The sequence below is a fragment of the Ooceraea biroi genome, chromosome 5 (assembly GCF_003672135.1).
Source record: "Ooceraea biroi isolate clonal line C1 chromosome 5, Obir_v5.4, whole genome shotgun sequence".
Classification (NCBI taxonomy): domain Eukaryota; kingdom Metazoa; phylum Arthropoda; class Insecta; order Hymenoptera; family Formicidae; genus Ooceraea; species Ooceraea biroi.
The window spans coordinates 8,021,857-8,091,844 of NC_039510.1; the positions used below are offsets into that span (position 1 = coordinate 8,021,857).

General features: G+C 37.0%; 4 protein-coding genes and 1 long non-coding RNA gene across 5 annotated transcripts; 2 read left to right on the forward strand and 3 right to left on the reverse strand.

Annotated features, from left to right (window-relative positions):
• Positions 1 to 8,402: 8,402 nt before the first annotated feature.
• LOC113561972 lies at positions 8,403 to 9,337 on the forward strand. Its single transcript, XR_003406540.1, has 2 exons — positions 8,403 to 8,650; positions 8,735 to 9,337. It is a non-coding gene; the product is annotated as an uncharacterized LOC113561972 (long non-coding RNA).
• Positions 9,338 to 36,377: 27,040 nt separating this feature from the next.
• On the forward strand, positions 36,378 to 36,785 carry LOC113561960. Its single transcript, XM_026969637.1, has one exon. It carries the CDS (start codon positions 36,378 to 36,380, stop codon positions 36,783 to 36,785), a length of 408 nt encoding a protein of 135 aa, XP_026825438.1.
• An 8,307-nt stretch (positions 36,786 to 45,092) lies between these two features.
• Positions 45,093 to 50,278, reverse strand: LOC113561961. Its single transcript, XM_026969638.1, has 7 exons — positions 49,074 to 50,278; positions 48,743 to 48,956; positions 48,062 to 48,691; positions 46,488 to 46,622; positions 46,244 to 46,403; positions 45,290 to 45,343; positions 45,093 to 45,232 (listed from the first exon to the last, which is right to left on the reverse strand). The coding sequence occupies exons 1-7, from the start codon at positions 50,276 to 50,278 to the stop codon at positions 45,093 to 45,095; spliced, it is 2,538 nt and encodes an 845-aa protein (XP_026825439.1).
• On the reverse strand, positions 50,227 to 52,645 carry LOC109611314. Its single transcript, XM_020033355.2, has one exon. The coding sequence runs from the start codon at positions 51,873 to 51,875 to the stop codon at positions 50,442 to 50,444; it is 1,434 nt and encodes a 477-aa protein (XP_019888914.2). The 5' UTR covers positions 51,876 to 52,645; the 3' UTR covers positions 50,227 to 50,441.
• Positions 52,646 to 56,079: 3,434 nt separating this feature from the next.
• LOC113561978 (ATP-dependent DNA helicase PIF1-like) lies at positions 56,080 to 57,140 on the reverse strand. The gene has a single exon (XM_026969698.1). The coding sequence runs from the start codon at positions 57,129 to 57,131 to the stop codon at positions 56,151 to 56,153; it is 981 nt and encodes a 326-aa protein (XP_026825499.1). The 5' UTR covers positions 57,132 to 57,140; the 3' UTR covers positions 56,080 to 56,150.
• Between the last annotated feature and the right edge of the window lie 12,848 nt (positions 57,141 to 69,988).

Consider the following 69,988-nt stretch of genomic DNA (forward strand, 5'->3'; position numbering starts at 1 on the left):
AAATTTATTAAACTGATGACTACTTTCGATATTGCAGTGCCCGACTTGAAAGAAGGAATATCCATGTGGAAGCAGCAGAAGAGGAAATTGACGAATATATAAACAGTGCTAATGTGGCGAGACTACGGAAATAAAGATAGAAAAAAATAGAGAAACAGAGAGACAAAGAAAAAGATGAGCATTACAGTCCGTGACTACCAATTAATGCATGATATTTCGGAAAAAAGGTATCGCTCAAGAAGTATTTAGATCCAGCCAAGGAGTATAGTGCAATGATCTCATGCAACAATCGCGCTCAATAAATTTACAGTTTTTATACATTAAATTATTATAACAGACTGCAGCTAAAGAACTGCCTACTTTGCTCCAATACTTTAGGAAACTTGTAAATAATTGCTGATTACGTCAGTATCCAAAATTACGTTATTCACAGAAAAACTTGTTGTGCTGTTCGAAATGTGTGATGGCGGATAAGAATGATATTCCGCGGAAATATTATGTTAAATAGTAGAACCTAGTAACGATCAAAACGTGTAACGCATACTTACTGATGGACAATGACGAATGATGTGTGTCTCTTGATCATTTGCTTCGTAAAAATAAATAATTTGCTACAAAATTATGCCTACAAATCAATTAATACACATGCTAATCTCTCAATATTAATAAAGTACAACGACGTTAAAAGTATTAATACTGTTCAGTAAATTAAAGATTTTTGAACTTTAGTAAAAAAACTGCAGTCTGAATTAGTTCCACGTTTTTCGGAGGCTGGAGGGGGCGACCAACGCGCTGAGTCGCCTCATCCCGAACCTCGGTGGGCCGGAGACGCGGGTGCGCCGCTTGTTGGTGGGAGCAGTGCGATCGATTGCCCTATACGGGGCGCCGATCTGGGCGAGGGAACATAACACTACCCCCCCGCTTCACAAGATTGTCGTCCCGACAATCCCTGGAAGGGGGGCGCCAACCTCGGGGCCCCGTTCCTCGCACTACCCCCGAGCTCCTACCCGAGGTTACCGTGCGCGGGCCCTCCTCTTGCCGGTTCTTCCGCCGCCCCTGGCGCCGCTTCCCGCCCGCTTCCTGCACACCCCCGGGCTCCTGCCCGAAGTTACCGTGCGCGGGCTCCTCTCCGTCGGCTCCCTGTTGGTGTCTTCTCTTCACTCTTCCTTTGTCACCAGTCTCTTCGGAGGACGGAAGGGTCAGTGTTATGTCCGGGTTGGCCACCCGGCATAACGAAGAGCCGGTCAGTTGCCGATCAGCTGAGCGTCGTTGGATCGGCCGTCGGAAAGAAGACGCGAGCCTCCTGGCGACGGGTCGCCAGGAGAATAAATAAACAACAGCGAAGAGAGAGATTCGGACGTGACGTGGTCTACGACGGACGCGTATTATATCCCGCTCTTATTATAATAAATCTCTATCGTTCTTTCATAAGAGTGTCGTCTTATTTGGTGCGCGAGTGTCTCGGCGAGTGTGTGAGCGAGTGCGAGTGGTGCGTCGAGCGGAATCCGCCGCCCGGACGTAACATTTTGGGGGCTCGTCCGAGATCGCCAGGACAAGAATCCCGATGTTTCTACGCTCAATGTCCACCCCGAGGTCGCCGCGAGAGCAGACGCCGCCGCCGACGGGAGCCGCAGGGACAGACGCCCTTGCGACCATCTTGGCGGAGTTGCAGCAACAGCGTGCTGATTTTGAGGGTCGACTGGAGCAAATGGAGCGGCGTCTGGAGCAACGCATAACAGAGCTAAGTGCCACTGATAATACTGCTCCTCGCGTAAGAGTACGAACGGGCGCCACCGGGGATGCAGAATCGGGCGAGTAGGCTCAATGGATAGCTTGTGGTTGATTTATGCAATAAAAGTGTTTTCATTTCTCTTCTACGTGCCCTACGAGCGAAGATATTGCGATGCAAAGTCTGAAATTGCCAAATTTTCGATTAAGAAACGTCATCATCATCAACGTTGTTTGTACAGTTTGTTCTTCTCATCGAGATGGCAGCAGCTCCGTTTCCTCGCGTGCGCCAGATAGCATGTATATATACCGACCGGCGGAGATGCTGTTGGTATATCCGTGTGACTCACACATAACGATCATATGTAGATGCTCTACATTAGAAAACTCTAACTTATCGACCCGACCGTCATGTGTAAGTTACACGGATATACGGACAGCATCTCCGCCGGTTGGGGTACGACGCGATGTAGTGCAAGAAGTTGGAGTGGGAAAAGATATATTTGCGAGAAAATGAGTGAGTGAGAGGGCGAGAGAGAGCGAGAGGGCGAGTGAGTGAGAGGGCGAGAGAGAGAGAGAGTGAATGAGAGAACGAGTGAGTGAGAGAGCGAGAGAGCGGGAGAGCGAGAGAGCGAGTGAATGAGAGAGCGAAAGAGCCAGTGAATAAGAGAGCGAGTGAGTGAGAGAGCGAGAGGGCGAGAGAGCGAGTGAATGAGAGAGCGAGAAAGCGTGAGTGAGAGGACCACATCGACGACGACGATGACGACATTGCACCATGTCGACGACAACGACAACGACAACGACGACGATGTTACACCACGTCGACGATGACGATGTTGCACCACGTCGACGACGAAGACGACGAGGACGACGACGACGAGGAGCTCAAAGCAATACCAGCTTCAGCGTTTGAAAAGTGTTTTGAGGACTTAAGCGTTGGCACATGTGTATTGCATCCGATGGGACCTATTTTGAAGGTGACAAAATCAATATTAATGAATAAACAAGTAATTTGTGTTTCATTAACTAATTCCAGACATTTTTTTACAGAATGTATATTTATATTTATTTATTAAACGAAATAAAAAACGACGGGGGTAAACTCTTTTTTCTTGCATATATTGACTTCTGTGCATAAATATACTTAATATAATTTTATATTTTATAAACATGTAAGTTAATACTTTTAAAAACCTTGACTGACAGGACTATGACTTTCATCTCATCATATATTATAAAAAAGAATGGTAAATCTACCGATTAGCGTACCCACCTCCTATTACCTTGTCCTTGACATATATTATAGAGGTCACCTCTCTGAGTAACATTGTGCAAGTTTTAACCGTCGGTCGTTGTTTAATAAAAAGATATTAACAAAAGAAGTTTAATGATTTTGCACGAATTTTCAGCTGTCTACGCAAACCAAGAACATAATATTGACATATATTACAAAGGTCACCTTCTCGAATAACCCGCACTAGGTTTTAGTTGTCGATCGTTGTTTGAAAAAGTTATTAACAAAAGAAATTTTGCAAATATAGTAGTTATTTTGAATATTGAAAGATATAAACGACGAATATGTATATGAACGAAAGAAGGAAAGTCATTTAAAGCAGTGAATCGTTAATATATAGAATAGTTTCTTTTAATATAAGTACAAAGTATTCTTCACTTTAACCAAAAGCATAAACTGTTAAATATAAAGTATTCTCTGCTTTAACCTAACCTAACCTAACCTGGTTAGGTTATATTTTCCGAAACTGGAACCTCGGACACGCGCTCGTTTTCAGCCCGCTTCGCCCCCCCCCCCCCAGCCGGGATCCGTGCCGTGTACCAGGTGATCAAAATCTGTGCGGTAAAATCTGTTACACTGGTTCTAGCGGGGAGGGGGGGGCGAAGCCCCTGCCACCCGCCCTCCCGCGAAGCAGGCTGAAACTGAGCGTATGTGTCCGGGGCTCCAGTTTTGGAAAATATAACCTTTTGCTTGTTGTGGACGGCTGAAAATTCATGCAAAATCATTAAACTTCTTTCGTTAATAACTTTTTAGTAAACAACGCCCGACGGCTAAACCCTTTTGAAGGTCACTCAGGAGGGTGACCTCTATAATATATATCAAGGACAAGGTGATAGGAGGTGGGTACGCTAATCGGTAAATTTACCAAAGCGCCAAGTATACGCGCCTGAAGTTCTTTCAAAAAAGGACTCTACAAAACTAATGATATGAACAAATTGCGCCAACTACACTGGGTATTTATGCAAACCAGAAAATCTATTACTTTATTATTACTCTTTGGCCGATATTCATTGTTGATTCTGATTTAAGACTATCTTAAGTACAATCATAAGATATTTGAAACCAATCACACAGTCGTATTAGCATCTTAAGACATTACTTCAGATCGTCTGGAAATAAGAACGGACTATGAATACTAGCCTTTGATATTAAAAAATAAAGGACATAATAATATTAAGCAGATATTTTTATACGAATAAATATTTTAATACATAGAAATATATTTATTGATACAAATAAGTGTTTTTTTCAAAATACTTGCCGCTGCTAAATCGAATCAAAAATTGTCTTAGTATTTAAATAATCTAAAGATTACAATTTCCTTAAACTCTAAATTACATAACAACTCGCTGAAATACATATATGTACAAATGTAGTTAAACTTATTCTATGCTTAATATAATGTTACACACATACACATAACACACATGCACGCATTCACAAGAGAGAAAGAAAGAGAATGAGGCAATTAACATAATGATTAGGTTTAGCAGCGCCAAGTATTTTGAAAAAAACGCTTATTTGTATTAATAAATATATTTCTATGTATTAAAATATTTATTCGTATAAAAATATCTGCTTCATATATTATTATGTCCTTTATTTTGTAATATCAAAGGCTAGTATTCATAGTCCGTTCTTATTTCCAGACGATCTGAAGTAATGTCTTAAGATGCTAATACGACTGTGTGATTGGTTTCAAATATCTTATGATTGTATTTAAGATAGTCTTAAATCAGAATCAACAATGAATATCGGCCAAAGTGTAATAATAAAGTAATAGATTTTCTTGTTTGCATAAATACCTAAGTAGAGAAAATATACCATTTCTAATCCGGGAGCTCCGAGGGGACTGCGGGGGAGGGAGGAGGTTCTTCGGGGCGCGGGGGTATGACGTCACGCGGGTCCCTCGCAGTCGTGGTAAGGGAGAGGGGGAGGCACGTGGGTTCTCGAGCGCCGGCTGCGATCAAAGGGATGTTTATGTAAACACATTTCGAACCATGGTATTGTTTTAGAGAAGCGATATACGGTAATTTCTAGCGCCGATTCCCGGCTGCTATCAAAGAGCGATTAAGACGTGGGAATGTTTTACAGAAGCGATATGTGTATTAATTTACTCCCGAGCGCCGATACCTGGCTGCTACTTCAGAGTGCCGATACCAGGTTGCTATCAATGAGACAAAGACGTTACAGACGCGGGAATGTGTAACAGATAAAAATCTAGTTACGCGATTCTTCGAGAGCCGGCTGCGGTCAAAGAGATGTTTAGTTAAACATATTTCTAGGAACGAACCATGAGATGGTATTAGCGAAGCGTTACGTGTTATTTCGCAAGGGTTGATATTCGGCTGCAGGTTAGAAAGAGACGAAGATGTCATATAATCAAGTGGAAAACGTTTAGCACCACAGTCGATTGCGAGTGCTCTAGAAAAACATTTCCTTCAGTCTCCTGTGAGAAAAGAAGAAGTTCTGTGCGTGCAAAAAGAATTTATGTGTGCAAAACATGGAATTCGATTTCGACTTTGACGACGATACGGAGGTGGGCAATAACGAAGATAGTGACGAAGAAAGTGTATTATCAGACGAGAGTGCGTATCTTAGCAGTGAAGAAGTGGTCGAAAAAGAAAATGACAGAATAATATCCGATTCCCAACGAATGGCCCTTTCTCCACGCACCATCATGTGTGCTATATACTGCTATTATACAAGGGGCGGTCTACAGACTTATGCGTATCATGTATGATCGACATGACAAATGTAGACCTTGGACCTGTAGCGTACATTATGCGAAGACACGAAGTAGACACCTGGGATGGAATACGTGGTCGCTGGTGTACAAATTGCCGCGCCGCATTATATGATGCCGCGCCGCGTGATATTCCCGCGTAACATGTGCCCAGTATGCACGCACCACAACTTTGAACACTGAACATTAAAAAATATTGTACGTAACAATTGCAAGTGGCAGTATGGCGACCTGGGTGATAGAAAATCCCGAGTTCGTGAGGTGGCAACGCATATCAGTGGTACAGTTTCTGTGCGATCGAGAACGTGGTATACGCGGTACGAATGAACGCCGCGTCAGACAAGGACTTATTCAGGGTGAACGGTATTCAAAAGAACCAGGCATGTACCCATGTTATAGACATGTAATAATGAATGTTCTGGGTCCTGCAGGTTCCGGGAGGTGTTTCGAACTGTTAATGATGAGAAACTGGTACAGTGTATGCGATATGTTGATAACCTATCCGTATTACAACTTCCCGGATTTGAAAATTGATTGGACTGATGATTTGTGGATCTATGACGAATACAACGATCCCTGGGTGCGACGGAAGTATCAGTTAATACACCATGGCATTCTACGTATAGTACGTAAATGTATAAAGTGCTGAAAAGAGATGTGCAAGTGCTCTGAAATATAAAAACTAAATAATCGGTGCATTCGCTTAATCGGGCACTGTTGAGGACAAGTATCACGTGCAAGTGCTCCGAAATATAATGAACAATGGAACAACAGCACGTGCTCCGAAATATAATAAACTATGGAACAAATATAATGATGTCACGTCCACCGCTACCGCAGAATTAAAAATTTCCTTTTTACAATAACAATCTCCAGCGTTAGACTATATATAGTAATTATTGCGAACGCTAGATCATAAGGAAAAACACTTGAACAAATCCCAACGCCATTGGCCAAGTATCTGCACTAGTTCGAAAATAGACCAATCAGAAGCTGTTACATATCACTAACACTATTGGACAAAACTTGGGAATTGGGCAAGTTCTTAGAGTAAGGTTTGGACAAGTTACTAAAATCCTAGTTCGGAACTAGACCAATCAGACGACGCTAGTTGTAACTAACGTCACCAGCCCTAGTTCCTAGTTACAACTCGGAACGCCACCCGACGGAACTAGACAACACAAATCTCCGACTATATACTCGGAACATCCGCCGCGATCGCTCTCTTGTGCAGCAGCCGTCGTCGAGGTAACACCTCCAAACCTTCCTCGCATCCCTTCGGGGTCTAGTGTTAGATTCTATTTTCATTACTAACCTCAAAGTTTTAGCGCAAATCAACCTACAACCAAGTTCCATTTATTCAACCATTATTATATCGACTACTATCATTACTATTATTTGTAACTAATAATTAAGCGTTTATAGATATCGCTACATTATCGTAGATTCTTTTATATTTTTCATAACGTATGTAAACTCGACTTCTCCTTTCGAGAGTATTCAATTATACATATTAATAATTGTAATCACTGTTTATTTAATTTTCTCATCCATTCTTCCCATTTCCTTCAGCGAACTTAGTAATAAATAAGTGTGCGCGTTTTAAAATACGAAGTCGTGGTGCATATTACAAACGATCTACCACGAGAAGGATGACCACGAGGCAGCTAAACTAACCTCCAGATCCAGCAGACGCACGCTACGCTAGAGTTTTAACCTCCAAGACCATGTGGCCAGCAACGGTGAGTACAACTTATATTTACATTTAAGCCCACTGCTATATTGTTGCTTACGTAATTTAAACCATTAATTATTCACTTTGGTCGTGCCACCTTACTTATTATTCGAGCCACGTGTTGTGAGATATAACCTCAACGTCTAACCTCAACGTGTATTATTCGAGCCACGTGTTCGTCGGGAAACATAACCTCTCCTCGGGCGAATAACGCTCATTTCTCGAGCGGACACTCGCTCACTACGACCGAATTCCCCGAGGAAATGGAGTTTGTTTAATAAATTTACCGAAGTAGCGTAAGCTAATCAACTGTATGCATATTTCTTTTACCTTACCCCTCTCCCCCTATACGCTACGACAAATCGAAGAGCGAACATCGCTTCTTGGGGCATGCACCGCCCTTCCTGCCCCGGTCGGCTTAACAGAACTTACTTATCCCGGAAGCGGGCGTAATAACGTGTGATGTGCCGCTTCATAACGCGTAGATTTAGCCTCTCCCGACCTCCTCCTCCCATACTGGATCATCAATTGCAGACCACCGCCACTTCGTGTATGAAGTATTCGGCCTACTTCCATCCAGAGTCTAGAAACTTGTTCTGTCGGAACTGCTATACCAACGCCATTTCCACTTCAGAGAAATTGAGTTGTGAGCTAATCCTGAAGCACGATTTAGTGGTAGGATTCACACGATACATTCCTACGTGCCACGATTGCAGAAGTAACCTTGCGTCTTACTCTCCGGTGCTAAGCTGCGATACCTGTGCGCGCGAATATTCGGCACTGCTCAGTTTGTTACAGGCAGCCGGTGAAAGTATTCTCGATTTCCCCGACCCGACCGTGGTGCGGATACAGGGCGACGAAATAAGCACTCTAGCTCTTGCACCCGGCGATAACTAGACCCGTTTCCCTCTACGAAATTACTCCGATCGCGGTATCCCCGGGGAGAATTCTCGGATTCGTTAATACCCGAAAACAGCGATCCAGCCCCGTGTCATTGCCCGAGTTAATCAACAACCGCGGCCGACCGGGACGTAACAATGAACTATCGAACACTGGTGAGGAGAAGTGTTTCGCGGACCAACGCGACGCAAGCACTCGTCAGCCACGGATACGCTCACATTGCGGATGGAAGAGCAGCAAGAAACAGGTAAGTAATAGTAAATAAAAATGTATATTACGAGAAAGCCGATACCTTCAATATTGTAATAGCTATTTATTTCGTGTGTTATAGAAGGATTGTCGTCAAGCAACCTCCTCCACCGTAGATCATCGTCAAACAGCCTCCTTCACCGCACGCGAATGTTTTCAAGAAGATGTGGAAGACAGACGAGAACGACAAAACTTTATGTTAAAAAACGTATATGCACATATAAAATGTATATAAAAATAAAAATAATTAAATAAAATAATAACTGATAGTTTAAAAGAAAAAAAAGAAAACCGTGGGCGAAATGTTTAAGTAAAGGAAAGAAGAAGGAAGAAGTTTGCCAGAAAGGTCAAATTAAGATTTATTATTTACCTTAAGAAGATTTATTATAAGCCTATGATGACGTGATTAAATTCATTATCTTAAACTATATATTATAGGCCTTGACCTTTATTAATTTCATTAAGAATCGTTAACAATGTAATAATGGCAATCTCATGTATATAATATAGTAAATAATAATGTGAAATTTTCAACTTTGGTATGTAGTGTATAATTTATTTATTAAGTATGGACAATAGTATGCAGTTTGATATTCATATTTTTTAATAGTATAATGTAATAAAATATAGTATAGTATAATATATAATATAGTCACTCTCTTCCACCTACTCCTCCTTTCCTTCCTCTTCGAATACAATTTCTGAAAAATAACAAAATGTCAGTTATTAGTACTCTCTCGTAACTGAAAGCAGTTGAAAAAAGAAAAAACAAAAAATACTCACGTATATCATCCTCCTCACTCTCCTGTTCCTCCTCGCTCTCCTGTTCCTCTTCGCTCTCCTGTTCCTCCTCGCTCTCCTGTTCCTTCTCGTTCTCCTGTTCCTCCTCGCTCTCCTGTTCCTCCTCGTCGTCATCCTCCTCCTCTTTGTCCTCTTTCTCCGCGAACCTCACGCGTTTGCGTTCGCAGAGGAATACTGAAAAATAACATACAAGTCGTTTATTAGTTACTTTAAAAATTAAATAAAACTAAAAGGTAAATAAACAAATACTTACCGACATCATCGTCCTCCTCTTCCTCCCTCCGCGCGCGTTTGTTATCATACAGGATTTCTGTAACAAGTAGGGTTTCTGATTTCCCGACCTTTTCAGTTTCTCGGGACTCGAGAATTCTCGTGTGTCTGTTCCCGGGAAATCGAGAATAAAAAAATTATCAAAAAAACGATAGATTCAAAAAAGTAATTATAATATATATTAATCATTTAAGTCCATTTTATTGTTAATAATTTGGCATTATACAATCACTTTACTTACAATGTCAATATATATCAGTCTTCTATGTTCTATCGAATCAGTCATTCATTTGGTCTTTTATTTTATTTTTACTAACACAAATAAAATTGAAATATTTAAAAAACAAAAATAATACTCATCTTAATTTCAAACTTCAAAGTAACATTTTAAGTTAGGTAATATCATATGTTGAATTAACAAGAATAAAATTAAAATACTTAAATACTTAAAAAATACTTAAAAAACAATCATAGCTTATGAATCACAGGCAATATATATATATATATATATATATTTAAAAAACATAACATTAATTATTATTAAAATAGGCAAGTAAAAACACAAGCGCGTTAATAGCTTTAACTATATTGCCTGTTATTGAGAAAACCCTTTCATTTTCAGTTGAAGTGGGTTTTATGGTTAATAATCCCTTATAAAGAGCTTCTAGATTAGGAGTACGTTTTCCTGTAGATTCATACAACTGAAACTCTTTCTTAATAATGCTTTTAGTTATTTTTTGCTGCGATTCACTATAGTTTTTATTTGCCGTTATCCCTTTGATAGCTTTTTCTAATTGTACTTCAAATGAAATAGTTGCATCATCCTCTACAGATTCGTTAATTTCAATGTCATTTTGTACACTTTGGTCTGGAGATCCTGGAGTTGGATATAATCTATAGTAAATTTCTTCAGTATAATTAATCAGTGATGATTTGCTGCAATTAGGAGTCAAAAAATCACTCTTCTTTAGATAAAATGAATCAGGACTGTGTAAAAAATTTAGTAAAGATAAGATGTTTAAGTTTCTTCGTTCGTTTATCTTAACTTTAAGTGATTCTAAAAATGCTTTTGCCAAGTCGCAGTCCATTGAGCTCAATTTTTTCAACAAAATATCTATTACTATCTCTGATGTTAAAATAGTAGCATCTTTTCTGCTGAGTGCTTCAACAGATAATTTTGTGGGCTGTAAGATATTTAATAGTATTTGTAATGTACTGATATTATTTTCGTTCCATTTAGAAGACATATTGAGATCAATTAAAGCTTTTTCGATGGCATTCTTTAATTTCAGGAATCGTTCAATCATACATATCATGGAATTCCATCTCGTTTTAACATTAAGTAATAAATTTAGTTCAGTTCCAAACTCAGCTTTTACATATTTTTGTAAAGCAATATTTTTCAGTGGACTCTTTCTAAACAGCTTTACTAAAGAACGTGTTTCTTTGAGTACTTTATTTATATTATCGTTAGTACGCTGTAAGGAGTTATATGATGTCTAAGTACTTCTTATGACGCTCACATCGTCAGTTCCTTCGTCATCGTCACATTCACTATCTTCACTAGTTCCTAATTCTGACTCTTCTGAATTACCAATATTATCAATAGTCTTAGCCTCTTCAGTTTTTTTGCAGAAAGTATCCAAAACTGATAAATGTATGGCGTGATTTAAACAAAGCACCATTTCACATGGGCTTTCGCGACCAAATTTTTTCATGACATTCGGTCCATCGCTTGTGACAGCAATGATATGATGTTTAAAACTTAATTCGAATTCTTGTAAACGGGTTTCCACAATTTCTCTCGTCTCGGTTGCTTCACACTTACCTGGGATGTATACTAGTCCCAAATTATAAAATTTACCGTCTATATAATGGACGCATATATTAAAATATCTGCGGTTTCGCAAGCTTGTTCATTCATCAACGGTTAAACTAAAGCGTGCTCCAGATTCATATAAACTTTTAAACTGTGCAATCATTTCGTTTTTCTTTACTTTATAATATTCTAATATAATGTTCATGACATCAGTTTCATTTTTAGGCAACTTATACCCTTTTTGCATCAGAGATTCGCGTATAAATTCGCTTTTAGTTATTGCTCTTATTGAGAGCCCATCCTTAGCTGCTAAGCGGGAAACAATTTCACCCAAAGACTTTTTTTGTATTAACTCGAGTGTTTGTTGATTACTGGATAATTTAGTTTTCTTAGATTCCGGCTCAGAGCTAGTAGAAGCCTCAGGTTCGTTGCATTTCAAGTTAATTTTGTGAATATCTTCAAGATGCCTAACTAGACCGCTCGTGTTCGAACCTTTACACAATATTTGTTTTGGACATTTTAAGCATTGTGCGTATGACGTATTTGTTTTTTTTTAAGTATTTCAAAACTTTCGAAGTGGATCTCTCCATAGTACAAATGTTCAACTAAAAAGAAGATATTCTAGTTAGAAAACTCTTGCTTTTCAGATTACAGAGACTTTCTTGTTATCGAAAAATAACTAAGTAAGTTCATAACCAAAAATATAGTATCTTATTCTGTGTTGCTAATGAACGACAGCTAATGAGACAGTAGAGATCGTATGCAGCCACTTTTTGTATAACCTCCTTTTACGAATAATAGTAAGCCACTTTTTGTACAACCTCCTCCTACGAATAACAGTTACCCACTGAATAGAGCGCGACGAGCGGAGAGAGAATGCGGAGACTGGCGGACAGGCGACAAACAATCGAGCACTGATAAACAATTTGCAATGTAGGTATCGTTCGTCGTTTGCTCCAAAGCGTTAACTATCTACTTATTATACGTTTCAGAAATTTCTCGATTTCTCGACTATTTTTTCCCGGGATCAAATTTGGCAAATTTCCCGGGAAATCGAGATCGAGAATTCCCGGGTCAGAAACCCTAGTAATAAGAAAAGAGTCGGTTATTAAACCTATTCATAATAAAATGCAGTTGAAAATAAACAAATAAAGAAACTCACCTATCCCGTCGTCTTCTTCCTCCTCCGCCTCTCCCTCTATCCGCAGGCATTTGTCCACCTGCTCTATTAACAGATCCTCCTCCTCCTCCTCACATCTCCTCCTCTTGTTCGCAACTATAGGTTCTGAAATAATAAAGATAATAAAAGTCATTTAGTAGTAACTGAATCTAACGTATTGGAACGCAGTTGAAAAGAAAAAACCGATGCACAGTGGGACCAAAGCTCCGTTTGAGCGGACAAAACCTCTTCTTTATTATATGCTGTTTTTTTATTGTCAAATGAAATTTCAATGAACTCATGTTGCATCTGAAAATATTTCTTATCATTTGCAACACTCGTAGTAACTTGCAAATGAAAAGGTATTCAATTGAATCGTATATATACTAGTGTCAGTGCCAGTATTACTGTAAGAGAAAGAGATATATTCTTTACGATTTAGAGAAAGAAATCTAATGCCGACAATAGGAAGCGTGTCACACGTGTGTGCGTTGGATAGTTCGCGACGCATCACTTTGATGTAATCCCGACAAAAAAGTAATTAATAGCTTCGATAGCTGCCGAAGAGTCGCTGCCGAAGAGTCAGTCTGTCTTGAGCCAGAGTGTTCGGACGTTTATAGATTTCAGATCGATTTTCGTTTCTAACATTGGCGATGTTTACGGATTCTTTATCTTACTGCCATACCATTCCTTACATTACAAAGCAACTACAATACCCTAACAGTCAGGAGAACGCAGATCATCGTGGAACTTTAACACCGATATACATTGGCTTACATATATTTCCAAGGTATGTGAAATCATATGTTATGCATCATCAATATATAAGAAATATTTATAAGTTCATTAATGTCCGTTCGTATGTCTACTATATTTATAGAGACTCACCTTTATTCGTCATCGTCTGAATCATTAATATCTTCATTACTTTCTAGATTATGAAGAAGAGCAATAACATGTGGACTCAGACATCCTTCTTTCTTTCGAGGAAGTGATCTATAGGACGATATGATGGGATCTGAGGATATCAAGAAGACGTGCATTATATCTTCATTTGTCGCAACTCTTGATATTTTACGTGTAAATCTCTCACGGAATGCTCTGAAATCTTTGTTCCGTGATTCTTGGGCTTCTTCACTTAACATTCCAATGGGAAGCAAGGATACCGAAATGACATCTGAACCGTGGATAAGTATTTTGTGCACTGATGCCGGCATCGGATACCATGGATACTCCTTCACGTACAAGCAACGGCATAAATGCCTTCCTTCGGTTATGAGTAACGGTCGGTAACGGCAGATGGCACGACTGTGATGTGGACGGAGGCGGCGCGGCGCACACAGGCGAATTCTTACAAATTCAAAACCTAAAATATAAAATTAAGGTGTTTTCGAAATCTAGTTTAATAAATAATGTATTGACTATCAAAGAATCATTTGCAGTTATGAACAAAAATTAACCATTGTTTTTAAAAAATGCCATTTTTAATCTGACGAGTTCATATTTTTGCAAAAATTAAAAACTAAGTTATTATTTGTATTTTAATAACATTAAGAACTTATCGATCAAAATGATAAGAACGTGCTAATAACATAAGCATCGCCAGCGTAAACATAGTATGTATACATACTAATATATTTTTATGTATATATACTATATATTGTTAAAGCTAAATAATAAATAATAATAATATAAAATTTATTAAGAATATTTTTCAATATATCTATTTAATATATATAACATATATATATACATATATTTAATATATGATATATGGAAAGTTATTCAAGAAATATGTTTGAGACTGTTTCGACGTTATTAAATCTTTGGTGGCCCTGAAAAGGACCGATTTTTTCCGGTAAAGAGGTCGATAGTGAATAGTCCGTCAGTCAGTAATCAGTCCAGTATCTGTCACGATCGATAACTTGATTGAGTCGATTAGGAATCGAATCAATCAAATTTGCGAGGAAGTCGGGTTGAAACTGAAGTTCTTCCCAGACTTCTCTCGCATGGGCGGCTAACGCTGCTGTCGTCCTCTCCCTTCTTGGTTCCCATCGTTGAACCATTTGTGCCCAAACATTTTCGATCAAATTTAAATCTGGCGAACGAACAGGCAATTGGATCAAATGAATCTCCAGATGATTCCGAAACCATGCTTGTGTTTCCCGTGATGAATGGACACTAGAATTATCCTGCACTAATCGAATAACTGGCATGTCCTCTGCGGGGTAGATTTCACGTACTGACAGAAGAAATACTTCTTCCAGTATGCGAATGTACTGCGCAGAGTTCATGAAGTGGGAATGTCCACCAGCTCTCCGATTGTAGTGCCAGAAATCCAGCCCCACATTGCACAGGAAATCCTTCCACTTCTGTGAATAGGCACAACATGATTAGGATTCAACCGTTGATCACGTAATCGCCATACATGAGGTTGACGGTCGGTACACGATATAAAGACCTTTTCATCGGTTCAGATCGTGGCCTCCCATTTCTCACGGCTTGTCGCTAAGCTGTCCAAAGCAAACGCGACACGTTGCTCCCGATGTTCAGGAGTCAACGAAATTTTGTGAGCTGGACGATAGCAGTGAAGTCCGGCTTCGTTTAGTCGTCGTCTTGCAGTCCTGTCCGATATGTCGACGTCCGCAGTCTGGATGTCTTCTGCAACTGTGCCAAAAGGCCGTTGTTGCATTGAAGCGACGAGATTTTCGTCTTCGTCCCGTGTTGTCCGTCGTGGTCGGCGATTATGCTTGCGATGATCATGCAATGCATGATCACCGCCTTCAGCATACCGCTGTATCCACGTGCGTACTGTCTTTGTGGAGCATGGAATATCAGCAGCAATATCTGCTACTGATCTTCCAGCTTGCCACTGTCCCACTATGCGACCTCTCACCTCGGGGCACAAATTTTTAAACATGACTTAACGCGCACCTGCAATAAGTCACAAGATAAAACGCATCGCCTCCCGCGAGTTGTATTTATACGATTTGCGGGAAGCGCTGCGGCTCATTTTCAGATTGTGCATTGTTTTTCCGTGAAATTGTAACATTGGACTCGCTAATTAATCGCCAATAGGAATTGAAGAATTTGTTATATGCATTTCATTGGTTCGCATCGACACACCCCGTTGGGTATATAAACGATGCGCGAGTCCAGTGATGTTATAAACAAAACGTCTTCGTCGAGAGAAGACGGAACTCTCCCTGCTTATTTCTTCTTTTCGAGGCTGCGTAAAGGTTGTTCTACATTAGTCGCAAGCGATTGACCACATGCACATTAATCGCAAGTCGCACGAGTCTTATCCCAGCAAACACAAAGTAACAGGTAATATACATGTTAGTTATAATTTCCCACTCATTAATATAAGTGCGGTAATTGATGTGTTTACGAAGTTCGTATGGCTATATGCCACTAAGACGACAAATGCTGCTGAAGTTATAAGTAAACTTAGGAAACAGTCAACTGTTTTCGGGAATCCACAGAGGATTATTTCAGATCGAGGCGCGGCTTTTACATCCAACGAATTCGCGGAGTATTGTAAGAGAGAAAATATTAATCATGTGTTGATTACAACTGGACTCCGTGAGCGAACGGTCAAATTGAGCGTGTAAATCGAATTTTGATTCCATTGTTAACTAAACTTTCAGATCTTAAGCGTGAGGAGTGGTTTAAATTCCTTGAATTAACTCAATTGTATCTAAATTGTGCGTCACATAGGAGTATTGATACGACACCATTTCATTTGTTATTTGGAACTCATATGCGTATGCGAGAGGATGTACAAATTCGAGAATTGTTAGAAAAGGAATGGATAGAAACATATCAAGACGAACGTGATGAATTGAGGGAAAAGGCGAAAGAAAATATTGCTAAAATTCAGAGTCAGAATAAGCGAGGTTTTAACAAAAAGAGAGTTGCTGCTACAAAATATCGAGAGGATGATTTAGTGGCGATAAAGCGTACCCAGTTAGGTCCTGGTTTGAAATTGGCTAATAAATATTTTGGTCCATATTCTATAGTAAAAGTATTGTGTAATGATCGATACATTGTTCAGAGAGTAGGTGAACATGAAGGACCTTTTAGAACATCTACGTCTGCGGATCATATGAAACCATGGGTAGATTATGCGAGTGATGATTCAGAGAGTGAGAATGATCCGGAGATTGATAATGAGAGCGAAGACATTCGAGGGCACATGTTCGAGCAGGATGGCCGAATGTAGGGCTACCATATGTATATCGAGCATATATCGAGTATAAGTAAGTCGGCGAAACACCAGAGAGCGATGCGTCGTGACGTGAGCCGCGAACGCATAGCGTCGCAGTGAGTAATTGTAAGATGAGACTGCGAGTGAAGGAGTGAGAGAGAGAGAGAGTGAATTCCAAAAAGCGTTTTATCTAATCGAGCAATGCGGATGTTATAAGACGACAAAGAAAGAGTTGCAGAGCCGAACGGCAGAATCGATGAGTTAAGAGTCTAGCGAGAGACCCCGTGAGAGTAAGACCGTGCGAGAACGGAGAATCGGTTGCGTGTGGTGTGATGAGTCTTTATCTTGTACTGGCATATATATCATTTTTATATTTTATATTTCATGTCTACAACGTATATTACAAAAAATATATACTGACATACACTTATACAGGGTGGTCCACTTAAATCGATCATCTTAGATATTTCACTTGTTTTTGATGATACGAAAAAATGTTTAAGGAAAAAGTTGCACCGTTCGAAGGGGCTATCATGATGACAGAACAAAAAGTTTTTCAAGGCTATTTTTTTCGGAGATTCAAAGGTCAAGATAATTTTTTTTAATGGAACTACATATTTTTGTTTGCGCAATTTTATAGCCAACATCGAGAGGAGTTCAGCAACCTATGATAACATGACCTTTAAATGATCTTGAACGTGGGAAACAGAAAAATCAAACTTTATGCTCTTCAACACAAAAATTTATTTAAGGAGGTGTTCGAAATGATGTCCCTCGACTTCAATACATTTCCTAATACGATGCACAAATGATACTCTTACCCTTTCTATCATTTCTGAATTTATATTAGCACATGCATTCAAAATGCGCTCTCTCATGTTCTCTTGTTGTAGTTGGTACATCATTGTAAACAGTGTTCTTTAACATTCCCCACAAAAAAAGTCTAAAGGATTCAAATCAGGAGAACGTGCTGGCCAACTGATATGTCCTCCTCTTCCTATCCAGCGTTCCGGAAACATTTCGTGTAAAACTGTACGTGCAACACGTGCGTTATGAGCCGGACAACCATCAGGCTGATACCACATTTGTAAACGAGTTTCTAACGGCACCTCTTCCAATAAGTTTGGTAATTGTTGGGACAAAAAATCAGCATATTTTTAACCATTTAATGTACCATCAATAAAGAAAGGGCCAATGATTCGATTGTGTAAAACACCATACCATACATTAAAACTCCATGGACGTTGACGTTCTACTTGTCGAAGCCACCTTGGATTTTCAACGGACCAATAGTGCATATTTCTTCTATTTACTTATCCATGGTTAGTGAAAGTTGATTCATCAGTAAACAATATTCTGTTGAAAAAGAATTCATTGACCTCCAACTGTTGTAGCGCCCATTGACAAAATTCTATTCGATTGATAAAATCATTTCCATGAAGTTCTTGATGCAATGCAATGTGATATGGATGAAATGAGTGGCATTTAGGAATGCGTAAAACACTTGTCTTGGAAATACCAGTATTTCTTTGTATTTGTTGAGAACTGATATGTGGATTATTTGCCACTGCAGCCAAAACAGTAACTTCTGCTGGTTCATTAGTTTGCAAACGAGGTCGAATTTTCTTACGTGAACAAACACTTCCAGTTTCACGAAATTTTTTAATAAGACGGTCAAAAGCAGCGCGAGACGGTAAACGCTTTTCAGGGTATCTTTGGCCGTATATTCTCTGCGCCTCTGTAGAGCTTCTTCCGCTTTCACCGTAAATAAGAAGCATTTCTATTTTTTCCTCTTTCGTATAATCAGTCATATTTAAACTCTGATATCGAGAAGCTCAGGAAATGAACTGAACTGCGAAAGCATTTCACGATCATAAATATTTACATACACATACACACACGCACACGATACATGTATGGAATTATTTCAATCTTACATTCCATTGAATTCCAGAACATGAGAGTGTTTACCGATGAATCAATGTTCACTAACCATGGACAAGTAAATAAAAGAAATATGAACTATTGGACCGTCGAAAATCTAAGGTGGCTTCGATAAGTAGAACGTCCATGGAGCCTTAGAAAATGTATTGAAATCGGAGGACATCATTTCTAACACCTCCTTAAATAAATTTTTGTGTTGAAGAGCATAAAGTTTGATTTTTCTGTTTCCCACGTTCAAGATCATTTAAAGGTCATGTTGTCATAGGTCGCTGAACTCCTTTCGATGTTGGCTATAAAATTGCGCAAACAAAAATATGTAGTTCCATTTAAAAAAATTATCTTGACCTTTGAATCTCCGAAAAAATAGCCTTAAAACAATTTTTGTTCTGTCATCATGATAGCCCCTTCGAACGGTGCAACTTTTCCCTTAGACATTTTTTTGTATCATCAACAACAAGTGAAATATCTAAGATGATCGATTTAAGTGGACCACCCTGTATAATTTTGTGCATGGAATACCACATATATTAAAAAGTATATCTTTGACACATATGTATTTGTAGAATACTTACAAAGTATTAAAAAGTATAGTCACACATATATATTAATATAATATATAATTAATCATATATTTCGTACAATTTATATAATGTTTATAATTTCATATAATTTTGTTTATCTAAGAACATTATTCTATTTTTAATTAGTTCTTTTTATAAATTTATTAATGTTTACTGTTTCTCTGTCTCTAACTCCCTTCCTCATAGAAGTAAACAGTCTTTTATCCTGAAGACTCGAGTAAATATGATGAAGATCATGTATGTTTTCCACAACATAGATAACTATTAGTAGATGGCGCAGAAAGGACGCAGAGCCAATTTGATCAGATGAACACAGTGATGTTGTGAATCTTTGTGAAACTGAATGAAAGTATGGTTTAACTTGCATAAAGCGATATAAAGGTATATTACAATGTATGCATCGTGATTGTAAAAATAGCATTAAATTTTAATACACCATAATTGGTACGTAAGCATTGTTCGTATATCACTTATGTAGGAAGATGTCCATAAAATTCAATCGTTTTGATCAGAAATTTTTATTCATATCAATTAATCATTATTGAACATTTTCTTAAAATTGTCAGTTTTATGATATTTTCTTTTTGTGACTGCGTATTATCTTTGCCGCAATGTAATAATATCTAAAATCTTAAACAGTAAAATTACTCTTGAATGTTTCATGCTATTCCCAGGTTTTATAATTTTATCATGAAAACTGTTTCAATCAGGGCCGGATAAGGTTTTTAGAGGCCCGGGGCTACTGGCTCCGTGGAGGCCCTTTGACAAAAAAGCGGGGGGGAGGGGGTACAAAGTTTGTACAATAAATGCTAGTAATAAAAAAAAGTCTAATAAAATTTTAATTACAATTAGTTTATTTCAAAATGTTTCTTTCGACATTTTTTTCCGCAAAGTCTCTAATCACATCGTCGAAATTCAAAGTTCTCAGTAACTCGGCTTCAATAGCTAACCTTAGGTTGTAATTTTAGCAGCGCTATGAATTGTTCCAATTCATAAATTAAATGTTCTTCCAAATCTTGAGAATACTTGCTCATTTGATTTCGAGTTTGATTGATTTGACAAAAAATATCCTGCCAATTTCGGAAGTTTATTTTGAAAGTTTTCTCTTTCTTTCTTCAGCTTCCTTTTTTGAGCTCCACTCTCAAATCTTCCCGACATTTTGCAATTTCACACAAAATTATTGCAACTCACAATCGTTTGTTACTCAATTATGTTATGATATTGATGAATATTTGTCGAACAAAAGAAATGAAACACGTAATAATAATGTGCACTGCACACTTCCTGCTTGAGTGAATATACAACTTCGACAAAGTAGTGATGGGCGATGTTCATTCGATGTTCGGAAAATCGATATGTTTCATCGCTACATCGGTTGTTTTTGATCGATCTTTTTAATAATCGAGGAATCGAGGAAAATCGAGGTTTTTAAGAATAAAATCGATATTTGAACTAACTTCACTTTATGACGTATTGTGTTATTGTATTCACTAAACTTGTTAATTTTATTAGCGTACGCAATTAAGCTGCGTTCCGAAATACACTGCCAGTACTGAAAATCTATAGTTCACGTTGCGTATACTATACATTTTCAGTACTGGCAGTATATTTCGGAACACAGCTCTAGTAACGTTGTTCAACTGTTGAGTCCGCTGAATGCAGCCAAAATAGTACTTGCTGCTCTTCGTTTCGGCAGTGTTTACAGTGTGTTATGCATTATCTGTTATAAATAAATTCTTCATTATGAGAGCACCTGACAGTTACCCTTAATTATCCATATGTCGTTTATTTTCGAATAAATATGACTAGGAATCGTTTTGTGCTCGCAATCTCTCTTTATCCGACTATCTGTCGTTAATACGTAAATAAACTACCATTATTATTGATTATTGATCGCTGTTTTGAATAGTACTTTTTAGATGTATAGATCTGTTTTTTATTCCTACACTGCTGAACTGATGCAATAAGTTAGAGTGAGAAAAAATATACTTGTCTCACTTTAACATATTGCACCAGTTCAGCAGTGCAGGAATAAAAAACAGACCTTATATACCTTGTATGGATATAATTCTACGGATGACGATCAACACACAATAAATTATATTCGAGGCCTGATCACATCGGGCGCGATAAACACTTTCTTTGTGTAGGTATATATTTGCAAGCAGACATAACTTTGGAATTACAAAAATGAAATTGGAATTGTAAATCATCATACGACATTCAAATCATCACCAGGAACATCAACATCTCTTGCTCAATTTTGTACATGAATAAAAAGAATACTACTTAAGATATGCATACTAGTTTGAAATTAGTTTTATTTTAGTTTTTCTTTGTCAAGATTTAATCGCTTTTTATTAGATTCTTGACGGTTTCTTTTCCCTTTTAGTTATAACTATTCAAATCAGGCGCGCTTTATTCTCGTAAAAACGAATCGATTCATATCGATATATTTGGCAAAATATATCGATATGATCTATTTCCCAACATCGGTGTTGTTTTGCATCGGTTATTTCCAAGTTACTAATTTTTTTGAACATCGTCCACCACTACGACAAAGTGAAGAAGCGATTTCACGCACGATCGTCCTTATTTGCAATCTACACGTAAACTGTTAAAACAGAAGATCTCGCGTCTCGCGTAGTCTCTTCTTTGTTTTTTCGCGCTTGGAAACAAGCATTAACTGACGCAGCGATACACGCTACGCACGTATTGCACTTTTCGTTTATTGAAATAATACTGTTTTAAGATGTTTCTATTATATAATATAATATATACTACAACAGAAATATGCCCTTCGGGAAGAAAAAATGATAACGAGATTTTCTGGAGGATCTTGCATTGGCTTTTAAAAAATATTTTTAGTTATTCGGAAAATAAGTATTCTTGAGTGACACACGGCTGAAGCCCCCTAATAAGCGAGGCCCGGGGCTATAGGGGCCTCGCTTCATCGAAGGAAGAAACGGAAGCTTACCGCACTGGTGACGAAACCGCCGTACCAGGCATAGATGAACGCCTGCAGTAGCTTCAGTGTCATGTAAGAGACGAACACCGAGGCCTGGCTGATCGTCAGCTCTGTAAACTGTCATTACTATCATTTGATAATAGGCTTTTTGTATTTTATGCAAAAAGGAAAAATTGTTTTTCACGAAAAGCGCTTTTATTTTAATCATCAATACGGTCTCCGCCTAACCTCCTCCTATCAATCTACAAGCTTGAAAATTCTATCCTTGAAGAAGGCACTAGCTGAATTAAAGAAAAGACTCTCCAGCTCTCTTTGGACTTCGTCCGTCGAATCGAATTCTTTATTTATTTGACGCAAAGCGCACTAACTGTAAATTCCTGTTTTTCCCCCTTAGCCCCCCCTTAATCCAGCCCTGGTTTCAATATGTAAACATGCAAAGATATTACACTGTTGTAGTTATTTACACCACGATATCGAAATATCTAAATATTAATAAGATGTTCATTTTCGTTAATATATTGCTCAACAAAAGCACAAATAAAAAATAGCAACTTAATTGACATTGTATGTTTAGATCAGTACTTAAAATATTATTTTAGTTTTATTATAATATCTTTAGTTCTACATATTACTTTTTGGCGTGAATATTAAATCCTATAAGCTTGTTAACTGCATCTGCAACAGATTAGATGCATGTATTTATGTATGTTTAATATATATATATATATATATATATATATTTATGTATATATGTATGTTTAATATATATATTTAAATATGTATTATGTATTTATATACTCAAAAATATTTTTGTTCACTTATCTAAACTTTGGGCTTATTGCATAAATTCCAACTCTTAATTCCACATAAAATCTGCACCCTGGATTGTCAAGAATTATTACATTCCATAATTATTTCCATTTACTAAATTATTGGTTTATTTGCATTGTTTCAGATTATTTGTACAATACAATATTGAATTTTCTACATAAAGTGATTGAACAACATCTTTCGCTTTATATCAGTATTATTTGTAAAAATGTACTGCCCATGGATGTGTAATACCCATCTCGTAATTATAATCATACTAAACTTAATCCTTGGTAAGATTATAATTTAAACCGTTTTACATTATAGTTTGGTAAATTGTTTGCTTATTTCCATTTTGCGAAAACAAATGCTGTAATATTCTCGGCAATATTTCTTTATTATTGTATCATTAAACAATTGATAGTTATTAACAAATGGTCTCGTCCATTACATTTTTTTCAGTTAGTATAAATGTTAGCATTACTAATTGTTATTGTCAGTGACAAAAAGTTTAGATGAGTGATAATTTGTTGATATCAGCAAACTTAATTGTGTGGCAACTAAAATTATCTCTAGTGTATTTATCTCTAGTGTAATTGTCAAAATATGTTTTATCGACCGTATAATAATCTGATGCTCATACATATTTATTTTTTACTGATTTGTAGTTGTACCAATATTTTTTCTGGCAACAGATATAGTCACGGTAACGAAAACATCATCATCAACAAATAATAAATAATAAAAAGACAACAATTAAAAAGGACCCCGCACATTTTATAGGAAAAAATCGGCTCCGGTCAAATTGGCTGAAATTGAAATATGTTGTAGTTTAGGTGATGCTGATTACAAGTTTCGGTAATTATGTACTTTAACGGACCCAGCCCCGATGACCTTGACCTTAACATATGTTGTCAAGGTTACCCTCCTGAGTGACCTTGAAGAGGTTTTAACCGTCGCTCGTTGTTTGTTAAAAAGTTATAAATAAAGAAAGTTTAATGATTTCGCACGAATTTTTAGTTGTCCACGTGAAGCAAGAACATGATACGGATATATATTACAAAGGTTACCTTCCCGAATAACCCGCACTAGGTTTTAGTCGTCGATCGATCGTTTAACGGACCGTTAAAGTACATAATTACCGAAACTTGTAATCAGCATCACCTAAACTACAACATATTTCAATTTCAGCCAATTTGACCGGAGCCGATTTTTTCCTATAAAATGTGCGGGGTCCTTTTTAATTGTTGTCTTTTTATTATTTATTATTTGTTGATGATGATGTTTTCGTTACCGTGACTATATCTGTTGCCAGAAAAAATATTGGTACAACTACAAATCAGTAAAAAATAAATATGTATGAGCATCAGATTATTATACGGTCGATAAAACATATTTTGACAATTACACTAGAGATAAATACACTAGAGATAATTTTAGTTGCCACACAATTAAGTTTGCTGATATCAACAAATTATCACTCATCTAAACTTTTTGTCACTGACAATAACAATTAGTAATGCTAACATTTATACTAACTGAAAAAAATGTAATGGACGAGACCATTTGTTAATAACTATCAATTGTTTAATGATACAATAATAAAGAAATATTGCCGAGAATATTACAGCATTTGTTTTCGCAAAATGGAAATAAGCAAACAATTTACCAAACTATAATGTAAAACGGTTTAAATTATAATCTTACCAAGGATTAAGTTTAGTATGATTATAATTACGAGATGGGTATTACACATCCATGGGCAGTACATTTTTACAAATAATACTGATATAAAGCGAAAGATGTTGTTCAATCACTTTATGTAGAAAATTCAATATTGTATTGTACAAATAATCTGAAACAATGCAAATAAACCAATAATTTAGTAAATGGAAATAATTATGGAATGTAATAATTCTTGACAATCCAGGGTGCAGATTTTATGTGGAATTAAGAGTTGGAATTTATGCAATAAGCCCAAAGTTTAGATAAGTGAACAAAAATATTTTTGAGTATATAAATACATAATACATATTTAAATATATATATTAAACATACATATATACATAAATATATATATATATATATATATATATTAAACATACATAAATACATGCATCTAATCTGTTGCAGATGCAGTTAACAAGCTTATAGGATTTAATATTCACGCCAAAAAGTAATATGTAGAACTAAAGATATTATAATAAAACTAAAATAATATTTTAAGTACTGATCTAAACATACAATGTCAATTAAGTTGCTATTTTTTATTTGTGCTTTTGTTGAGCAATATATTAACGAAAATGAACATCTTATTAATATTTAGATATTTCGATATCGTGGTGTAAATAACTACAACAGTGTAATATCTTTGCATGTTTACATATTGAAACCAGGGCTGGATTAAGGGGGGGCTAAGGGGGAAAAACAGGAATTTACAGTTAGTGCGCTTTGCGTCAAATAAATAAAGAATTCGATTCGACGGACGAAGTCCAAAGAGAGCTGGAGAGTCTTTTCTTTAATTCAGCTAGTGCCTTCTTCAAGGATAGAATTTTCAAGCTTGTAGATTGATAGGAGGAGGTTAGGCGGAGACCGTATTGATGATTAAAATAAAAGCGCTTTTCGTGAAAAACAATTTTTCCTTTTTGCATAAAATACAAAAAGCCTATTATCAAATGATAGTAATGACAGTTTACAGAGCTGACGATCAGCCAGGCCTCGGTGTTCGTCTCTTACATGACACTGAAGCTACTGCAGGCGTTCATCTATGCCTGGTACGGCGGTTTCGTCACCAGTGCGGTAAGCTTCCGTTTCTTCCTTCGATGAAGCGAGGCCCCTATAGCCCCGGGCCTCGCTTATTAGGGGGCTTCAGCCGTGTGTCACTCAAGAATACTTATTTTCCGAATAACTAAAAATATTTTTTAAAAGCCAATGCAAGATCCTCCAGAAAATCTCGTTATCATTTTTTCTTCCCGAAGGGCATATTTCTGTTGTAGTATATATTATATTATATAATAGAAACATCTTAAAACAGTATTATTTCAATAAACGAAAAGTGCAATACGTGCGTAGCGTGTATCGCTGCGTCAGTTAATGCTTGTTTCCAAGCGCGAAAAAACAAAGAAGAGACTACGCGAGACGCGAGATCTTCTGTTTTAACAGTTTACGTGTAGATTGCAAATAAGGACGATCGTGCGTGAAATCGCTTCTTCACTTTGTCGTAGTGGTGGACGATGTTCAAAAAAATTAGTAACTTGGAAATAACCGATGCAAAACAACACCGATGTTGGGAAATAGATCATATCGATATATTTTGCCAAATATATCGATATGAATCGATTCGTTTTTACGAGAATAAAGCGCGCCTGATTTGAATAGTTATAACTAAAAGGGAAAAGAAACCGTCAAGAATCTAATAAAAAGCGATTAAATCTTGACAAAGAAAAACTAAAATAAAACTAATTTCAAACTAGTATGCATATCTTAAGTAGTATTCTTTTTATTCATGTACAAAATTGAGCAAGAGATGTTGATGTTCCTGGTGATGATTTGAATGTCGTATGATGATTTACAATTCCAATTTCATTTTTGTAATTCCAAAGTTATGTCTGCTTGCAAATATATACCTACACAAAGAAAGTGTTTATCGCGCCCGATGTGATCAGGCCTCGAATATAATTTATTGTGTGTTGATCGTCATCCGTAGAATTATATCCATACAAGGTATATAAGGTCTGTTTTTTATTCCTGCACTGCTGAACTGGTGCAATATGTTAAAGTGAGACAAGTATATTTTTTCTCACTCTAACTTATTGCATCAGTTCAGCAGTGTAGGAATAAAAAACAGATCTATACATCTAAAAAGTACTATTCAAAACAGCGATCAATAATCAATAATAATGGTAGTTTATTTACGTATTAACGACAGATAGTCGGATAAAGAGAGATTGCGAGCACAAAACGATTCCTAGTCATATTTATTCGAAAATAAACGACATATGGATAATTAAGGGTAACTGTCAGGTGCTCTCATAATGAAGAATTTATTTATAACAGATAATGCATAACACACTGTAAACACTGCCGAAACGAAGAGCAGCAAGTACTATTTTGGCTGCATTCAGCGGACTCAACAGTTGAACAACGTTACTAGAGCTGTGTTCCGAAATATACTGCCAGTACTGAAAATGTATAGTATACGCAACGTGAACTATAGATTTTCAGTACTGGCAGTGTATTTCGGAACGCAGCTTAATTGCGTACGCTAATAAAATTAACAAGTTTAGTGAATACAATAACACAATACGTCATAAAGTGAAGTTAGTTCAAATATCGATTTTATTCTTAAAAACCTCGATTTTCCTCGATTCCTCGATTATTAAAAAGATCGATCAAAAACAACCGATGTAGCGATGAAACATATCGATTTTCCGAACATCGAATGAACATCGCCCATCACTACTTTGTCGAAGTTGTATATTCACTCAAGCAGGAAGTGTGCAGTGCACATTATTATTACGTGTTTCATTTCTTTTGTTCGACAAATATTCATCAATATCATAACATAATTGAGTAACAAACGATTGTGAGTTGCAATAATTTTGTGTGAAATTGCAAAATGTCGGGAAGATTTGAGAGTGGAGCTCAAAAAAGGAAGCTGAAGAAAGAAAGAGAAAACTTTCAAAATAAACTTCCGAAATTGGCAGGATATTTTTTGTCAAATCAATCAAACTCGAAATCAAATGAGCAAGTATTCTCAAGATTTGGAAGAACATTTAATTTATGAATTGGAACAATTCATAGCGCTGCTAAAATTACAACCTAAGGTTAGCTATTGAAGCCGAGTTACTGAGAACTTTGAATTTCGACGATGTGATTAGAGACTTTGCGGAAAAAAATGTCGAAAGAAACATTTTGAAATAAACTAATTGTAATTAAAATTTTATTAGACTTTTTTTTATTACTAGCATTTATTGTACAAACTTTGTACCCCCTCCCCCCCGCTTTTTTGTCAAAGGGCCTCCACGGAGCCAGTAGCCCCGGGCCTCTAAAAACCTTATCCGGCCCTGATTGAAACAGTTTTCATGATAAAATTATAAAACCTGGGAATAGCATGAAACATTCAAGAGTAATTTTACTGTTTAAGATTTTAGATATTATTACATTGCGGCAAAGATAATACGCAGTCACAAAAAGAAAATATCATAAAACTGACAATTTTAAGAAAATGTTCAATAATGATTAATTGATATGAATAAAAATTTCTGATCAAAACGATTGAATTTTATGGACATCTTCCTACATAAGTGATATACGAACAATGCTTACGTACCAATTATGGTGTATTAAAAATTGTACAATTTTATTTCTACCTTCATTATATAGCGCGAGTTTAGGATCTAAAAATGTTAATTGGTCCAAAAGAATATCTTTACAAGGTAAACGTTTTAGCATTTCTCGAACTGCAGTAATATAAAAATTTAAACATTTAAGTTTAATTTGCTGCGCACACTCTACAGGCAAAGTTTCTAAAAAGCTGTCACATTCCGGTCCCACATAAATGTTATCTATACCCATACAGCAAAAGATCATTCTATGATCATTCATAGAATAATATCGGAGAATGTTTAGAATATTCTCATATAATGCTTCAGAGTTTCTGTGAACCTTCCATGGAACATTTGAAGTAGATAAAAACTCACATTCTCTGAATGTTCTATAAATATTCTGTAGCATATTCTATGAACATTTTGCGTATGTTTTTGGACTGTTTCTATATATATTCTATAGGATATTCTACACTCTAAATAATAAGTGTTGGGTTTGTGGTTGGTGTTTAATTATATTAATTATGTTATTAAGGTGTTTGATTTTCTACTTAATTGAAAGTTCCTGCAAATCAAATATTTATATGTTTGAAGTCTAACGAATTTGTTGGCGTGTAGTGGATGAATTGGTTCCTAGAGCGAGAGATTACTGCATCTTATGTTAGTCCGACCATCAGATTATCAGATATTCCCAGTGTATCGCGATTTAATAAATACCTTGATAGGCATTCTTGCTCGCGAGAAACTGCGCCGCGAGCGCCATCTGGTTTGTTGAAATTTTGTAAGAATTTAGTGCTTAAGTTTGTAAGTGTTTGTTTCATAAATGTGTAATTAGAAAGTGTTTAAAATATAAATCTGTTTGACTTTCTAATAATCACACAAATTGTGTTTTATTTTGTTACCGTTTAAAAATCAAACGTATATATCTGTTTAATTTGACTCATGTTTGATTTTAGCAAAACAATTTTAATATATATATATATATATATATATATATATATAATACTAGCTGGCGCTTGTTCCTCGCGCGCTCCGTGCGCTCGGTATATTTGGAAAATATAAGCCGATTGCACATAGCCTATGTTACTCAGGAAGATCTAAGCTATCCACTAGTGAAAGATTTTTCAAATCGGTTTAGTAGTTTCTGAGATTACCGAACAATGGAACAAACTTTACCTCTTTATATATTAGTATAGAAGTATAGATTATATATATATATATATATATATATACATATATATATATATATATCTGTCGCTTGCGTTCTCTCACTCCCTCTCACTCTCTCTCGCTTTCTCTCTCTCGCTCGCTCGCTCGCTAATAAATTAAATCGTGCATGTGTGAACGCACCTTGAGGGACAAAATTACTTTGTTTGTGTGCGTGCGAGAATACGTACGTGAGTCTGAACCAGAATATGGAAATGGAAAAAAACGGAACGTCACAATTCTTACATACGATTACAATATCTCAGGATAGACTGCACCAATTTTTGCAAACTGATCGCAATCGAAAGCTTGCACCCATATTATCTTATAAAAGTGCCGTTAGATTTTTTATTACGGCTTTAGTTCCTGAGATATTTTAATCAAAAGTTTGTTAGACATGAATTTGGCATGAAATTCCGGATAAGCTATAACGGTAGCGCTTGACGTCTATGCAATGGCTCTTAACATTCGGAACCTTGTTTTTTATGTACTTGGCGTCGCGACGCTACCGCGTCGCTTGATACGGATACGCTTTTCACGTGACAAGCCGCTGCTTTTGGACTCGATGACATATTTTTGTCAGATTTAGTGAAGTGTCGTTTATATGGCGTTGTAAAATTTACGAGCGTCGCGCATCAAATGTTATTAAATTTTACGAGGTTGAACCTCTTGCTGCAGATTATTAAGATTCTCATCCCAGAGACCGGGCGGCAGAGGATACGAGACGATTCCTCTATATACGGAAATTGTCGGCTCTTAACCTCGCGTATATAGTTTTTATGTATATCATAAACCGATCTGCCTCTAACATTAAAATTATCGTGTTTGATTAGGATACTGTCTAAAGATCCTGTATGAATTATGAAATATTCAACGTATTTTATTGGGTAAAAGAAACATTATAAGATTATAACACAGTTGTCACTAGGTTTCGTTTTGAGTTATTTCAATTTATTTATCTATTGCAACTATAGACTACAAAATTTCCAGCTATCTGATATGCTTAATTTGAATCGGAAATCGAAATTATTGAAAAACGAGAATACAAAATCATGATCAAATCGTAGTAAAAGATACATTCAGACATTTTTATCGATTTAATACGAATTAAATTACGTGACAAATATTATCTAATATGGTTTCTGAGTCGGAGCTGTGTTTTTCATCATTTTGGTTCTAAAACTGGTCAAAGGAATCAAAGTAACGAAAAACTGGCGACTCTACTTTGGAAGCTAAATCAGACAGTAATGAACCAACAGTGTAAAAGTCTGAAATTTATGACAAATATTGAAATATTCGTAAGTCCGCTCATTTCCCACAGCTTTTCTTCGTGTATTTCTTCCTCTCGATTAAAGCTCGTAAACAACGTGGAATCTCCGGATGCGAAATTGTTAAGTAATCGAGAGGATCATCAAGCAGCGTTCTCGCGACGACAGCACGCGTGCAAACACGCGTGAGTAATTGGGTCGCGCATGTCGGCGTCACGGCGGTTGACACGGTGCGGCCGGAGGTCTGGCGAGGTTTTGGGAGGTTTTGGTGGGCGCGGGTACACTTAATGCACGCGTGGTTTACCATGGAGTCGTACATCATCGGTTGGGTTTGCGTTTGGTCTAACCGCTCCGGTTATCCCAGCCTGTACTTGCCGTGCGGCGCGACGACCCCGACCGCGCACACAATCGGATTCCCGCCTCCGCGACAAATTGCTGCACACGCGGCGCTTCGCCGCGCCTTCGTCCCTTGACGTGGCGGAATGTAATATCGGCGCCGTCCTTAAGGAGTAATCCCGCCTGGTAGAGTGACGGGGCGGTATAAGGCCCGCGGGTAATAGCGGAATGATGCGATGATCCTTTCAGGCATGTTTCGGATGTCTGACTAATACCGATCGTATTCACTTGTCTGATATTCTAGAGAAACTGGTGGAAGCCGCCGTTCGGACCGACATTGCCGAAATATTGACACGGTAGATTATACCCGCAGAATCCGGTAACTTCGGAATTCAGTTAGATACTATATGATATTGCCTCTTGTGCAATTTTGGCTGTTATATTATACTAAATAGTTCTTATACATATAGAACCATGTATATGAAATGCATTTTACTTATTATGTAATTGATAAGAGATTTAAAGAAATTGTTTCAACTGTGGATTGTGATATCAGCGTGTTCTGACTTATCTTTCTTAATTTCCGTAAAGGGACTTACATCGGTAACATAGCATATGCAAGATTGAAATCCTCAAGAGATCTCTTCCGCGTCTACGAACGAGCGCATAATCGAGCGCGGAATTTCCCAGTACAATTCGTTCATCCGCGATCTTCAGACGTCGTTCCACGTCTCCCCTTTTTCCTCATTTTCTTTCTCTTTCTTCGGTAAATTTTTGTACGTAGTAGCGGAAGGTGATTGGATGAGCGAAACTATTGCTCAAAGGCATCCTTTGGGATCTCGTTCTCCTTACAGGAGGTAGCTCCTCACGCTCGACTGCGCCTCCCTGTGTCCGGACAGTATTTGAATATCGCGATATTTGGATGGGATGGCGCAGAGAAGAAACGGAAGTGTGGGAACGGGATAAAGATGATAAGAGAATACCAAAGATCGAATGAGGAAGACGAGTGATCGGAGAGGGTACAGGGAGACAGAAGAGATCGGTGGGCGTTTCTTTGATCTGCGCTCTCCCTGCGCTATTTATCAGACAAAGGCGGACCACTCGAAGCGGCGAAAAACACGGAGGATATCAACGATTTCTTTACATCCACCCTCTGTTTCGGCTGATTTTCAGTGACAATGGAAGCGAGCTCTCTTCTCGACAAGCATGTGCCAGTCGCGAATTGCATTCACATCTTCTAGTCACTTTCGAATGCATGTTGATCCTTTAGTTTCAAGTATCGAGGAACTTTGAGTTAAAACGATGAAATGCAAAGAGATGTTACGATTATTCCTTCCTTGAAACGATTTTGATTGAGAAAAGTTACATACTGTGATCGAATAATGAAAACAATTTTAAAAAATTTATAATTTATATTTTAAATTTAAATTTAAAATATAAATTATAAACGGATTATTCCAGAATTATCTATTAATTTATATCAATGTAGGTTGTATACAATGAATACGATATTCGAAGATCTCGATATAATTTGTATCTCTGAAGCACGATTTGTAACACATTTGTAACATGCGAATCCACTTGAAAATCGCGATATAGAAATATCTCCAATATCCTCAATTAAACGGAATTTTAATCCCTCTCGTTAATGGAGATTGATTTTTCATATTGCATCTATCAAAAAAACCTCGATCATTGATATTATCCACACTGATGCTGGCGTCTACTTTTAATCGACCGAACGATCGACGAAATAAAAGTGATGTCCTGAATTATTAAAGATATGAGTACCGGATTCGGCTAAGCCCGCGCTTTTTAACACAAGTTAACGCGCAGCTGCGACGCATTCGTCGTTGCGGACGTGGTGCATCGAGTTGGTCTCTTGATACTTGCGCGTACTTGCACATCAGTAGATCCTTGAATTCCTCGGGCGCGCGCTTTGGTCCTTTGATCTTCGTAGTGGCGAGATAGTTTCGAAAAGTTGTTGGGCACACGGAAAGAAAAAATTTTGCTACCGTAGCTAATCATGATTTGCTAAAACTGTGTTTGCTGCCGTAGCTATAAATTTCGAAACCACAGCAAAATGGTTTGTTGTGGCACCTAATGAATGAGAAACCTAACCTAATACATAAAGAAAGTAGCAAAATATGCATAGCTGTAAGGATCATATTGTACAGCAACATAAAATAGCTATCGGAACTAACCGATATGTCACAGATACAACATTATTTCGCTGCCGCATGCAAACGCGGCGCGAACAGCGCTGCGCATGCGCAGTGGTAAATGATTGAGTTAGTGAGTGAGTGGAACAGTGGAAAAAACGAAAGCTGGCGCGCTGCGACGTACTCGTATATTACGTTTCGTAATTAATATGGCTAACACAGTAGCTGTGCTGACTCTTTTTGGGTGTAGTGAGGAAGTAATAGGAAATTTCTTAGGTAAGTACGATAATCTATGTATAATATGAGTAGATATAGAGGGCCGGTTCTAACCCAGGGGCAACGAGGGGGGGGTGAGGGTGAGGGGGCTGAGTCAGCAGGGGGAGGGGGTATGTTCAAGGTCACGGGTGGGGATAAGGCAGCAGGGGGGGTGCTGACTCAGCAGGGGTATCATGTTCACATCGGAGAGATGAATCAGCAGGGGAGGTCGTCGTAGACCTGGACGAACATGTTCAAGGTCAGACTGAGTTAGTAGGGGTGTCATGTTCACATCGGAGGGCTGAATCAGCAGAGGGGGGTCGTATATTGTTACATGTGGTACAGCGCTATTGTTACCTATTGCATCATCAGCACAATTTTATATACGCTTGGACCTGCACGAACATGTTCAAGGTCAGATGACGTGTCATCGTTTTTTCTCGGAACGCGTCCCGAAACTGCGCAGTAGCGCAAATGGCGACTGCACTATTGTGTTACATAGTGCAACATCAGCACTACTTTTATATACGCTTGGACCTGCACGAACACGTGCAAGGTCAGGTGATACCATTGCTAATGTTGCGGACGTGTCGTCTAACGTATTACTCTCTATAATGCTAGCCACTGATACTACATAGATGTTATACAGATAGGTACAGGGAGGGGAGGTGAGGAGGTTCAACGCGATAAAAAGACGCAATTTGATCGGATAAAATACTTTAATTAACGTGATTAATGTGTTTACATGCTCAATGCTCGGTTCCAGCATGATGGTGCACCAGCGCATTACCACCGACGAGTGTGTCGCTTCTTACATCGAAGTTTCCCTCAGAAATGGATTGGACGTAGTGAACCTGTAGCATGGCCACCACGTTCCCCCGATCTATCACCGCTTGATTTTTTTTCTGGGGTTTATTAAAAGACATTGTTTTTGCACGACCGTCGACGACGAAAAATGACATGAAGGAACGAATATCACAAGCATGTCAAAACGTTGGTAGAAATTTGTTACTGAGTTCGATTCAGCATTACGTTTTTCGGCTACAACGTTGCATTGATGTTCAGGGAAACATTTTTGAGCATTTATTAAATTCTTAATGTTGCGTTTACTTTTAGTTCATTTTTTATGTACATATGTAGTGTATACTGTAACACTAATAGCACGATAAAGCACTCCGCCGTGAGAAGCAAGGGGAACTCACGTTAATAAAGCACCTCAATTGTGAGAGGTAAGGGGAACTCACGTTGATAAAGCACCCCAATTGTGAGAGGCAAGGGGAACTCACGTTGATAAAGCACCCCAAAGGGATGAAAGCCCCGTCACGTCCACGTCGTTCATCCTGGGTCACGCTAAGCACGGGAAAATGCGTGTCAATCAGTCTGGAGCTGGTTGACTGTCAAACAGAATCAGTCAAGATAACAGATAGGAACAGCATACACGCACACGCGCGCGCGCACACACACACACACAGGTGGAAGGTAGTGTGGAGTCGCAAAATACGCAGACTGTACGAGGGTGGACGCTTTTTACTTAAATTATAAAATATACTTTGGAACGCTGTAACTCACTGAAAAATGGTCTAATTGCAAAAACCAAAAAACCGTTGTATTCGTCTCATTGTCAGCTACAACTTCTACTTTGAGAAAAAAATCGACTTACATTTAAACAAATGGTCACCATGATAAAATCTCTAAAGTGGCGCCATCTACAATTAAATTGATAATATCATCATCTTGCCCCCTCGAAGCCATACAACTTTTGTCTGAAACATTTTTCTGTATCTACTATATTTTTCGAGAAATCTTAATGCATTATTTAAAATGGGACACCCTGTATATACAGGGTGAGCCATTTTAAGTAACGCATTGATTTTTCTCACAAAGCAAATTTTGTATCGAAAAATGTTTTAGACAAAAGTCGTTTGGTTCGAAGGGGGCAAGATGATAGCATTATCAATTTAATTGTAGATGGTGCCACTTTAGAGATTTCATCATGGGGGCCATTTTTTAAAATGGAAGTTGATTTGTCTCTCTAAATGAAAGTTGTAGCTGATAATGAGACGAATACAACGGTTTTTTGTTTTTTGCAATTGGACCATTTTTCAGTGAGTTACAGCGTTCCAAAGTATACTGTTTTATAATTTAAGTATACACATAAACCAAATCTTGTATCGAAAAATGTTTCTTACAAAAGTTTTATGACTTCAAGGGGGACATAAGATGCTGCCACTGATTTGACCTTGGGTGCACCTGTCAAGGTTATGTGAAGGTTAACTTTTTTTTAATGGATTTCTTTATTTCTTATTATACAGTCTTGTTGTAGCTTACCTCGAGAGCTTTTCAAAACGCTATAATAAAGTATTCTGTCGTTAAATATTATTCGAGTTATGAGAACTAAAAGCGTTTCTCGAAAGTAAAATTCCACAAAGATTGTATATAAGTTGCTAAGCCAAACCGCGAATTAATTCTGTCGTATTGCGGCATATTGAAAGGAAGCTCTGCTACTCTATGGCGTGATAAGTTAGATATACGTTAAAGTTTCTTCTCTGTTCATATTTTCATTTCTTAATTATAATAGTATCAGTAACATATTTTTTACGATAGTAGACATGGGTGATTATACTCCTAAAGAAATCGTCGATATGTTAGTACTTTTCGGAGAATGTTTTGGCAATTACCGTGAAGCTACGAGACTTTACCGAAATCGGTATCCAAACAGACGACATCCAAATAATACCGTCATTCGGAGGCTTAAGATAAGAGCCGAACAGGGTCAGTTGACTTGTCGTCACGCTAAACGTGATTATGATGTTGATGATATACGTGTTCTGGCTGTCTTAGCGGTTGTTCACATTGACCCTCATATTAGTACGCCCCAAATAGCTAGACAAACAGGTATACCTCAGAGAACGATTGTGAGAATTTTGAGGAAAAAGAAGCATCATCCATACCATATCACATTAACGCAGGCTCTAACTCCAAATGACATGCGACAACGTGTACTGTTTTGTCAATGAGCTAGACAGATGATTGCGCATGATGCAGATTTCTTTAAATACGTTCTATTCTCTGATGAATCGACATTTAAAAATACCGGAGAATTAAATACACATAATTGTCATTACTGGTCGGATGTCAATCCTTATTGGCATAGGCAAGTTAATAATCAACATCGTTAGAGTATAGTAGTTTGGTGTGGAATTGTCAACGGTTATGTAATTGGTCCTTATTTTTTTCATCAGAATGTAACCGGACATAGCTTTCTAGAGTTATTAAGAGACCACTTACCCACTTTACTTGAAGTCGGTTTGGAGACAAGGCGAAGAATGTGAATTCAGATGGATGATGCGCCACCACATTTCGCACGAAACATAAGACATTTTCTGGATCAAAACTTCAACGGTAGGTGGATCGGACGAGGTGGTCCAATTGCATGGCCTCCTCGGTCACCAGATTTGACTTTACCTGATTTTTACTTGTGGGGGTACGTGAAAAATTTGGTGTTCGAACAGGAACCGACGACAAGGGAAGACATGATCGAACGAATTCGAATGGCTTGTAGAGCAATACCAAGGGCTGTCTTATTTCGAACGGTCGAACACTTCACAAAGAGAATTAGGTTATGCATTCGAGCCAACGGGGATAACTTTGAACAGCTTTTTCAATAGATGCTGAGAAATAGTTAATCAAGCACCCCCAATCGCGAGAGGCTAGGGGACTCGTGTAAATCAAGCACCCCGAATCGCGAGAGGCTAGGGGACTCGCGTTAACCAAGCACCCCAAAGGGAACAGAAACTTACTATGTCCACGTCGTTGTTCCTGGGTAGCGCTAAAAGTAGAAGAGTTGAGAGAACGGTACACTTTGTGTAATGCAAATGCCGGCAGTACTGTAACTTGTAGTTCGCATAACTCGAATAATATTTAACGACAGAATACTTTATTATAGCGTTTTGAAAAGCTCTCGAGGTAAGCTACAACAAGACTGTATAATAAGAAATAAAGAAATCCATTAAAAAAAAGTTAACCTTCACATAACCTTGACAGGTGCACCCAAGGTCAAATCAGTGGCAGCATCTTATGTCCCCCTTGAAGTCATAAAACTTTTGTAAGAAACATTTTTCGATACAAGATTTGGTTTATGTGTATACTTAAATTATAAAACAGTATACTTTGGAACGCTGTAACTCACTGAAAAATGGTCCAATTGCAAAAAACAAAAAACCGTTGTATTCGTCTCATTATCAGCTACAACTTTCATTTAGAGAGACAAATCAACTTCCATTTTAAAAAATGGCCCCCATGATGAAATCTCTAAAGTGGCACCATCTACAATTAAATTGATAATGCTATCATCTTGCCCTCTTCGAACCAAACGACTTTTGTCTGAAACATTTTTCGATACAAAATTTGCTTTGCGAGAAAAATCAATGCGTTACTTAAAATGGCTCACCCTGTACAGGGTGGGGCAATAACTATTACCACCTTAAATATCTTCGAATTTATAAGGTCCAGAGGAAAATTTATGTAATCAAAATTATACGGTACGAAGGGGGCTAACATATGGCGATAATAATTTTTGTCCTGGTGGAGGCGCTTCGAAGATATCAAGGTCACCTTCATTTTTTTTAATGGGTTCGTTGTGTTTTTTTTCCATAATTTCATAGAGGAGCTTAAAACAAGTACGGAACTCATGACACAAAATTATTGAACAAGATTAAATGTAAATGAAAACGATAAAAAATACATTTTTATATTAAATGAAATTTACGTTTAAAAGATGTACGAAATAACGCTTTATTAGTATGTTTTGTCGGACTGTTTTGATTTTGACATTCCTCATAAATGATGATCAACTTGTTCTTCAATACCAGATTCTCGTTCAATTTGTCGCCGTATCGTTCAGGAGAATGATCTTCGGAACGTACTGCAACTGCTCGCTCATCAAACGGCAGATCTCTCTGTCTTCCGGCAGCAACAGGAACATCGTCTCGTTTGCTCGATCGGACACACTTCCCGTTTTATATATGCATCACGTACTGCGCAGTTTCGCACACGTCCGCACAATTAGCGATGGTATCCGCTCGTAGGACCGAGAATCTCTTATTGTTACATAGTGCAACATCAGCACAATTTCATATACGCTTGGACCTGCACGAACATGTTCAAGGACACGGGGGGGATGAGTCAGCAGGGGGGGGGGGTGACTCAGCACAGGTATCATGTTCACATCGAAGGGCTGAATCAACGGGGGGGGGGGGGTCGTATATTGTTACAAATGTTACATGTGGTACAGCGCTATTGTTACCTATTACATCATCACTATTATTATATTTTTCTCGGAACGCGCTCCGAAACTGCGCAGTAGCGCAAATGGCGGCAGCGCTATTGGTACATATTGCATCATCCCTATGTTTATATACGCTTGGACCTGCACGAACATGTTCAAGGCCAGGTGACGTCAACGTTTTTTTTGCGGACCTGCACGGACGCGTTCACGGTTGCCTGTCCTATGCAATGTCGTATGGACGCGACGTCTAACGTATTACTCTCTATAATGCTAGCCACTAATACAACATAGATGTTATACAGTTAGGTATAGGTAGGGGAGGTGAAGAGGTTCAACGCGATAAAAAGACGCAATTTGATCGGCAAAAATACTGTAATTAACGTGAATAATGTGTGTGTACATACAGAACACACACACACACACACACACACACACATATATATATATATATATACAGGGTGGCCCATTTTAATTTATACAGTCGATTTTTTAAAAAACTAAAAGAGATACGAAAAAATGTTTTAGACAGACATGTCACGATTTCGAGGGGGACATAAGATGATACCATTGGTTTGACCTTGAATAGTCGTTTGAAGGTCACGCGAAGATCACCTTCAATTTCTTAAATTGAAACCCCAACTTTTTATTGCAGATTCTTATTCTCCATCGAAAAGTAAGTAACTTTTGTCTGAAACATTTTTCCGAAAAATGTCATCTTATGTCCTTAAAATGTCCTCAAAACTCATCTTGAAGATCATTTTAAGGACAGAAGATGACATTTTTCGGAAAAATGTTTCAGACAAAAGTTGCATGTTTTCTCGCGTAGAATCCGAATCCGTAATAAAAAAATACCATGTCTCATTAAAAAAAAAATTTCAGAATTCTAACTTCCGGTCTGAAATTTTTTTTTTAATGAGACATGGTATTTTTTATTACGGATTCGGATTCTACGCGAGAAAACATGCAACTTTTGTCTGAAACATTTTTCCGAAAAATGTCATCTTATGTCCTTAAAATGATCTTCAAGATGAGTTTTGAGGACATTTTAAGGACATAAGATGACATTTTTCGGAAAAATGTTTCAGACAAAAGTTACTTACTTTTCGATGGAGAATAAGAATCTGCAATAAAAAGTTGGGGTTTCAATTTAAGAAATTGAAGGTGATCTTCGCGTGACCTTCAAACGACTATTCAAGGTCAAACCAATGGTATCATCTTATGTCCCCCTCGAAATCGTGACATGTCTGTCTAAAACATTTTTTCGTATCTCTTTTAGTTTTTTAAAAAATCGACTGTATAAATTAAAATGGGCCACCCTGTATATAAAATGTATAACATAATATAATACAAGGAGACTGCTGGTATGCGGCGTGTAACTTAAAACAAACCAAAAACCATAACCAGCAGTTCGCAATCGAGCAGATCGTTCCGGTCGAAGTCCGCGCTGCCGCTTACGGCCCTGAGAGCGCTGGAGAGATCCTCCACACCCGCGGCGATGTGCCTGAAGGCGCGAAGTGTAGCCTCGGCACGTCCGAAGATGCCGGTCATCGTGGCGATCACGCGCTGGACGCAGTGCCGCAATCCGTAGAGGAAGCGCACCGTCGGTGCGGACAGGGTCAATTGTCCGGACGGAGTGTCCAGACGTATCGTTGGCTGACTGTTGATGGTAGCGAAGCGCACCGTCAGGTCACCCAGCTGCATGGGCGGAGGCGGACCGTGCTCGCCGTTAGCCCGCGCGAGGTTGTCGCAGATTATGGCTCTACTGTCCACCAGTCCCTTCCACATTTCGGGAGTCAGCAGTATCTCCTTGCCGGCAGTGTCCCCCAGCACGATGTGCATAACCACCGCATCCGCGGTCGAAGGTATGCCTAGTCCTATCTCCAGAAACTTGTAGCCGGTCCTGGTCAGGTTGTATCGGCGGCCCAGTATCCGCATGCGTCGCACGTCTACGTTGGGCGTCGCGGCGACGTCTCTCCACCTGTGAGTCGAGAAAACGATTATGTTGATGACGAATCATGACTCAGCGACCAGCGCGCGCGTAACTTACTCGCGACGTCGCTTCTTCAGCGCACCCCCGTCCTCCACAGGCCGCGGAGTTGCGGTCCCCATCTGGTCGAGAGGTAACGTGACGTGGTACATTGCGCAGTGGGCAGGTCCTCTACACTCAGAATATGAACGCCTGACTGACGTATCCTCAGCGGGACGCAGTTTATATACTCCCCTGTCCCATGTATAAGCACGTTACGTAGGGGGGGGGGGGGGGGAATGCGTAGTCGACTATGCGAACGCGGTTCCTCAAATTTTCGGACATCTTCCAGCCGTTCGAAATATCTCCGCACACGAGTCAGCTGTCCCGCTGCCGCATTTACTCCTGAGCGGTACGGCCCATGCATACGTGTCCAGCGGACCGATAAGGGGCGAGTATGTAATTGTAGCATATAGTGTAACGCGAGTACGGGCGCATCTTCGCTGCATCAGCGCGCCACAGGCCAGTGTACAGGCTGACTATGGCATGCGTCTCGCAACCCGTCTATTGTACAGTAGTTTTATCCGCATACACACACATACTTCGGAATTCAATTCCCTTTTTCGCATGTTATCTCTGCACACGAGTCAACTGTCCCACGCTTCCGCAGTTACCCCTGATAGTGAAACGCGAGTACGGTCGCAACCTCGCTATGGCAGCTCGCCACAGGCCAGCGTACCTGCTGACTATGGCACGCGTCTCGCAGCCCGTCTATCGTACGGGGAGTGTCCCACAATCCTTCGTCGGGATTCAATTCCCTTTTTCGCATATACGGAGCGAGATAAAGTGACCCGGCCATCCATAGCGCGATTGTGACGACGCGCTTCATCTCGCTGACACCGTGCGAAAAGAGCAAACCCTTCATATCACGCGCTCTATAAAGACAACGCATCATGCGACACTGTCATTTCTATTGTAACTGGCGACCCGAAAACTGTGCCCCGAGAAAATGGAGAACCTGGTGGATGTCACCGACGCTATCCACGCGGCGGCGGCGATGACGGCGCACACTGCCGCTGCTCTGGCTGAGAAGACGTGCGAGACGCAGGCGGGCCTCAACCGTCTCGGCGCAGAGGTGGACGAAGCCTATATCTCAGAAATTGAGCAGATCATGTAAGTACAAACAAACATACATACATAAAACCAATGACCTGACCTATATTGCGAACGGTGTAACTAAGTGTACATGAACTTCCAGGCGCACCCTACGAACGTGTCTGCAAAATATCGACGAGTTTTTGCAGCACAGGGTGCACGTATTCGAGTCGATGCAGGCGGCCATAAACAGAGGGGTCGGAATACAGTACATGCGCGTGAACACACCGCCACGTGAGTAAATAATGCAACCTCATACGTTTCTTCGGCGTCTACACACGCTATACCAATGGTATAATATGTGTACTCTCTTTTGTAGCACGCCCCCCGCGGCCCCTGCAGAATAGTGGATGCGAGAGGAGCAACGTGCGCGCCCGCCCGCACGCGCGCGCGCACGCACACACACACACACTGTACATATACAGGGTGTCCCGGGTTTTAATCGACAAACTGCGGGAGCATATTCTACTAGTGCAAATAAGAAAAAATTCTTATATCGAGTTTGCTTAGAAATGCTTTATTACAAAGTTATAAACCAATATTGAAAAGAAATATGAGATAAGTAACAACGGAACATAGTGTAGAATTTGGAAGGTCGAAGACGTTTATGTTATGTGTATTCACATGTATTCATGTTCACTATGTTGATACGATTCAGTATGATTGTTACTTTCACAACAGTAGCTGTTAGATTTCAATCGTCGTGTGAACTAGCAATTACTATCAGAATGCCAAAAGTGTTTTCAAATGAGGAATACACTGATATTCATTTCGTGTACGGATTCTGTGACGGAAATGCACGAGCTGCCGTACGAGAGTATCAACGTAGATTTCCTAACAGGAGAGTACCAGATAGTTCTGTGTTTAGTAATACCCATTTACAATTACGTAATTTGGGTTCATTTCGACCTATGAATGAATATGATGATGTTCGTTCAGCTCTAAGACACCGACGACGCTCGGAAAGAATCTTAAATCTTTTTGATAATACTCCTACACAAAGTGTTCGACGTGCTTCAGCTCAACTGCAGATATCACGAAACACTATTTGGAGAACATTGCGTGCTGATGACAGATTCGCATATCATTACACACCTGTACAAGAATTACTTCCAATCGATTATCAGAAACGAGTCGAATTTTATAACTGGTATGTGAATGCAGTAGAAAGGGACAATCTTTTATCATCAATGATATTATGGACAGATGAAGCGACCTTTACAAGACGAGGCATATTCAATTCTCATAATAGCCATGTATGGGCTCATAATAATCCACATACTACCAGACAAAGAAACTTTCAACACGAATTTCGATGTAATGTTTGGATGGGTATGCTTCATGACCGGTTTATTGGTCCGTTCTTTTTACCTGACCGATTGAACGGAGAATTTTTTCGAAGATTCCTATCAAACGATTTACCAATTTTGTTGGAAAATGTGTCACTGCAGTTTCGCCAAAATAGCTGGATACAGTTAGACGGTTGTCCATCGCACTATGCTAAACAAGTTAGAAACTGGTTAGATGAACATTATGCTCATAGGTGTATTGGTCGAGGAGGACCGGTTTTCTGGCCTCCAAGATCGCCCGATTTAACGCCTCTTGATTTTTATTTATGGGGAACTTTAAAAAATAAAGTTTACAGTACAGAAGTAATCTCGCTTGAAGATTTAAAGCAACGAATTACTAATTCAGTTACTGAGATGCAACAAAATTTTCAGGAATGTCGTACTGTAACAAATTCTGTACTACGTCGATGTCTAGCTTGTATCGATGTGCAAGGACAACATTTTGAAATGCGTCACTAAATCATTGCGTACATAATTTTTATTTTTGTGAAAAAATCCGTTGTTACTTATCTCATATTTCTTTTCAATATTGGTTTATAACTTTGTAATAAAGCATTTCTAAGCAACTCGATATAAGAATTTTTTCTTATTTCCACTAGTAGAATATGCTCCCGCGGTTTGTCGGTTAAAACCCGGGACACCCTGTATATACAGTGCTGGCAAAAAGTTCCGGAACGGTTAAAAATCTTTGAAAATAATGATTTAGTGGAACAATGTTTCAAACAAAAAGTATAGGGCTTAAAAAAATCTATTAGATGATGATATATATTTGACCTTGGTACGACCTTGGAAAGCCCGGTCATGGTCAACATAAAAATCTTAAATGGAAACCCCTATTTTTTATTACATATTCTTGTAGCTTAGCTCGAGAGCTTTTCGAAACGCTATAATAAATTTTTTTCTCTTACGTACTTTTTGACTTATAAGGCTTGAAGGTTACACAGTACCGCCGGCATTAGAATTACCCAAGGTGTACCGCGTGGAGGTTGCACGGTCGGATTTACACCTCTTTTGTGTGTCACGGGTCGCATTAAAACATGTTGTCCTACCTATAATCTGTACTTTACATGTAAATTATATGTATTGACTAAGTAATGAAAAGAGATATTTATAATAACTTTCTTAGTCTGCAAAACTCTAAATGTGTTCATTTTATTTCTAACTAACAAGATTTGTGAGTCATTATTGAAAATCAAGATACAAAATACAGTACACATCAAGATGCTGTACAAATTTATAAGAATTTTAAAAGATAGAAGAAGACATGACCACCGCGACACGGGCACGCCAAGTACTTCAATGTCGTCATGTGATAAGAGAGTATGCATGGAAAACATTTGGATAAAATACTCAAACTGAATTGCTTCGAGGTACTTGGCTAGTTAACTATTGATTTCATATTTAGTTTTGATTTTTATAAAAATAGCATTGTACACTTTTTGTTGCGTACAAGGTGAGATTTTTTATGTACTTGGCGTACTTTTTTCACCTTTATAAGTTTTTTTAATGATTATTATCTTCTAAAAACCTTTCTAATTGTTCTTTTACTATTAATTCTATTGCTTTCTCATTCATATATTGGCAATATATTAATCGGTCTATATTCACTAGCTTTCTTTGGTTTCGCCGTCTTTGGAATCGGTATAATCTCAGATGTTTTCCATTCCTCTGGGCATTGACCTTTTCGTAACGAATCATTTATCAAATCTAAAAAATTTATTTTCATTACATCAAATGTCATTTTGAATATGTCACTAGTTATACCTTCCTGTATACCTTTCTTGTTCGGCAAACTCATCACAATTTGTTCTAATTTCCCTAAGTTAATCATTTCAAATTAATATATAACTTTTTTATTTACAATAGGATATATAACTCTTCTATTTATCTCAACCTTCTCCTCTCCCTCTATAGATTTTACTATATTATCTATACTCTGTACATAAAATAAATTAAATTTATCTGCTATATTGCACCCACAATCTCCTTCTAATATTTCAAAATCAATATTTTTTATTTTCTTAAACCCCATTTGTTCCCCTTTTAATACTTCTTTTAATGTTTTCCACATCCTTACAGGATTATTTTTATTGTAATCTATCAAATGTTTATAATATTCTTTCTTTTTGGTCTTAATAAGTTTAACTACTGCATTTCTCTCAAATTTAAATTGTAACCAATCTTGCTCCGTGTTTGAAAACAGTGCTCTATTATACGCTACATCTCTAATTACCGCTGCTTCTCTAATTTCATCTGTATACCATTTTTTTCCTTCCCATACCTTCGGTATTCTAAATTTCTTTTTAGGTGCTACAATATCCAATACATTCACTATACTATTAACAAAATTATTAGCTTTCACATTCACACACAATTCCTGTCCAGGTATCTTATTTTCTTCCATTAATAAAACAAAATTATCTACATTAATTTTACTATAATTCCGACCCCACCATTCTTTATATCTATCCTCTAAGTCTTTTATTTTTAATTTAATTTGAAGCCAAGCATGATCTGTTATTTTCGGTTCTTCGCATACCTGTATATTTATTTTCCTATTCGCAAAAATCAAATCAATAATTGTTTGACTATCTTTCGTCACCCTCGTTGGCTTATCTACATATTGTTTCATGCCTAATCCTAACATAATCGTATGTATCTTTTTTGTATAAAACGAATCCTTCAATATATTTATATTAAAATCTCCCACTATAATACAATCTCCTTTTAATACTAATCGCTCTGTAATGTCCTCTAAAAAGTCTACAAAAACACTATCTGGAGCACTCGGCGAATGGTACATTACAGCTATTGACCCTTTGTACCATTTTTCCTTCACTTCTATAGCTACACACCAACAGTTCGAGTTCACTTTTTCCTGCAAGGTTATATCATATCTAATTTCTTCTCTAATATACAGAATGACGCCTCCTGTATGTCTATTCTCACTATCACATCTAACCATATCGTATCCTGGCATGTTTACTTCACAATTACTTATATCTTCCGTTAGTCGGCTCTCCGACAGCGCTAGGAAGGCAGGATTCCTTTTCTTTATAAACTGGTGTAATATCTCGTCCTTACGGGCTATCCAGCTCTGTGCATTGGTGTATAGCATTTCGTCCATCACTTCCTGTAGTTGCTATTTGTTATTGTTTGTGCTACTTTGCCAACCTATTCTTCTTTTCTGCTCCTCTAATATCCTTTTAAATATCGGACATTCTGGTCCAGTGCATCATGCTCATCGTTTATTTTCAAATTATAAGACTGTATCGTATGCATGCAATTTACACACTTCTTCTTTCTTGACGTGCATTCGCTCTCCTTGTGATTTCCTGCACATTTATAACAGGTTTCCTGTCTTGTGCAGTTCTTTGAAATATGGAAATATCCCCAGCAATTGTAGCATCTACGAGAGAGAGAGAGAGAGAGAGAGAGTGAGTGAGCGGGGGAGAGAGAGAGAGCGGGGGAGAAAGAGAGCGGGGGAGAGAGAGAGAGAGAGAAAGTGAGCGGGGGAGAGAGAGAGCGGGGGAGAAAGAGAGCGCGGGAGAGAGAGAGAGATAGCTTTATTTGTAAAGCGCTCCGGGATTGTGTCCCCTTAAGCGCATAAAAGATTATATACAAAAATACATACCAAAAAGCAAAAAGAACAAAATTACAATACATATCATTATTAACCAGTGATAACAGAATTAAGATAAAAGTGCACATAAGTGTAATAAAGCCAGTAAGCACAGATGCAATATACGCAAATAAAATAAAAGCCAATAAGCAAAAAATACAGTTTGCGATATAATAAACTAAATTGATTTCGCATATAGCAAACTAAACCAAAAAGAAAAACTACTAAATACTAAATGTGCACAGTGAGAAGGTAATACAGACAGAAAGCAAAAATAAAAATGAACAAAAGTACGAAAGTAAATAAAAGAAAATAAGTATAAAGTACAAAAGTAAATAAAAGAAAATAAGCATATTGACGACGGTGTCAAGTGACAAAGTATGTAGGCAAGAAGCACAGTTTATTAACTTAGCAGGTGTGTTCGTCAGCAAGCATAAGAGCACGACAGAGATAGCAAACTATCCACGTTTCAATAAAACATCATAAAATTTAGCCTTGAACACACTTAAGGAGGTGACAGATCTAATTTCACAAGGAATCTGGTTCCATAGTTTAGCTGCAGTGAATCTGAAGGAACGTCTGAAAATCTCAGTACGACATTGAGGCAGAGAAAGGAGGTCCTTAGCCGCTCTTGTACATCTATTTGACATAGCTGAACGAAGTTGTAAACTATTATAGAGGAAATGCGGCTGCCCTGAACTAAGTATATTATATAATAAACAGCCCACAAAATATTGTCTCCTGAGATTAGTTTTTAGCCATTTCAGATTCGAAAAATAGGGTGAAATATGTTCATCAATCCGCACACCAAAAATGAACCTGACAGATACATTAAGCGATCGCTGTAACAGAAGGTCCTGCTCAGCCGTTATATCAGTAAAAATGCAGCAACAATAATCCAAGTGAGGATATACCAATGACATAACCAGTTTTTGCCTAAGATTAGTGGGCAAAAGATTTTTACATATTTTTAGCTGATACAAAGTTCTATGCATCTTGTTAGTCACATCTGAGACCTGCTTGTCCCAAGAAAGTGTGTTTGTTAATGTCACACCCAAATATTTCACTTGTGTAGAGTACCGAACATCATCAGCCTCCACAGTTATTCTAGGCAGTGAATCCAAATCCAGAGCATTAATATATCTCGATGATCCAATCAACATAGCTTGCGTCTTCTTAGAATTCAGAACGAGCTGGTTTTTCGTAATCCACGCAGCAAGCCGAGCAACATCACTGTTGACTCTACGAATGGCCTCAATGATATCCTTAGGTTTACAGTGGAAGTAGATCAGCAGGTCATCAGCATAAAGACTATACTTGCAGTACTGCAATACATCGGCGAAATCCAACAGATATAGGATAAACAACAGCGGCCCCAAAACAGAACCCTGTGGAACACCCATGCTTATAGAGGCAGGCGATGACAACCTCCGTGTAAGGGGATCCCTCACCATCTGACATCTTCCCTCAAGATAAGAAGAGATCCAGGAGATCGCAGAATGCGAGAAATTTAAAGTTCGTAATTTACTGATAAGTATGTGATGCTGAACACGATCAAAAGCCTTTGATAGGTCAAAGAAAACAGTCAGCGTTACCATCCTCTCATCAGCAGATTCCCTGAATTCATCCAGAACTCTTATTAGACATGTTTGCATAGAATTTGCTCTGCGATAAGCTGATTGACATGGGTCTAACAGACTCGACTCCTCAAGATAATCCCAAATCTGCTTGCACGCAATCCTTTCAATAACCTTCGAAATTACCGGAAGAATTGCTATGGGCCTGTAATGCTGTAGTTCAGTAAGATTCCTAATTTTTGGAATTGGACACACTATTGCAGATTTCTATGCTGAGGGAAAAACGCCATGTTGGAAAGAGAAATTAAAAACGTGTTTCAACACCGGTAATACACATGGTAAAGCCAACCTCAAGGCCTTTAAAGTGATACCATCAAAGCCCGCTCCACCAGACTTAATCTGCGAAATAGTCTTGCTAATTAATTGTGGGTCAACATACTTCCAATGAAAATCACTGTCATCAAAAGTACACCGAACTTGATTGCAAACTCGGAAATCCAGAGAAGTCACACCAGGACTCCCATCGATGTTAACAAAAAAGTCATTAAGTTCATCCACGAAGAAAAGGAAATCCTTATTTAAGTCATTTTGCTTGATTAGACCAAGATGTTTTAGTTTAGTCCAGACGTTAGCTGACCTTGTGGCATTGTCAAATACAGTAAGGTAGTGGTTTCTCTTAGCAGTTCGAATAAGGTTGTGAACCTCATTTCTTCGCTCCTTAAACTCGCCGTACGCAGCTTCGCCTCCACTCCTACGCCAGCGTCTATGGGCCGAATCTCTTTGACGCATTTTGTCCTTGATTTCAGTAGTGAGCCATGGAGCGAGAAGATTCTTCACATTAATCCTGACTTCAGGGGCATATATGTCAAGACAGTCCACCAAGAAGGAATTCAGCAGGTTAACCTTGTCATCTATGGAATTTGTTGAAAATAAAGTCGCCCAATCCTTCATCTGTAGCTCATTCAGAAAGTCAGATTCGTTCAACTGCTTAAGGTTGCGGCATGTAATTGACCTACAACGTCTACGTTCAATTTTAATGCTATACGTAATATAAATTAGGTCATGTGCAGAAAGAAAGGCCATGCCGTGCTGACCAAAATTGACAAATTTACTAAAGTCATCAATGATGCACAAATCCAAAAATGTACTAGAGTTTTCCAAGTGATGAGTGGACTTGAATGGAGTCAAACACAAAGCAGACGATCTTATGAAATTATTTAATTGGTTACTGTTATACGTTTGAGAGTTCATATCGATGGTAAAGTCTCCTAGAATGATGGAATGCTTGTAATTAGTTTGTAAGTCCATAAAATACTGTTGGAACTCCTGAAGATAACCACAATTTGGGGACCTGTAGACTACAGCCAGTAAAAGATTTGCAAAGTGTTTGCCAGAAATTTCTGATATTATAAATTCAGGTTTATGATATTCTGATGCCAACGACGTTCTTAATATTCTTGCGCTTAAAGAATTTAGTAGATAAAAGGTAACACCGCCACCCATTCTATCAGGTCGGTCGCACCTGTACAAAGTATATCCCGGTAACTTTACCATGCTGTCAGAGATCATGGGTCTCAGCCATGTTTCAGACATACATATTACATGGAAATCTTTACTTCTGAAAAAATGAACAAATTCATCGAAATGTGCATAAAGAGACTGACAATTAACATGACAAAGTTTCAAATAACCAAAGTCAACTGCATCAGAATTTAAGTCAGCCATAATTTATGTTAGTTAATCTGTCTTTAATCTTCTTGCACAAAATTGGACATTTTTTAGCATCCATAGCAGAATATGCATCGTCCTCAGATGCAAGTCTTTTATTTTGAGCACAATTGTGACATTTCGGCGGCTTGCTACGCTCATTGCAGTTTCTAGTCTCATGCTCTCCCGTACAGTGACCACATCGAGCATTTTCATTACATTTAGCCGCAAAGTGCCCAAATGCCAGGCATTTGTAGCATTGTGGAATCCAAACGTGGTCCGCAAAACGGCAGGCCGCATATCTAAGGAAAATACGACTATTAGCGAAAAATAAATTTTGAATCTCAGACGAGACCTCCAGAACACAACTAGTCAGATTCTTGTTCTTCGTAGGATATTTGTACGCTACTTTTATCTCAGCATTTAAGTCGCCATTCACATTCTGCGCAATAAGTTCCTCCCTAATTTCATTCGATGACATGTTAGCAGGTACGCCGTAGACAACTATTCTTGGGTTGTATTTTACATTCTCTTGCACTTTAAGACCAGCTTTTACAAGACCAGGATGCTTCTTGATATCTTCCAGGTTTGGAGAATATGCCTCAACACGTATACCATTTCCCTTAATCGGAGTAATCTTCTTTATCCTTAGCGCACAATCAGCCCGTTTGAAGACCTTACGGAGTACCTCTTTGGTGTCCGCAGACGTAGTACAATTTACAATTCTGGTGTCAGAAACAATTAAGAAACTAGAAGATGACTCCACAGTAACAGTTGGACCTCCAGACACATGAACCTTAGGCCCACTCGAAACAGCTGCAGCATATGAGACAGGCCGGACTGAAGTTTTCACCCCAGCACTCCCACCAGCCTGAGCAGATGGCAATAAACTGCTCGCTTTAAGAGCATCCATAACTACCCGTTTCACATCCTCAGGTTTACAATTTTGACTTGACTGATTTTCAAGAAAGTGCATTAAAACTGTCGATACCTCTTGAAATGCATCCCTACAAGCCCTAAAGGCAGACTCAACCTGAGACCTTCTTTCAAGCGAATCTTTACCAGATAAGAGTATTCTGGATACCGTGTCACAGTGACAGTTTATAGTACACTTTAGCTCATTAATTTTAGAAATGGACATAGTATCATTGTCGATCGCGCTCAAAACACCTGACTCACGAATCAGCCTCAGGTCCAAATCACCGCCACTGCATTTTTCATCCTCATCTCTTTGAGTCGCCATGATATGAAGTCGCTCGATACGCTCCTGATGTTTATAGCAGATCCTCCAATCAACAGCCCATCCTCTCCTACAGCACGTAAACAGCCACGACCTGACCCAACCGATCACAACAGGCAGGAGCTCGCCAAAAATTCCAATCCAGCAAGCACAAAAATTAGACCACCTCTCAGCAATGTCCACTCCACAAGACTCAAAAAACATGCAGCAAGTCAAGTTTAAGAAGGCCTGACCAATGGTACTGAAACAAAACGCCCCGAAGGGCAGCCAATAGCAGAAAGATATCCTCAAACACGGAGCTCACAATAACACGTCTGTATCTACTTACGGACGAGGAGAGAGAGAGAGGGAGAGAGAGAGAGAGCGGGAGAGAGAGAAAGATTTTTGATTCTTGGAAGTAGGCAAATACATGACATGCTTCTCATTTATAGCTCAAGAAATAGAAGTCGAGGAGTTTACAAATTTAACAGAAGAAGATCTGAAAATTTTGATACCCAACATTGGACTCCGACGAAAATTTCAAAAAAATTTAGAAAAGTATTTACATGAGGTACTCATTGCGCATTATTTCTTTCGTATCATATTTTATTATTCTGTCAGCTTTTCGTTAGAATTGTAACTGATTTGTTCTTCATATTAATATCTCAGATTGCGCAAACATCCATAGAAAATGTTGATACAACACAACTAATTAACCACAGTCAGAAGCTACACGAAAAACCCTGGAATTACAACGAGAAGCTCTGGATATTACAAACATATTAAAAAAAGACGAAAAATAGATATAACAGATAAGCAGCAAAATTACAATAAATTAAAAGAAGACGATATTATACATATTACGGAAGATATCTTGCAAACTTTACCATCTGCATCTACATCTGCATCTACATCTAAATCTGCAAGTATAGTATATGATGGTAAGCATATAAAGAATATTATTAATCTTTGTTTATGTATAATAATTTACACAAATTTAATAAATATAATAAAAATTCACATATTATATTTAATCGTCATTATTTAATTTAATATTCATGTTCATTGAAAAACCCCAAAAATTTCAAGTTTGGTTATATTTTCATATTGACTTTTTTAGTTTACTGCAAATGTATTCTCTTTTCAGTTACAGTTTTACCAAATGATACCATATCTGCAGAAATAGAGCAACATGCAATTACTGATAATAAATATGTAAGTTAAGATTCATTTTCCAAAATGTTCTTGAAATATAGTGCGTATGATTAATATTAGGTATTATATGTATTCTGTTTATTATGGAAGGATCTGGAATCTATATTAAAAAATCTGAGGACGGTCAGTTGTTGCTAAAAATATATAAAAATGAAGGAAGATTAAATACTGATTTGCGGAATAAATTAGCGAAAATAATAATGAGTAATGAGCTCTCATCTGACATAAATAACACCATACGCAGCGAAAGGGCATCTTTTCTAAGTAATCAAGTGATACAATTATTTTCTACTAAAGATAAGGTAAATTTATATTTATTGTATTTGGTCACCAAAGATTTTTATCAATCTTCTTCAATCCTACAATTCGATTATTTCGTGTTACAGTGTTTGGTATATTAAAAACAAGAAAGGCGAATCACAAGGTAGAGGAAAAATTTTGACAAAATACTATTGTACACGACGAAAACTAATTAAAGCTGGTTTGTTGAGTGTGAAAGCAACTGCGGACTTTGCTCGGATTCAAATTGATAGTAAGTTTATTTTAATTCGCTTGCAATTTTGTGAGAAACGTAATATTTAAAGTTCTTGTTTATTCACTGAAGCCATATTGCATTATGTCAAAAGCGAGGGATGGTGTAAATATTTTTTATATGTTATACGTTGAAATAAATAATTTTTGCTATATGTTACCATTCGTATATGATCTCATAGGTAAGGCTGGTAAGATGTTTTAAAACCTCTTTCCTAATTTACCTATATATTATTAAATTGAGTTTCGCTGAAAATGTAGAATAAATATGTATTTATTATAAGATATAGTATTTATTATAGGAAGACAATACAAAATACTTTTCGGTATATCTTACTATCTTACTTGTATTACATTTGTTCCGAATATCGATAATAACATGCAGAAAAATCATTTATTGCAATATATAACGAATAACAAATTTACCTGATTCCTTGCTTCTGATGTCAATGCAATATGATTGCAATGAATTAAAAAGAGCTTTACTAATTTTGTATCAACTAACAGCAAATATTCTGCAAATAGAGAAAAGTTTTTCAGATAGTTTTTATTTCTATTTTTGTAGATGAAGAAAGTGACGACAATAATGTCATAAATTATGAAGAATATATATTATAGCTACAAAATAATCGTAAACCATGGGAAGTAGTGACTGACTACTGGTCTTCCACTTCGAAAAAACGATTAAAAGTCCTTCAAACTAATAATCAGTCTTGCTACGAATATATGAATCAATTTCTAGCCCTTTCTGATCCTTTAGGCTATGTACTAGTAAGTGTAATATATGATTTTATTCCTTCAGTGATGAATATCCAAATTTGCTAAAAACATTATAAACTTATTTTTTCATTTATAAATATTTCTTTTTTCAATGTTTGTTATATCTTTGAATATTATGGATATATTGACCCATTAAAAAAACCTTATAAAGGTGAAAAAAGTACGCCAAGTACATAAAAAATCTCACCTTGTACGCAACAAAAAGTGTAAAATGCTATTTATAAAAATCAAAACTAAATATGAAATCAATAGTTAACTAGTCAAGTACCTCGAAGCAATTCAGTTTGAGTATTTTATCAAAATGTTTATCAAAACATTTGGATAAAATACTCAAACTGAATTGCTTCGAGGTACTTGACTAGTTAACTATTGATTTCATATTTAGTTTTGATTTTTATAAATAGCATTTTACACTTTTTGTTGCGTACAAGGTGAGATTTTTTATGTACTTGGCGTACTTTTTTCACCGTTATAAGGTTTTTTTAATGGGATCTCATTGCTTTTTACAAAAATGTTTTATTTATATTTTTTCTGCAAAAAATATATGTGCATTTTTAGCATTTCGAGGCCAACTGCACTTTTGTACTTTCGAATCATTTATTAATTGCCATTCGGTACCTTTAGCACGTACTATGTTTGTATAATGTCCATCAATTGTACTTTTACCTTCATGAAAAATTCCACTAATAATTTTATATATATTCGCACCAATAGAGATCTTTTCCGTAGGTACACCTTTAATTTTTAAATCTGTTATTTTAATAATTTTTGTATCACTAATTTTAAATAACAATAACTGTAAGATGATAACACTTCCTGTTATACTTATATCAGTCTTTGCAAGTATAGAAGTAGCACCACAATTAGTACATATTTTTTCCACATTATTCCAGCGTGAAAAATTATATTGTATTAATTTTTGTAAAGTGTATGATTTTTTTAAATTGTCAGGTAATTGGAGCAATAATATATAATTTGTATAAATTTTTGTGTTTGTATAATTGCATACTTTACATCGTAAAGTTATGTTTAATTGGTGCTCGATTACACTCTTTATATTATCAATGTTATTAATAAGATGTATAATAAACTCACTAACATCTTGTTGAATCTTTTCAAGATATTGATGTCCTGCCAATTGCCGTATTGCCATTATATTAATAGTGTTATCGTTTGACACGTAACAATCAATAAATTGTCTTATAATATTCGTATGTTCAAGACGAAACAACAATTTTCTGAGAGTAGAAGAATGAAGCACAAATTGAATTGAAACATTAGCATAGCAAGATGTATTATCAACATTTGGAAGTCCTCTTATATGCCATAAAGTATAATCATTAATATCGTTATCATTAACTTGACATTCCATGACATTTTTTGATATTGCCCAAATTGTATCACGAACCTTGTGAATACGTGGTTTCAAAATATTAATATGTACAAGATCTGGCCTGTATTGTGTTCGTAATCTGTTATATTCTATTATAGCTAACTCAGTTGCTTTTACAGAAGAGGGATCAAAATTTATAAGGTGCAATCCACTCAACGTAGTTACTCGTGAAAGAGCGACATATATTTGTCCACAACTGAATATAGAATTTCCAGCTTCCACAATAGCATGCTTTAAACTCAAGCCTTGACTTTTATGGATAGTCATACCATAACTTAGACATATAGGAAATTGTTTTCTTATAACAAAAGCTCTATCCATTACTTCAAATTTGACACTTACACGTTCTATAATATGCTCTATTCCTGATGACATTCTTATCTTTATTTTTTCTACTTCATTGTCAATTGCGCCACGTATAATTGATGTAATTGTACCAATGGTACCATTCACAAGACCTAAACTAACATCGATATATCTTCTAATCATTACACGCGCTCCTACTTTAACAGTTATGATTCTTGCTAATCCAGCTGTTCGAGAACTATCTTCATCGTTACCATCTTTATTCAATATCTTCATCACTTTTTTTTTAAATATGATGCACATTCGGCCAGATCTTGAGCAACGAGTTCTATCTTATCCGAAGAAATACGATCTAACATTGCAATATTCAAAATATCACATAATGCACAAGTTGGAAGTAAACAAACTGTATCCATTGGTAAATTTTGTAAGTAATTACATAATTCTTGTAATCGGTTGTCACAATTAGTTTCTCTAAACTTCATTTTTCTCGTTTCTAAAATAATTACATCCGAATCAATTAGTGTTCCAACTCGAATTCTCGTTAATATATCTCGATAAGAGTCATCGCCTTGTTGTCGCACATTAATTTGTAATTCATCATAACTGAATAAAGACCATAAATTTACAGAGCCCATTGCATCAATATACTTCTGCATTTTTAATTTGGATAATTCAATAAAAGGCAGACCTTCATGTACAGGTGGAAGTTGTAATAAATCTCTAAAAAGAAGTATATGTTTTTTGCCGAACCATCCATTATCACAATCCATGGTATTAAATATCTCTGTTAGTCGAAGATGAATGTACATTAATGTAATATTTGAAATCATTGAAACTTCATCGATAATTATTAAAACAACATTCTTAAGTTCGTCCCGTATAACTTTAAGGGCTATATCAGAGAGTTGTTTATATTTAGCAGTACGGCCATGTTCTACTGGCAATTGAAATAATCTATGAATAGTAAGTCCATCAATATTAAAAGCTGCTATACCGGTTGGTGCAGTTACCGCTGTGTCTTTGTCTCCAATATATTTTTTAATCCAACATCTAATAGTTTTGATTAAAAAACTCTTTCCAGTACCACCTTCACCGCTAACATAAAGTCTAAGAACTTCATTATTATCATCAGATATAGCAGCAGTAATTCTATCAAAGATTCGTTTTTGATCAGTATTTAATTGCGTCACCATTTCATCGACGTTAACTTCAAATTTAGTACTATCTTCATTAATATCTTTAAAGTCCCTCATTGCTCCTTCAACTTCGACAGGAACACATTCTAATGCACAATTTTCAGGACAGTCATTTTCCTCTTCATCTTTTCTAATTTCTGAAATTTTTTCTTATATTAATTCTTTAATATTATCTATACCTTGCTGAATGACGGTTATTCTTTCGTGATACTGAAAAGCATCTTTCAATTTAAATTGTACTAAAGAAAATGCTTCTGCATAACTATCACATTCATTCTTTAATTCACTAATATCTCTCCAAGGCTGAAATAATAACAATAATGAAAGGTAGTAACGCTCTGGTTGAGTATGGACATTGTATTCGTAATGATTGATAAGATATCCACGTTTACGTTTCCTTAAATATAAAGATTCACCGAGAACGTAATATTTTATTTTCTTATGTAGGTATTCGACGTTGCGTTGCTCGAATTTGAAATTCTATTTATCACGTTTGTGTCTATCGATCACCTGTTTGCCGTCTTCTGTTGACATCTAACAAGGCCACAGAGGAAAGTATAAATTCGCTTGCTTGCGGAGACATTCGACGTTTAGTAATTTGGTAACATCGGCGAAGAGCAACCGTAACGAGAAGCCCGGAAAGTGATAATAAAGCGAGTGACCGTTCTGACTCCAATCCTCGACACTGTATTCTTCATAATAAAGAACAACGATTATAAACCAATTTGTGTCTTATAGTAAATCAGAAGTGGGATATACGCCTCGTTACGGTGTACAGTTTTGCTCGTTAATCGCCGTATTTAGATTTCGGAATAATTTTGTGTTTGTGTGAAATTTTGCTGACAAAATGCCTGGCGGTCAGAAGAGAGCTTTGTGTAGTTTGACGATCTCCGAACTGAAGGAAGAGCTACGCACCCGCGACTTGCCCGTTTCCGGAAATAAAAATGAACTTCTCGCGCGACTGTTAGAAGTCGATCCAGACTTCGATATATCTGGGGAAAACGAAGAGATCGAGGAAACCGCTCGAGTCCCGTCGGTGACGGGTGAGGATCGGCAGGAGAGCGGAAGAACAAACGGACAGTTGAGAGACCATTCCGATCTTATGCAAGATGAAATGGAATTCCTTCGACGGGAGAGAGACCTTTTGCGCCGTGAAATCCAACTTATGCAGTGTGAGCGAGACTTGCAAACTTCGTCTGGTTCGAACGCACTTACGATGCAGTCGACGATCGGCATTAAGACGATTGCTGATCTTTTGGCTGAATTTTCGGGAGAGAAGAATGATTTCCGAAATTGGAGACAACAATTGGGACTCTTACAAGATACGTACCATTTGGACAGTAATGCTGTTAAAATTTTGATAAGTTTACGATTACGAGGTAAAGCATTGAGGTGGTTCCACTCAAGGCCTGGTCATTTAGAGATGTCAGCTGAGGAGCTCGTGAATGCAATGAGTGGCATGTTTGACCATCGTCCAAACAAATTAGCACTGCGGAAGGAATTTGAGAATCACTTGTGGCGTAAGGACGAATCTTTTTGCGACTATGTTTTCGAGAAGACGACTCTGGCCAATAGAATCACTGTCGACCCAGAGGAGCTGATTGATCTGATGATCGATGGTATCCCGGACACCCGATTGCGAGATCAAGCAAGGATGAATCGCTATGAAAGGGTGGAGGATCTCTTAGACGCATTTAAAAAGATCACACTTTATGAGCAACCAAGGAGTGATCGAGATCATCGAACTGTTAAGAAGCCGTCATCTGTGAAGCCGACGGCGGGAGCGGATGCGACTCGTCCAAAGGAGGCTCGTTGTTTTAACTACAACGAGGTTGACCATGCTAAAAGGGACTGCACGAAGCCGCAGCGTGAATGGGGTTCCTGCTATCGCTGTGGCAGCCTGGAGCATCATTCGAGGAACTGTACGCAGAGTCGTCCGACGACGAGCACTGTTCCAACGCAGGGGACATCGAGATCAACGGAGACTTCGACCCATCTCATTCAGCCAACGCGTCCTGAGGTTCCGTTTCTGATTCCAATTTCTTTTACAATTCCGAACAATGACAGTAATATTAATTTTGTTATTAGCGCGATAATTGATTCGGGATCGCCAGTTAGTTTGATAAAAGTCGGTTTATTGCCTGTCGGTTCGTACAATACAGAATTACCGCAAAATCAGACATACCTTGGAGTGAATCAATCGCCGTTGGAGATTCTGGGCATTTTCGAGAAGGTCGTGGATGTCGATAATGTTTTGATGAATATTCGGTTTCTTGTTGTTCCGGACGAAACGATGTCTCACGTCGCGCTACTTGGCCGTGATTATTTGTTGTCGCCTCTAATTAAAGTCACTTTGGGCCGTGAGTTCAAGATCGAGAAAGTAAATTCAAACGCGATCGAAAGCGAGCCGGATACTCATGTCGGTCACATTATGCAAATCGATTATGTTGATACGCCCGAAAGTGTAACAAAAAAATTAGATATAAATCCGGAAATAAATTTCGAGACATCTTCGGCATTGGAGAAAATGTTCTGGGAAAAGGACGTTCTAAACTCTGAGCCTCCAATCAGTAATGTAGAATTGGCAATTAAACTCACGGACGACCAACCGATTACTTTTCGACCTCGTCGTTTGGCTTTTAGCGAGAAAGAAAAATTACGCGAAATTTTAGATGACTTATGTGCGAGAGGGGTGATTAGACCGAGTACTTCTCCTTATGCTAATCCTATTGTATTGGTTCGGAAGAAGAACGGTGAGATACGTTTATGTGTTGACTATAGAGAATTGAACAAAATTACCGTGAAGGAGAATTCTCCGACACCGAACATTGACGATTGCATTGATCAGTTACGTGGAAAAAAATATTTTACAAAACTTGACTTAAAAAACGCGTTTCACCATGTTAAAGTTTCCGAATCTTCGATAAAATGTACGTTATTTGTTACACCTTTAGGACAATTCGAATTTTTAAGAATACCTTTTGGGCTTACTAACGCTCCGCGGGTCTTTCAACGATTCGTCGGGTCAATATTCCGTATACTGCTTAATGGAAATCGGATTTTAATATATTTAGATGACATTTTGATAGCTACGGAAACAATCAGCGAACATCTCTCTATTTTGAAGGAAGTTTTCCGCTTGGCAAGGAAAAGTGGGTTACGTTTCCGTTTAGATAAATGTTCGTTTCTTTATCGTGAGATTACTTATCTCGGTTATTTGATTGACGAATCTGGAGTTCGACCTAGCCAGGAGGGCGTTAGATCTGTTCTGGAGTATCCGATCCCGCGTAGCATAAGGGAAGTACAACGTTTCGTAGGCCTTGCGAGTTACTTCAGGCGTTTTATTCCGAGGTTTTCCGTCGTGGCAAAACCATTTTACGATTTGCTGAAGAAGAATGCCACATTCCGTTTCGATCAAAAAGAAAATGATGCGTTTGTTGAGTTAAAAAATAAATTAGCGAGTAAACCGGTTTTGGTGATTTATTCACCGGATCTAAAAACAGAATTGCATTGCGACGCAAGTGCAAGCGGTTTCGGCGCAATATTGATACAGAAGCAGCCGGATGGATTCTTCCGACCGGTCTTTTATTTCAGTAAGCGAACTACCTTGGCGGAGTCCAAATATTCGAGCTTCGAATTAGAGTGTTTGGCTGTCGTCTACGCGGTCAAACGTTTTCATGTTTATTTATACGGCATGCATTTCAAGATAATTACAGATTGCAATAGTTTCCGTCTTGCGTTAGCTAAACAGAGTATCAATTCACGTATTTCGCGTTGGGCTTTATTTCTCCAAGGTTACGATTATAGGATTGAACACCGATCGAGATCCAGGATGCTGCATGTCGATGCATTGAGTCGATGCGATAATATACTCGTGTTAGAACCGAATACCTTCGAAACTGTATTAGCTCTCAAGCAGACGCAAGATGAGAAAATTAAAGAATTGCATGAGAAACTAGAAAAAAGCGAACAAAAGTACTTTGAACTACGTGACGGATTAGTTTATAGAAAGTTTAATGATAATAAAGTTTTGTTCTATGTTCCTGAGAGCATGGAGAATAATGTAATCCGAAATAGTCACGACAATTTGGGCCACTTAGGCGTAGACAAGGTAGTTGACAATATTCGAGAGGTATATTGGTTCCCACAGATGCGAGAAAAGATTAAAACATATATCGATAATTGCTTAAAATGTATTGAATTTTCGCCGCTCAGTGGAAGATCCCAGGGGTTTTTACATAGTATTGAAAAAGATAATCTTCCATTTCGAACTTTACACATTGACCATTACGGTCCGCTTGAGCCGAGTAAAGGAATGAAATATATTTTATCTATCGTTGACGGGTTCACGAAGTTTATTAAAGTATACCCGTGCAAATCCACGGCTTCTGCGGAAGCAATCAAACATCTAAAAGAATATTTTAAAAATTACAGTAAACCCCGTCGTATTATAAGTGACCGAGGAACTGGTTTTACTTCTGAAGCCTTCAAGGGATTTTTGACTGAGCAAACCGTCTAACATGTATTGATAGCGACGGCGACACCTCGCGCAAATGGACAAGTGGAACGCTTCAACCGAGTTATCACACCAATGTTAGCAAAATTGTCAGAACAACCAAACCGTTGGGAAAAGGTTTTAGGCGCGGTAGAATTTGCGTTAAATAATTCTGTGTGTCGTTCGGCGAGAGAAACGCCGAGTCGCCTACTGTTCGGGATTAATCAATTGGGCGAAATTAGTGATAGTTTGCGTCTTGTGTTGGAATCGGACAGAGAAGATGAAAGAGATCTGCTTGCGATACGTGGTAAGGCCTCCGAAAATATTGCGAAGTGCCAGCGGGCAAATGAAGAAAACTATAACCGGAAGCGTAAGCCGGCGACCAGATATCAGAAAGGAGATTATGTAATGATTTCGAATCGAGATGTGACACCAGGTGTAAATAAGAAATTGTTACCGAAATTCAAGGGACCTTATGTCGTAGAGAAGGTTTTAGACAATGACCGATATGCTATTAAAGATGTAGAGGGGTTTTAGTTAACACGCGTACCATTTACAGGAATTGTCGGTCCTGATCAGATGAAGCCTTGGATCCGTTATTAAAATTAGTTCTCGAATCGATATTTCGGCGAGATGTAATGTGCGATCATTATTTTAATATTATACAATTTATATTTGTTACGACCTCTTGACCGAGGACGGTCATTATGTCAGGGCTGGCCGAACTGTAGGTATTCGACGTTGCGTTGCTCGAATTTGAAATTCTATTTATCACGTTTGTGTCTATCGATCACCTGTTTGCCGTCTTCTGTTGACATCTAACAAGGCCACAGAGGAAAGTATAAATTCGCTTGCTTGCGGAGACATTCGACGTTTAGTAATTTGGTAACATCGGCGAAGAGCAACCGTAACGAGAAGCCCGGAAAGTGATAATAAAGCGAGTGACCGTTCTGACTCCAATCCTCGACACTGTATTCTTCATAATAAAGAACAACGATTATAAACCAATTTGTGTCTTATACTTAGAAATTGGTTTATCTTTCGTAATATCATACCATTTTGCATACTCATACAAATTAGTAGATTCTAGTTCTTTAGGTCTGCTCGGATAATATGTATCAATTAAAGGACAAAAAATATCGGTAGATTCAGAATTTAACATTTCAATCTCTTTGTGAGACTTAACTTTTCTACTTCTAATCATATTTACATCTAACCATCTTATAGTCGTTTCCTTGTCAGTACCGTATAATGATATTCCTAACAAAGTGTCAGCAGCTTCAAGAACTCCACATTCCCTGTGATTCAACATGCGCACTCCAATATTCCAAAGACAACTTCTCAACGATTTTGTTGAATTTATTTTTTGAAATGTATCTGCATTATTACTCTTTTCTGCTTTGGAAACATATTTTGTAGTATACCAAGTTAATAACGTAGATTTTTCACCTACAAATTGAATATCCATGTTTCCTTCCCAAGCAACAAGAATAGCTGGATTATAATCATTAATATTGATTTCTTCTTTAGATCGTGGCAGATCATACAATCTGCTTTTTGTTTTCAACTGTCTTCTATCCGCTATTGAAACAGCAACGTCTCTAATTTTCAAAGCATTTGCTACGGATCTTGAAAAGCCAAACCTGCACACTTTAGAAAAACCTACTTTAGTTTTTTTAGTACGCAAGCAGTAATCATTATGTTTATGTCGTTGATGTGTATTTACACGTCGATATAATTCCGGTGATAATTCTTTATTTGGCATTCTACAAGTGACATATTTTAAAATAAAATATGCAATTTCTTCATTAGAAGATGTACCAATAACCGGAGCATCTTTTATCCAAATTAACAAATGAAAATGCTGCATTCCTCTGCCTTGATATTCACGACGCCAAAAGTAATGAGTGACCTCTCCGATTGGATTATCAGGTGAACAAATAAAATCAAGCATAGCTTTAAATTTATTATCTATGAATCTGGAAGTTGATACAGGATCGAATGCAATAAGTTCGTTTGCAGATTTTCCATTGGCAATTGGTTCATTTATTTCTCGAAGATATTCTATCAAATCGGTCCATAACCATTCGCATGGACTAAGAGTAAGAAACCAAGTAGCAGGTCCGTAATTATTTATCATACAACGCAAATTGCCTCTAGGTATTCTCCAATATTGTTCTGTATTTCGTAACTTAGAAAATATAGTACTTAAGTTAGATTCAAGCTGCTGGTTAGATAATTGCTCCAAATAAGTAGCAGCTGTATACTTTTCACGAGGATCAGTAACATTCAGTTTATGAAATATGCCAGCATTTAATTGTCGCATATTGTTATCATGTAATGAATAGAAAAGAAATTGTGGATTTGCCCGAAATTCCGAGTGTTCCGACATAAGTCTTAATTTAATATATTCGAAATCAGTTATCCGGACACATCTATCTTCATGCTATCCATTTACACCATATGGATATAAAAATCAGGAAAACATTTTGTATCCAAATCTTTATTACGATTATCCAATGGAATATTTTGAATTTTCTTCATTTGATAAAGTTTAGTTGCAGGTTCATTTATTCTTTTTTCATACATAGGATATATTGTACATTGTTCATAATATTCATCTGTTTGCGACATTTGAGTCAATAATGCCTCGTGTGTTTTCTTAATGTTATTTTCTTCATTATCATAACATTGAGAATCATGTTCTTGAAACTTAACGTTTTGTAATTCGGAATGTAACAAACTTTCAGGAGATGTTGGTAGTATAATGTCTGAATATATAGAATTATTTTGTTTTAACCATATTAAGGCTGTCCATACTTTTTTTACATCGACTAATTTTTCCCAGATTATATTTGCTTTAGTTGGAATACCACGAACTAATATATATAGTTCATGATTTAGATTAATAGGTTTATTAGAAGGACAAATCTTCTTTAAGGTTTCTTCCATAGGCAATGGCAAATGGAACGTTCTACCTTTTACTTTTGAAACCATGTGTTTATGTGGTAAATTTTTATTCATTACCGTACTCATTCTTTGCACAACTTGAAATGCTTTAGCTCGTTGTATAAGAATTCGTTCGTAATCATTTAATGTTGTAATTTCTTTTGGTACAGGTAACACTTCAAGCTTATTGGTTCTGCATGTTGACGGTATTTTGTTATTTTTAAAATATCGATCACAAAATTTGCAAATCTTATAATTTTCATTGATTTTTAATCCTATATCATTAATAAAATTATTCCAAACTGTTGTACCATTTTTCTTACAAATTTTTACTATAATAATATCTCGTTTAAAGCAATATTTTGTGCAAGAAATACAAACATGTTTTGGAACATCTAGTGATCGTTTCGTAAATGCTTTAAAGGCCAAGTTATATTGAGACTGAATTTCATCCTCATTTAAATTAATTTCCACAATAACCTGTGATGATGTAGTCGTTGCTTTTTGTTGAGCCTCAATTGCAATATCTCGGAGTCTGTTTATATCAACATCGTTTAATGCTTTGTTTAATTTATTTAATTTTTTATTAAGATTGATCAAATCATATATTAATCTTTTAATATTTCGTATCATCGGAAAATGGGGAGACATTATCTCAATAGATAAAAACCATGATTTACATATTTCATAGTCAATATAACAGCTGACCTAGTTTGTCTTGATGTATTCGATTGTAACAAGTATGATAACATAAAAATTTTTTACGAAAAGTCTTTAATGTACAATTTACAAGTTCTTGAAAGCAGCTCTTCAAATCGTTTATAATAATCTCTTCTATTTTACACAGGAAACTACAGCGCCATGCTTTTCTGGTTTTGTGTTTTGATTCTATTAAAGGTAAAATATTAACTGCTTTGCCTTCGGAATCCATTACAATAGGTTCAGAAACATTATATACACGATAGGTAGTTTCAGCAAAATATGATTCCGCAGAAGTGGTATGTTTAGCTTGTCCACAAAACATATTTACATAATCTGTAAATTTTAATGATGGACATTCTATTACACGTGTCACACAAACTTCAATTTTTTGTTTACATTTATTAAATATTCTTTTCATTTATAGAATATAAACGTTTCTTATATAAAAGCACCATTTTGCTATACGTTCAGCCTCCACTCTAGTTTCAGACAACGATTTCGTTCTAAGAAGTTCTGATATATTTCTAATACACCTTTCTTTATTATATTTCAACATAATATTCTTATTAATTTTATAATTAGTTTTTAATCCTTCATGTATCTTTTTTTTACAGTAAATTTTTCTATTTAATAGCACATTATTTTTATGTAATCTATAATATTCCTTTTTTGATTTTGTAAAATCATTTCTGTGTTTTTTATAATATTCCTTATTCCATTTCTTTACATCATTTCTGTGTTTTTCATGATATACCTTCTTCGATTTTTTAAAATCAATTTTGTGTTTTTCATAATATTCCTTATTCCATTTCTTTACATCATCTCTATGTTTTTCATAATATTCCTTATTTCGTTTCTTTATATCATGTCTATGTTTTTCATAATATTCCTTAGTCCATTTCTTTATGTCATTTCTGTGTTTTTCATAATACCTTTTTTTCTTATTAATAAATCGTTTCTATGTAATGCATAATATTTTTTGTCACCAATTCTCTTTTTATTTGTACATAAATTAATAACATCTGTCTTACACAATGAACTGTTTTCTGAATTATAGTTCTTATTTTGCTTGTTATTACTATCTCTATGATTATGACAATTTATTTTTCTTCTCATACTTTCTTCATCTCCAGTTAAATGTTTGGTAATTGCAATGTTATTAATATAGATACTATCTGTTTTTATACTATCTTTATTGAATTCATATTTACTATTTATTTGTTTTAAATTAGTTAATACTGTAATTTGAGGAAAGTGTTCTATTTTATTTGATTGAAACATTTCCGCTAAATGCTGACGCATTACATTATGATCATATATAATTATATCCGGTTGAAGATCAAATAAAATAGATACTGCAAAGACTATTGCAAAAACTCCGCAATCATTACCATTAGGTTGCAATTGGACTGTTGGAAACTTCACTGGTTGCTTCTCAAAGGAATAGAATGGATATTATTTTTCAAGATAAATTTTATGGTGTGCATGTAATTGTTTCATATTTAATGGGTCATAGATATAAATCATTTTAGTATCGTAATAGCTGCAAACCCAATGACCATCTAAATTAGTTGCTATATCGCTGCAACTATGCAATATTTGAATATGTTTTTGATTTTTAGAAACAGGTTCAATTCTATCAGGACATTGACTTTTCCATGACTCACGTGGTTGATATTGCGAGCAATTTTTCAATAATAAACCAAAATAGTCAATATGAACATCTTCTAACCATTCACCTTTAAGAATAATCTGTATATACTGCTGGCTTAGAGGTGTAATATTTGTAACACAATTTGTATATTTACGTTCATTTATTTTTATACTAATATCTGTTGACAATGTGTTTTCCTGAATATATGTAGGAAAATTATTTGTATAATTATTTTTACTATCTTGTGTTTTGCCTGAAGTATGCAAAGACGTGAAAGAAGTGTCATGAATAGACTGCTTAACATTATTAAATTCATTTACAGTATTATTATTTATATTATAACAATCAAATGGATCTGTTATTGTATCATCTATCTTTACTACTTGCTCCATTATCATTTCAGTTGTATTGTTTTTTACTCTTTTAAAATCTACAGATTTTCCCTCTTTAAGTTTCTTTTGTCGACGTTTTCGTTTGTTATTATCTAATGCCTCTCTTCTTTGTATTTGGTCCTTAGTAAAAAGTTCTTTAGGATCAGTGAGTCTTATAATTCGGGGGAAGTATTGTATTTTATTTAATTCAAACATATGTGTTAAGTGTTGACGCATTAAAGTATAGTCATACATAACTGTATCTGGTCGTAAACCAAACAAAAGTGATACTGAAAATTCAATTGCAAAAACACCACAATCATAAACATTAGATTGATTTTGCACTGTTGGAAATCGTACCGGTTTTTTATCAAAAGAATAAAATGGATATAATTTCTCAAGATATATCTTATGATGAGCATGAAGACGTTTTAAATTCAATGAGTCATAAATATAAATAGCTTTTGTATCATAAAAACTACAAACCCAATGTCCATTTTCACTAGTAATTATATTACTACAGCTATGTAATATTTGAATATGTTTCTGATCTTTGCAAACAGATTCAATGGTATCGGGACATTGTATTCTCCACGTTTCACGTGGTCGATACTCTGAACAAGATTTTAGTAATAATCCAAAATGATCAATATGAATATCTTCTAACCATTTATTTTCAACTATTATCTGCATCGCGTTAGTATTCAAGAATTGAGTATTATCATTCATTTTATTTGCAGAATAAAAATAAAAAGTATTTATTTATTATTATTCAATACTTTAAAAACAGATACTAATTAGGCGTCTGAATATTTAACAAATACTTAAAAAATTAAATGCCCTTATAACAAATTTTGACCAATAATTAAGCTGCTGAGATAGTTCTAATGCAGCTTTTTTAGTCTTGATAGTTCTAATGAGTCTTTTTTTAGTCAGTGCTTGTAGCAGCCGATTTTTTAATGCAGCGCTTATGGCAGCCGAAACCCAGCGCCAGAGAGCAGCCGCTATAATAATTATCAGTGTCACGTGTAGTAGTGTCACGTTTCACCTGCAAATAAAAATGTTTTATTCATTATTACTACAATCCATGATATTATATTATAAATACATTTAATTTAATATTTATTTTTATAATACCTTTATTATCCCGTTGTCGAAAGCCAATGGCAGTTCGTTTTCTTTTTTTGTGGCTGCAATAATGGTGGCTATAATAAAATTGTGATATGCATTAGCAACAAGACCCAGCAAACACAAAGTAACAGTAATATTCATGTATATCCATTAGCAACAGGACCCAGCAAACACAAAGTAACAGTACTATACATGTTAGTTATAATTTCCTGCTCATTAATATGAATACAACATAACATACGTGTTATATAACAATTATATTGTTGATGATTGTTGGGAAGTTATAACTAACATGTATATTATTGTTACTTTGTGTTTGCTGAGGAGTGACGTTAATACACATATTTATACACATATCAGAACACATTATATTTTCTATATGCATATAGAATATATATATATGGGTCATTTCACGTCAAATCGGCCACTCCCCTGCCCACCCCCACCTTGTTGTACCCCCACCTGTATTGAATTGTATTGAAGCAAATCTAACTTGTGAGGTATCAAAAGTTAGCTTAATATTAATAATTAAAACAAATAATTAAAACATTATTATATTATATTAAAAATTAAAATAAAATACAATGAAGCAATTTGTCGACGATCACTGGGAATTTCAGTTAATATAATAATAATAATAATAATATATAATAATAATATTATATTTATATAATAATATAATATAATAATAATAATAATAATATATAGGGTGTCCCAGACCTACCGTACCATCGGTTAATAGTAGATTCCTGATGTGATTCTGAGACGAATGTTCCTCTTGCAAAATGCCGAGAGTGGCGTAGTTTCGGCGAAGGGTTGTAGTTATCAATTTGAACAGCCGCGAAAAATTAACATCAAATTGAAGTGTGCGCGATGCGCGAGACCCCTTCGACCCACCGTCACTAAACACGGGAAAATTCTACACAAGGATAGGATAACTACAACCCCGCGCGCGCGCGCACACACACACACACAGAGGTGGAAGGTAGTGTGGAGTTGCAAAATACGCAGACTGTATGGGGGTGGACGCTTTGTACTTAAATTATAAAATATACTTTGGAACGCTGTAACTCACTGAAAAATGGTCCAATTGCAAAAAACAAAAAACCGTTGTATTCGTCTCATTGTCAGCTACAACTTCTACTTTGAAAAAAAATCGACTTCCATTTAAACAAATGGTCACCATGATAAAATCTCTAAAGTGGCGCCATCTACAATTAAATTGATAATATCATTATCTTGCCCCCTCGAAGCCATACAACTTTTGTTTAAAACATTTTTCTGTATCTACCATATTTTTCGAGAAATCTTAATGCATTATTTAAAATGGGACACCCTGTATATTTGCACACTGTCTCTGCTCCTTCAAATACCGCCGCTCCCATCTCCTGCTCTAACACCGCTGCTCTCGTCGCCGCCGCGGTCGGTCCCGTCTCCTCCTGTTGCAGCACCGCTCCCATCGGTACCGCGGCGAGTTCCGTCTCCGTCCGTCCCAACACCGCTCCCGTCGCCGGTCATGTTGCCGCTGATCCTATAAACGATATAAACGATAATCAAGGTAATATTTTAATTATTTCGTAAATATTTACTTTAATCATTTTGAAAAATGTTA

What these genes read in the sequence shown, in the direction of transcription:
- LOC113561978 (XM_026969698.1), bottom strand. Translation starts at nt 57,131, where the DNA reads ATGAGGGACTTTAAAGATATTAATGAAGATAGTACTAAATTTGAAGTT.
- LOC113561961 (XM_026969638.1), bottom strand. Translation starts at nt 50,278, where the DNA reads ATGGTAAAGTTACCGGGATATACTTTGTACAGGTGCGACCGACCTGAT. An exon ending in ATTAGTATTAAAAGGAGATT is followed by an intron (nt 45,344 to 46,243) that starts GTATTATAGTGG and finishes TGATTAACTTAG; the next exon opens with GGAAATTAGAACAAATTGTG. An exon ending in CAAGAAAGGTATACAGGAAG is followed by an intron (nt 45,233 to 45,289) that starts GTATAACTAGTG and finishes TAAATTTTTTAG; the next exon opens with ATTTGATAAATGATTCGTTA.
- LOC113561960 (XM_026969637.1), top strand. Translation starts at nt 36,378, where the DNA reads ATGGGTGATTATACTCCTAAAGAAATCGTCGATATGTTAGTACTTTTC.
- LOC109611314 (XM_020033355.2), bottom strand. Translation starts at nt 51,875, where the DNA reads ATGTTTTTTGAGTCTTGTGGAGTGGACATTGCTGAGAGGTGGTCTAAT.